Genomic DNA, 51,722 nt, shown 5'->3' on the forward strand with positions numbered 1-51,722 from the left:
GAGCAATAGTGCAGACAGGCCCATCTGTTAGGAGGAGACGGGGTCAGGGGATTTTCCTAGCGGAAAAAAACAAACTGTTAATTATCTACCGTGTTTAGATGACTTATCTTAACATGTCTCCACCGTGATGTTAATGGCTAAAGCTGGGCTTGGTAAGGCTTGATCTTGATAAGACTTTGCTAAACATGATGCATAGTTTCAAAAACTCAACACTGTCTCCTGCATCATCACTCAAAAGTGCTTATATCATTCTTCAAAGTGGAGTAATACATGGTGTAATGATAATGTCTTAACCATTGTGTTATCCTCAAATCTTACCGACACTCTTTATCCTTGGGGTCAATTTGACCCCAGCTAAATAAACCCTCAGAAAATGATTATAATTAATATTGTTACCCAGTTTTGTTGTGACAGGTACTTAACAAGAGTGTAATAACCACCATCAAAAGCCCTACAAAACAATCCCACCCCCCCACACCCCTTTATAAACCTTGGAACCCTGGCTGGCAATATTGCCCATCCAGTGTCAGCAGCCCAAAGGCTTGCTGTTGCTTCCCCTTTTGACTTATACAGTCCTGCCAAATTGACCTATATGTAATATGTACTTGTGTATGTAATAATGATAATAACAGTATGTTCTCATACTATTCAAATAATAATATCCATAATGTGTCAAATATTCATGTATCCTATGTTTCATACAGCTGGGGTCAAACTGACCCCGAGGAACATCAATGTAGAAAATATTTGTACAGGACATTGAAAACAAATTATTGTACAAATTTCATGCTAACTCTGTTGTACCGTTCAATTGAGGAAAAGTCATGAAACATGAAGCAAAAAAAAAAAGTGAACCATATATTTTATGATGTTAAACGTTGCTTGGGGTCAAATTGACCCCAAGGATAACATGAGGGTTAAGCTGACTGCATAACGTAATTATTTCTGAGATTCTGATGCGTTTTCAACCCGGCATTGTGCATGCGCCATGGTCAGAAATAATCACGTTATGCAGTCAGCTTAAGATGGCTGCAGGCGGCTACATGAAGTCGAATCCCCTTAATGACTCTTGGAGCCAAGAATTAAGCCAGGTTAGTTTTGCCTGGATCACCAGCAGGTGGCGCTTTTGCTCTTTTTCCTGCTCTTCCATAACCTCTGCTTCTCTCCAGAACTCAGGCCCTCAAGCACACAGTGATGAGGGCAGCAGTTTGTCTGTGGTGGTTATACCTGGTGTCTTCCGTATTATGACAACTATCTGTTTATCTATCACATGAAATGACAAATATTAATTGTCCTTGTGAGCATTACAGAGGGGTCTATTAGAGGCAAAGGTTACGACAGAGACGGTTGATAAGGATCTTTGGTTACGATAATTGCAGCTCTACAGTATTTCACAGATGTTGTTTTGTAACAGATGTTGTTTCGCCTGTTAATCAGCTAATGTAACTATAAATGTATAAACAGTGATAGCCAAGTGTAAGCTATGATAAAAATAATCATACCAACAATATTTGATGTTTGAGATACTCGGTCATGCATGTAAAAGAATGTTCTGGTTCAAAGATAATTTCACTTTGTTCTGAGTTTATTTGGTTTTCATCAGTACCACACAGTTCCATCCATAACAGGTGTGTTAAGGTATTGCGTCAGGTGAAATGTTTTGTTTCCTCAACGTTGACACTTGTATTGTTGAAAACAGATGCACTTCTTATGGGCTTTTTCTCCTCAACTTTCCCAGTGGTGACTCATGCAGCACACCACGCATTTGGTTTTGATGATCCACTGGACCACCCATGTGGCGGCCCACTGGGAACCATTTCATTATCAGATGTAAAAGGCATTTCACAAGACTATATGGACAACAACACAGGATCAACATCACAGTGAGCATTGCAACACACACAGGACATTCAAATACACACAGGATCAACATCACAGTGAGCATTGCAACACACACAGGACATTCAAATACACACAGGATCAACATCACAGTGAACCTTGTAACACACAGGACATTTCAAATACAGACTGAATTGTGAATTCAATTCAGAATTGTATTTGCTTATGGGATATTCATTATTTGAGTGTGAAAATAAATCGGTATTGATAGAAATTTGTATTGATATGTGTATGTATTATGAGGTTTGCATCGCGTCTTGATTCTTAAATTCAGGATGTATCTGAATATTACATCACTACAACATCTATATGATAATACAAGCACCACAAAATCAGTTCAGTTCAAGATTTGAAAGAAAGTCACGGATTTCACCACAATTTGGATCGGTGGGACGACTAGCAATTGTCCGGAGAATTCGGATGCTGTTCTCTCTCTCCTGAGATTCTACAGGGATTTCTGCAGCCTTTTTATGGTAATAAATGGATGCTTTCCAATAAAGGTAGTTTGCATAGCTATGGTATAACAGCTGCAGAGTCTCGGAACCCAGATCTCCTGTCTTACTGAGAAGTTCCATATATATTTGATCTGCTTTCTGCAGGTTCCCTGATTCGGCATATATATCTGCAAGAACAGTTTTCTCCTTGAGGTAGTATGGGTAAAGGCTGATGACCTCTTCGTAAATTTCGATGCCTTTTCTCATCAACTCCTGATCTAGGTTCCCCTTGATTCAAAGATCTTCCATTTATAACAAGTTGCTAACTGCTTTTTGGCTTTGCTTTTAGAGGGATATCTCCTAACTATCTCCTCTGCAACTTGTAAGGCTGAATCCAGTGAATCATGTACACGCAGGAAATAAATAATTTCCCCAAGGCCATCAAGACCTGGGTTCAGATGGTCAGTTAGGGCATGCACCTCTCTCAGAGTTTCCTCTTTTTGTTTACCAACATTTGCCAAGACAATGAAGTAGAGAGCTGATATATATAGGTTATCTGGATCCCTTGTCTTGGCATGTTTGATTGTCTCTATGGTTTCTCCTCTCAAGCTTTCATTACCTTTGTAGAAATAAACTTTATACTTGGCTATTGCGAGGCCTACATGCCACTCTTTCCTGTCTGGGTCTCCTCTCAGAGCCATTTCAAAGTTAGCTACAGCTTGCTCCTTAAAATTTGAATCAAACTTCATCTGAGTCCAGCCTTTCTCCCCACATACTTCTGGATGGAGATCACAACCAGCTGGGGCAGGAAAAGACTCCTGAAGTCGGGCAACTTCTTGTATAAACACTTGGCTCTCTGCTAGATCACCCCTAGAGTAATGTACCCAGGCGAGGTTTGCCTGGTTAACCAGCAGGAGGCAGTCTTTTTCTTCATCTCCCTGTTCTTTAATAATCTTCTCTGCTTCCTTCAGGTGGGTCAAGGCTTCGTCACTGGAGCCCTGAGCATGAAGGACGTACCCAAGGAGGTTGTGCAAGTGTAACTTCCAGGTGCATCCATGCTGAAGGCGATCCTTGAGATCTTGGTAGAGTTTAGCAAGTGTTGATCGGCTGCTGTCTAACTGCCAGTTGAAATGGCACTCCGTGTTTTCCAAATGACCTTGCAGATCAAAGTCACTGATGAAAGAGGAAGAAGTTCATTTTTCTGAGTGACTGAGATTATGCATTATGATTATTGGCAAATGTTCTACCTAAAAGGCATGCAAAACCTAGCAAAGAAACAACATTAAACAACATCATCTGGAACTAATGAAGTATATTGACTAAGGGAAGGCACAGGAAGTTATTTCTTTGTGAAAGACTGCAGATTATTTTTGCCTTAAAGCAGCAGTGGAAGTGTGTGAGGTAGACCAGTAGGGAAGTTGGCCCTCCCCCACCCATATCTACACTGGTGTCATGTGACCTTAAATGGATTTGTACTCTCCATTTTTCATGTTGTTGTGGGGGGCTTTGCTTTTTTAATTAGGTATAATAATCAGTGTCAAAAGTAATTAATCTCTTAAAAGTCAGATGTATTAACGAATTGTGGCAAAGTGTAAAAACCAAGTCAAAACACAAAATAGCAATTTCACTGAGACAAAACAAATCAGTCCATGTCGGGTCGTCTCTCAAAATATTGACTACATCACATGCAATGCCCTAGTCCAAGGCACCGGGGAAAATATCTTCTGGAATGCCGTATCCAGGCCTGACATGACATTATCCCCACATGTACATGTAGACTGATTTTTTTTGCCTGTAAAAGGGCTATTTCTTCTCTTCTTTCCTCTCCCCCCTCCTAATCCTCCTCTTGCTCCTCCTTAAAAACTTGTGTGTGAGCCGTGGGGGTAATATGAACCACTGGTTTACAAGAAGTGAATTCAAGATCAACAAGTTGAGCCACAAGACATGTTCTATGATTTCACATTTTGTTATCAATTTGAATTAGGCTTTTTCATCAATGCCCCACACCATTCTGTGATATTATTTAGTTTTACTTCTCATATTTTTAAAGCTTATCTTACATCACTCTCAGCCAAAGGATTTTCTAATGAACAATTCGTTTGAGCAGTGCACAGGGCAGCACTATTTTCAGTTACACATTACTGTGTGTGGAAGGGGGCTTTATTGCAGGAGAGTGGATATGTTTCAAAGTTGTTACTGTTGACAGACGTTGTGACAACAAAGAAAACAAAGGCTTTTACAGCACTGTGCAAATGAAAAATTACAAGCATACAGTAAAACATCCCTTGGTCAGAGCTGTGCATCACTGTGTGATACATCTTTCTATACATTCTCATGTTCCTGTCACATATGCTAGACAGGCTATGACAACTAATTATGACAACTACTGTAATTCAACACATTTGCATGCAATGACACAAGCGATTAAATATGTTTTTATTGTATGGGATAGGACTATTCAGGAGGGGATGAGTATAGTGCAGACATTTATACAAAATCAGTTGCATAGAAGCATTGCTTTTTGATCAAGATGGCAAGATACTGCTTTAATGATAAGCACAAGTGATAAGATGGAGTTTGAACAAACAGTTTTGAGAATGTTCAATACTGATCTAAGAAATGTGCCAAAACAACTGAAAATCTCTTCTAAAACCAGTGATCTACGACCTATGGTCATCTCTGTCAGCTTTGCCACTTTGAACCAGAGCAACTGAAAAAAGCAAACAAATAAAAAGATGGAAACTACAGAGAAGGAACTTACGCCATGGTGACAAAAATTAGGGAGTTCTTGTTCGTGGTGGCACTACTTGGTGTCCTTTCAGAGAAAGAGATAGTGTAGTGTGTGTCAAAACAAATCAATAGCCTTTATAAAAAGTGTTTCTTTTTTGACAATGTACGGGCCACACCCATTAAAGGAACCGGTCATGAATAATTAAATATATTGAATAATTGAATAATTCAAGTAAATTGAAACCATGGATTAGATACCTACCGTTCAGGAGACTGCAGCTATGTCACTCATGTAAAATTCATGTAGCCTTGCCTGTTTTGAGCATTAAGCCAAACAAAGAATGCTGATTTTACCCCCATAATATGGCCAATGATGTATAATGTCATGTCAAATTTCTTATTTTAGTTCTCACTGCCTAGTCTATGTGTGGTCATGCGTAAGTTCATGTGAATGTGTAAGGAACTGATAGTGTTGTGAATACACTGAAGGGAACACCAATTCCAAGGAAACATCTACCCCCCCTCCACACACACACACACACAGTACACAGTAGCCAAATATTAACTTATCTTAAAGCATGTTATAAAATGATAGGTTTTATGGAATAATGTGTTAGAAAACAATGTATTTTTTCCCCCAACATCATTTTATTTTGTTTTGACTTAATTTGCATGCATCAAAGTGTAAATTTTTTGACATTGTAAAGGCCACACTTATTAAAGGAAGCGATCATGAATAATTAAATGTATTGAATAATTTAATAATTCAAGTAAATTGAAACCATCGATTGGAACCTACCATTCAGGTGACTTTTTTATTGTAGCATATTTTATACACTAACCATATTAATCACATTTTCTGCTTTGCACATTGTTTGCAATTTGGGCCCTATGACAGACATTATATACTATATAATATATAGTATATAATACAGTTTTTCTCAGTTGCTAAAACACTAAAACCCATTGGCTGAAGAAAGTTCTCAGTTGCTTGAACTCATTAAGCCAATTGTTCAGTCTGTTGTCAATATCTTAAACCATTTCACATGGTAAAACACATTTTGCAGATCTCACTTACAATTGTTAGCAAAACTTTGAACACATTCTCATTCTCAAAACACATTCTGCACTCTAATGCACATGCATCCATACTGGTAAACAAGTGGCAAAAATTGTCATTGATTAAACACAACCACTCAAAATTGATTTCACTTGTTTCAAATGATGTGACAAAACCAATACAAGCCAGTTCAGAGAGCAAACAGGTTGTTGAAGGTGGGAATGAGAATGGATAGAAGAAACTATGTGAGAGGATGAGGACGAGTGCATATATTATTATTATTATATTATTATTATCACAATTTATTGGACACTGTAGTACAGTGCATTGTAGGCTGTATACTGTACAATACTGTAAAAAAAACTGGCCCTGAACATTGTGCTTTCCATTTGTTTACAGTACTGACTGCTCAATAGATTTTGACTGGTTGCAAGTTCATATCAACAAAGAACAAGAATCAAAGTACAAGTTTGTGAGATGCAGGGTACTGTAAAAATAGGGGTACAAGGAGGAGGAAGAACAACAAAATGCAAAGAGCAAAGCAAAATAGTAAATTCTACTTGATGTTTTTGTTCATCAAAAGACAATGATGGAAAAATATGAAATTTGTTTTGAGATTATAGTAAAAATGGACTTCTCCCTGAGAACTATATGTTTTGAACAATGTGTTTTCTATTTTCTGGTGTATTCTTTAGTGGCTGCTTGATAGGGTATATCATTTTGATCACTTTGTTTATGTTGATTTTGCCCTTAGAATCATCCTAACTTCAGTTGATTACTGCAGAAATTTTGCTCACAGAAGACAGAGTCTGAGAAAATGACAGCAAAAATAGAAACACAAAGACTGCAGCATTTTATATAGAACACATCAGTGTGTTGCTGTTGATTTGAAAGAGCAATTCAAATGGTGCATGTGTGTATGGTTTTATTGCAATACTTTTTAGAAAGGATTGTTGAGTTTTGATTGCAGTGTTTCATTTTGGCATAGATGTGAGTTGTTTATCTCCAAGTGCTATGTCTTATATGGCTGTGTGTAGTTTTGACATAATAGCCAACTTCTGCAAAAAGTGTGCAAAAAATGTGCTGTACAATATGGCCATTGCATCTAGTAATTCTATTTCCTTATGGAAATAGTAAGAACTATTTACAGTATCAACTAGATGTACTGCAGAGCGGTACAAAATATGGCCGCTGCCCAGTCCAGCACAGAGATCGTCAGGAGGGCATTCCACAGAGATCGTTAGGAGGGTATTCCACAGAGATCGTTAGGAGGTCGTTAGGAGGGCATTCCACAGAGATCGTTAGGAGGGCATTCTCATTGTTCTCATTGAGATTTGCCTTGTAATGAAATATTAATCTGCAGCATTGATTGATGGACCACAGCACAAACAAAGTAGTGACATATTAAGTATACTTCTCTTAAAAACAAATTATAAAATGATAACTTCTATTGGATAATAAGTCATGCACGTGTTAAAAAACAATGTATATTTTTCCAATATCATTTTATTTTGTTTTGACTTCATTTGCATGTCATCAATAACGCATCATTCTGTCCATACATCATATTAAGGCAGTCTGAAATATTTTCTATGCAAAACACAACATTCCATGGCTGACAGTAGAGCTTTCCTGGTGATTTTCCCAGCTTGTCATGCACTTTATCCTCTTTGTGTTTTTGTGTTCCAAAGACGTGCCGAAGGAACTCTCCACTATGAGTAGAGGTGGGGTGGGGAAGACATTAGGCCTCTGGGCCTTTCTGCTGGCACCAACCAGAGAGCTGTGATACTGAAAGATTTTTTGACACATTTAAACAGTGACTACAACACTGAATACATTGTACAGTATTCATTACAGGATGCTCTGTCAAAGTTTATACCCCAATTTTTTAATTAATTTAATTATCTTTGTGTTATCTTTTTTTGTGTGCATATCATCCGTTATCTGACTGTGTACAAAAGTATGTAAGTTGCACAATTTCTTGATTATACATTCACTAAACGTTAAATGTATTTGAATATTGCTATCTGTATAAGTAGACAAACTGTACATGATCAGTTCAGATGGTTGGAGAGAAAGACTTGGAATTCTTCAGATCTTGGGAGGCTGTTATGGTTAGATCAAGCAACCATCACTTTCATGTATCTGAATATTACATCACTACAGCTGTCTATATCACAAGACACAGCATAAAATCAGTTCAGGCCAAGCTGTGATAGAAAGTCTCCGATTTCACCATCTTGATCTGTGACGACTAGAAATTGACCTGAGAATTCTAATGCTGTCCTGCCTCTCCCTAGAATCTACTTGGATTTCTACAACCTTTTTGTGGTAATCACTGGATTCCGCAGGCAATTTTTTTACAAAATAAAGGTGCTTCGCATATTTAGAGTATAACAGCTGTAGAGACTTAGGTTCAAGGGCTTCCCTCTTACTGAGAAGATCCTTATATATTTGATCTACTTTCTCGATGTTCCAAGATTGGTTGTATAATCCTGCAATATGCATAAGGAAGTTCTCCCTGTATGGGTAAAGGCTGATGACCTCTTCATAAATGTTGATGGCTTTCGTCATCAACTCCTGATCTATATTTCCCTGTGAATCAAAAATTTTCCTTCTATAACAAAGTGCCAGCTGCTTTTTGGCTTCTCTTTCAGATGGGTGTTTTCTCACTACCTCTTCTGCTAATTGTAAAGCTTTATCCGGTGATTCATACTTGCGGAAGAAATGGAAAAGGTCTCCCAAGCCATCACAACCTGGTTTTATCTGTTGGAGTAGATGTTCTGCCTCATTCGTAGTCTCCTCTGTCTTCCGGCCAACCGCTGCCGAAGCAACCAAGTAGAGAGTTGACATGCGAAGATTATCTGGATCCATTGTCTTCGCACGTTTCAATTGCTCTATGATTTCTTCTTTCAACTCATCATTCCCTGAATCAAAATAAACTTTATACTTGGCGAATGCGAGGCCTGCGTGCCACTCTTTTCTATCTGGGTCTCCTCTCAGAGCCATTTCAAAGTTAGTTACAGCTTGCGTCTTCAAATCATGTTCAAATTTAATCTGAGTCCAGCCTTTCTCCCCATAAACCTCTGGATGCAGTTCACACCCGGGAGGTGCAGGGAAATCCTCCTGGAGCCGGGCCACTTCCTCCAGACAAGCGTGGCACTTCGGCAGCTCGCCCAAATGGTAGTGCACCCAGGCCAGGTTAGCCTGGTTGACCAGCATACGAGGTCCTCTGCCCTCCGGTTCTCGCTCTTTGAGAGCCACCTCAGCCTGTCGCAGGCGTGCCAGTGCCTCCTCTGCGGAGTCTGTGATGTGGTAGATGATGTAACCCAGCAGGTTGTACAGGTGACCCTCCCAAGGACAGCCACCACCTTTACAAACTTCCTCCAAATACTCCCTCAGACCTTCAACACGTTGCCCCTTGCTGCCACTGAGGTTCCAGGTGAAGTGGCACTCAAGGCTGTCTAGCTTTCTCCTCAGAGGAGTCTTGAATGAGCTATGGAGAGAGAGAGAGAGAGAGAGAAAGGTGTTATTGTATCAGCCATTTGAGCCCTATATAATACATGGATTAGCCTACTAGTTGCATTTGTTTCAAATAAAGATGTTTACTTCATTGGTTCTGACAATAGTGTCATAAGATACTTACTCCATTATGGATTTCAGTGGTATAGTGTGTTGAAAGAGTATGTGTTGTGCTCTCCAAACAGCTTCTTTCAAGTGTTTAAAGCTTTCAACGAACCTCCAGTATATATTGGCCCTCACGTTATCTAAGAAGGTCTAAAGTCTACCACTTATCAAGTGATCACGTAGGCCTCCCAAAGTATAGGATATCTGCAAGGCATTAACTTTCGATTCTGTGAAATAGAAATCACACACTCTAAAAACAGATTAGTTGGATTAACCATGATATCAATCAATTTTAACCAATGTCATCGTGTAATATGTGTCCGAATAACAAATTAGTTAGATTGACAAATTGGACTTTAGTTAAGTTTTTAACCAATTTTCATCAGTTGACAAATTAACTTATCCCACTAGGTTGCACTAACCAATTAGATTGTGTATTAAGTGTCCAACTAACTATTAGTCAAATTGACAAATCTGACTTAGTTAAATGTTAACCAATTTTCATTAGTTGACAAATTAACCAATCTAACTAGGTTGTTTTAACCATTAGATCGTGTAATATGTGTCCGACTAACATATTAGTCAAGTAGATTGGTTACATTTTCAACCAATTTTCATTAGTTGACAAATTAACCAATCTAACTAGGTTGTTTTAACCATTAGATCGTGTAATATGTGTCCGACTAACATATTAGTTAAGCAGATTGGTTACATTTTCAACCAATTTTTCTCAGTTGTAAAATTAACCAATATAACTAGGCTGTATTAACCAACTAACTGATAACTAAATAGTTTCTTGACAAATAACCAATGACTTAAGGTATTTTAAACAAGTTTACTGTTTAAAGACAACCAGCAACAAAACAACCCACCCATACACATATTCACCCACCTAAAACGAAACAAAAAGCATACAGGCTAATATACATAAGCATACATACAGGTGTAGTCACATACATTTAAACGCATAACCATGATCAAACTGGCATGGTGTTGCCCTCATCTGATATGAACTCAACGGATTGACACACAAACACATACATTACAGCACACACCCATACATATATAAATATTCACCCACCTAAAACAAAACAAAAAGTGTACAGGCTAACACATAACCATGAGCAAACTGGTGCACAATCAGAGCACAAGTTGTACACACACACACACACCCACCACTCATACACTCCCACACACATACATACTCACACGCACACTCATACACACACAGGTAAACACGTTCACATACACTGCCGAGTTGTTCCTTGTTTCAGGCATTCCTCATTCTTGGATTTTAGAAGGCCGGCTATATCCAAGATCCAAGATGGCGGCGCGTACACACGCAGCGACCTCTCTCTGTCCCAACCGTACGGTGTTTTGTTCGTTTAAAAAGTGTTTGTCCGAAAGTTTTACGTGTTCGTCTTGTCTTACTACGTCGTACTACAAGTACAGCAGGCAGTTTTTAATTGACATCTGCAAAAGCAAGTTTTGCAGCGTTCTGGACTTTGCAACAGAGACGCTAAAGGAACTCGGACTACTCCGGCCTGCAACAACACCGGACTCGCCTGCTACTCCTCCCCGAAAGAAAGCGGTGTGCGAGGAAGCAGAAGAGGGCAAGCGGAGGCGTCCGGCCAGGCTAGCGGCCAGCCCAACTCGCCCAGCCATACCATCCATTCTCCTGGCAAATGTACGATCACTGGACAACAAAATGGATCACATACGACTGCTGAGATCAACGAACCGGACAGTAAGTAACTGCTGTGTGCTTTCGTCTTCACTGAGACTTGGTTAAATGACAACATTCGGACTCTGCTGTACAACTGGAGCAGCTAGCATGCTATCGAGCAGACAGGGCCATTGTAAAGGGAGGTAAATCACGAGGAGGAGGAATCTGTGTTTACATCCGTGACGAATGGTGCGGGACACTGTAGTAGTATGCAAACACTGCTCACCACTGGCAGAGTTTATGATCATAAAGTGCCGTCCTTTTACCTGCCAAGGGAAATTACTGCGATTCTGCTAGTCGCAGTATACATCCCGCCTACCAACAACAACAGCGATAAGAACGCTGCTCTTAGTGAACTGTACCAGGCTGTCAGTGAACAACAGACGGCACACCCAGACGGTTTCACCATCTTCACTGGAGATTTTAACCATGCTGATCTAAAAACTGTACTTCCAAAGCTACACCAGCATGTTGATTTTCCAACAAGAGGAGATAACATCCTGGACCTGGTCTACACTACACACAAAAGGAGCATACAAAGCCACCCCCCCCCACATTGGACTTTCAGACCATATCACTGTTATGCTAATGCCCGCATACAGACAAAGGGTAAAAGCGAACAAACCGGGTTCGTAAGCAGGTAAAAGTGTGGCCTGAGGGAGCCTCCGATGCTCTTCAAGACTGCTTTGACACAACAGACTGGGAAATGTTTAAAGCAGGCAGCCACTTACAACAACCGGACAGACATAGAGGAGTATACAGACACTGTAACCTCTTACATCACCAAGTGCATCGATGATGTGACCCACACAAAAGACATCATCACTGGGCTAACTGGAAGCCATGGCTGACAGGGGATGTCCTCAGGCTGCTGAGGGCCAGAGACAAAGCCTACAGAGCTGGGGATGAAGCTGGCATGAAAACAGCGAGAGCCAACCTGTCCCGTGGCATCAAGGAAGGAAAAAAAGGAATACACTCACAAGATAACCACCCACTTCAAAGACAGCAGGAACTCACAAAGCCTATGGCAGGGCATTCAGGCCCTCACGGACTACAAGCCAGCCACAGAGCTGTGAGAGCAACATCCCTCTGCTCAACAATCTGAACCGCTTCTTTGCTCGCTTTGAAGCACAAAACAGCACCTGCCCACAGAAGACCCACCCCCTCTACATGAGCAGCCCCTGTGCCTCTCTGCCGACAGCGTGAAGAGGACACTTGCTGCTATCAACACCAATAAGGCAACAGGTCCAGACAACATCCCAGGTCGCGCGCTGAAGGACTGCGCAGGGGAGCTTAAGGATGTCTTCACAGACATCTTTAACACTTCCCTGAAGCAAGCCATCGTCCCATCATGTTTCAAAGCTGCCACCATCATACCTGTGCCGAAGAAAACTGCTCCATCCTGCTTCAATGACTACCGCCCTGTGGCACTGACACCCATCATCATGAAGTGCTTTGAGCGGCTTGTCATGTCACATATCAAAGCCATTCTCCCCCCCACCCTGGACCCCTTCCAGTTTGCATACCGAGCCAAGCGGTCTACAGAGGATGCAATCTGCTCTGCCCTCCACCCAGCCCTCACCCACCTGGAAAAAAGAGACTCATATGTGAGATTGCTGTTTATAGACTTCAGTTCTGCATTCAACACCATAATACCACAACAACTCATCTGCAAACTTGACAAACTGGGACTCAGTACCTACCTCTGCAACTGGCTACTGGACTTCCTCTGTCAGAGGCCCCAAGTAGTAATGCGTGTTGGCAACAATACCTCAAGCAGCATCACACTGAGCACAGGGGCCCCAAGGCTGCGTGCTCAGTCCGCTGCTCTTCACCCTGCTGACGATGACTGCGCTGCAACCTACAGCAACAATCACATAGTGAAATTTGCTGACGACACACACTCTGGTGGGTCTCATCACCAAGGGCGGCGAGACTCAATACAGGTTGGAGGTCGACCATCTGACCACGTGGTGCAGGAAAACAACCTCCTGCTGAACGTCAGCAAGACCAAAGAGATTGTTGTTGACTTCCGGAGAGGTCACACCCAACACCTGCCACTGACCATCGATGGTGCTGTGGTGGAGAGAGCGAGCAGCACCAAATTCCTGGGGGTGCACATCAGCGAAGACCTCTCCTGGACCACCAACACTGCATCACTGGCGAAGAGCTCAGCGCCGCCTGTACTTCCTCAAGGAAACTCAGGCGAGCAAGTGCTCCACCAGCCATCATGACCACATTCTACCGAGGCACCATTGAGAGCATCCTCTCCAGCTGTATCGCTGTGTGGGGGGAAGCTGCACTGAATACAACAGGAAAGCCCTGCAGCGCATAGTGAACACAGCTGGAAGGATCATTGGTGCTTCACTCCCCCCCTGAAGGACATTTACACCACCCACCTCACCCGCCAAGGCGACCAAAATTGTGAGTGATGCAAGTCACCCGGCTCACAATCTGTTTGATCTACTGCCCTCTGGGAAGAGGTACAGAAGCCTGCGCTCCCGCACTACCAGACTCACCAACAGCTTCATACACCAAGCTGTAAGGATGCTGAACTCTCTCCCTCCTCTCCCCCCTCCACCCTCAGCTACATAACATCCTGGACATTGGACCCACAATGGCCCTGCACTACTCCACTTGCACACTTGAACACTTGCACACTTGTACACTTTACAACTTGGTGTTGTTGTCCTGAAAACACAACACTTCTGCTGCTCTTACATAACTTGCACCACTATGCCACTTTCTTCATTACTCAGGTCAAACAGAACTACCCAAGCCTCTTATTGGCCTGACTTTGCACTAGTTTTTTTATTGACTGTCTATGCACAATTTCAACAAAATTTTGCTGCTCTTATTTTTTCATTATTATATGTGCCCTCTTATTTACTTATTTACTTACTTTTTGTTTTACTTGAATGTTATGTTTGTCTGTGGACTTAAAATTGGTAAAATATGTCTTGTCTTCACCGTGGGATAGTGAGAAACGTAATTTCGATCTCTTTGTATGTCTGGAACATGTGAAGAAATTGACAATAAAGCTGACTTTGACTTTGACTTTGACTTTGATATCTGTTGCAGGCTGGAGCGACAGAAAAAAACAAAAAAACAAAATATGAATATAAAAGAAAGTAAGCATATATTACAATTGACCGTGTCCATGAATATAATTAAGGTGCTCTAAGCGATGTTTATAAGCGACAACATTTTTGTCACATAAAACAAATATCACCTGACCATCAACTAGCTGCCTGTCCCCTGAATACACTGTAAAAAAAAGCGCGGTCTCTGGACAGCCCAGGCTCCAAACATGGGCAACAAAAACACCCTGGTCCAGCCTGGACCATGAAACATAACATATTGTTCCAGCCAATCACTGATGAGATGCACGTTCAGGAGAGTTTCAGTTGCATGGGAGGGAGGGGGAGCGAGGGGTGAGCTAGCTCTCTGTTTCCTTTGAATGTCAACAGAAGGGACGTTACCCAACATCGCTTAGAGCACCTTTAATGCAAACTACTCAGCTTGTGTGACAAATAAAAGCAACCCCACACTAGCAGCTTAGAAGTCAGGTGCGATAGTTAGAAGTAATGCAGATGTGCACTATATACCCACCACCAATATGTGACCCTGCAAGGGGAAACCAGTCGCTTTGGTAAAATTTACAAAATTAAGTTATTGTGCTTACATGAACAACCATAAACTAAGCTTTCCAACGATATGTATATCGAGGGTATTGCAAAAAGTATCACTAGGATAACCGCATCCAAAGTTGGCGTGGTTCTCCTGTCACGATACGCCAGAAGAGGAGAAAATCACCTTTTTAAGTAAATTGTCACGTGCGATAGTTTGAGGGCACAGCTAGTATTAGCCTTACGGCAGCGTGACTTTGAAGCGGATGACTGACTATGTGCAGTTTCATCGACCGAGTGAGTGTCTTTTTCTGCCCCCTAATTAATACCTGAGACGGTCATAAGGTGTCACTATATAATATAATTAATGTATTTCGGGGGAAGTAAGGGGAGAGGAAGTCTGTGAGACACAGATTGTGTATAGGCCTACTTTTAAAATGTGCTAGGCCTACGTCAATGGAAAAACGTCCCTAAAATGACGCCAGGATATTTCTAAAAGTTTGTGCTTTTGACCGTTCGTGCCCTGAAAGGCAAGTCTTCATTCATATTCGGTTACATCTGCCAAGAATGATGGAGAGAACTGACACATTGAGTAACGAGTAATGAGTAATGAGTAAATTTTAGCTCTAACGTAAAACCTTATAGCGGCGTGGACAGAGAGAATGACTGCTAATGTGTTGAATCTTCACCTAAATAAAGTCAGGGTTTAACAGTCTAAATCAGTGGTCTCCTAGCGCACCTTCTAAAAATAGCCAACAGGTCGCCTGCAGATCACGCTCTAAAAACACCCTCCATTGTGAAGTTTTCAATAGATATTTAAGTCTAGACCAGAACCATTTTAAGAATGTCTATAGCCATACATCTATAACATTAAAATGATATTGGTGATACCTTACAAATTGTAGGTGCGTTAAATTTTAGCCTTTGGCTCCAAATCCGTTTCACATTCAATCTTTAAAGGGGAACTTGGCAACTATTTCAACGTAATAAACCCGTTTAGAAATCATTTGGATGGTTAAATGACCTGTTCGGTGAAAATGGTGACTTTCCCCGCTTCGTCCTAGCGTCCCCAGGCGGAAAACCAACCTTGCAACATTGAGACTACCGTCCCGAAAGAGAAGTGAGAAACAAGAAACTCGTTTTAAATCGTGTTTCTTACCTTGTAACATCCACATAGTTCTGCCAAACTTATGCTAACCGTTAAGCTAGCTTGTAAACAAATCCATGTGCTTTATCGTTACCTTTCCCACAGTTTGAAATAGCATAATGCACAATTTCTCCAGCAGAGGGGGAAATCCTGCCAAGTTTCCCTTCAAACAACAACGGAAGCCGGAGCGCGCCACGCTTGCTTGCATTCGACAGCATACAGTCTACACTTTCATATTGTGAACAAATTTCACGGATAAACATAACGCTTTTGACTGTTAAAGCAACACCAAATAACTTTCCCTCTGCACGCGCTATTTGTTTATCCAGCACCGGCTTTGCAAATAACGATGTCCACAGACAAGGTAGAATATGTTGCACGATTTATGAAAGTACGATGTATTGTAACATCAGATGCAAGTCAAATTTGTAGTTTCTTATGTCTTGAACCATCGAACTACAGACCCGCTACCCGATCTGGCAAACTTACATAGTGTGGTTATAGCTGATAGAGGTCCGCAAAGCGAATGCAGAAGTGCCATTCACCCTGTTACAAGTTGATGAACCACTGAAACGATTTTGGAAACATTATTTTAAGGTACAAAAACTCTTTGGTGTTGTTCTAAACTCTGACTTTATTTAGGTGAAGATTAAACACAGTTAGCAGTCATTCCATTTGTCCACGCTAAAATTTACTCATTAGGCTACTCGTTACTCAATGTGTAAGCTCTCTATCGTTCTTGGCAGATGTAACCGAATATGAATGTGAAAGAACTTTTAGAAATATCCTGGCGTCATTTTACGGACCAGGAGAAGTTTTCCATTAATGTAGCACATTTTAAAAGTGGGCCTATAGCCTACACAATCTGTGTACACAGAACTTCTTCTCCCCTTACTTCCCCCGAAATACATTAATTCTATTCTATAGTGACACCTTATGACCGTCCCAGGTATGAACTAGGGGGCAGAAAAAGACACTCACTCGGTTGATAAAACTGGACATAGTCAGTCATCCGCTTCAAAGTCACGCTACCGTAAGGCTAATAATTGCTGTGTCCTCACACTATCGCACGTGACAATTTACTTAAAAAGGTGATTTTCTCCTCTTCTGGCGTAATGTGACAGGAGAACCATGGCAACTTTGGATGCGGTTATCTTAGCGATACTTTTTGCAATACCCTCGATATACATATCACTGGAAAGCTTAGTCAATGGCCGTTCATGTGAGTAATTTTGTAAATTTTACCAAAACGACTGGTTTTGCCTTGCAGGGTCACATTTCAGTGACCCTACACTTCTGAGCAGTAGTATGTCTGTGTGATATCATACCTTATCGCAACATTGCCTGCAGCAGCACTTGCCTTCTTGCTTACACGACCTTAACATAGATCATCCCCCATCGGACTTGCAAAAGCAGGCTGAGACTGCTGGGTGGCACCTAAAAAAAAATAAAACACCATTTGCCATACATCTGGTTATTGTTGATTAAGATAAAAATCATAGCATTAAAAAAATAAGGAAAGGTAAGTCAATCTGGTGTACAAAAATAAATTATAAATACCTTCTGAAGGCACACTTGCCACCATCACCATCTATGTTAATTCTTGATATCAGTTTATTTGTGAGGACTCTGTCAATAAAAGATAGGATTAAACCAAATTATGCATGCTGTACAATAAATTGAGTTGCTGTACAATTTTTTAAATAATGATTATGATCAGTTTGGCAGATATTCACTGCTCACATTACCACCAACACAATGGTTAACGTGGCTAAATTGCAAAATTCAAGACCATTTTAAGTAGCTGCAATAATCATGATTAGTTTCTGTATTAAAGGTTGTATCAGCGATAGCTAGCTCGCTACTCTCTCCCCTCACTCCCGCACAATTAAAACTCTCCTAAACGCCAAGATCTTGTCAGTTATTGGTTGAAACACTTTATTTTGCCTTTGAGTGTTTGCCAACCCTTGTTGGTAGCAATTGTTTTTGTGTACAGATCTCAGAGCCTAGGCTGCCTACAGAGACGCTTTTTTGACGGCCTGCTTATGGGGCAGACAGTTAGCAGATCGTTAGGAAAGATTACATGAATGTGATCATTTATGTTTGGGCCTTTTTTGGGCCTGAAATCGCTGATACAACCTTTAATGCATTACATAGCACATATGTCAAACAAATTAGAGCATGCACAATAACATACCCCATAGCCCTCACCATGGAAAAAAAATATATTCAAAACACAAACACTTACACCGCGTTGAAGGCAGCAGCGATGGCTACTAGACATCATCAAGTAGCAGGTAGTGCCATCAGGACAGACCAACTTTGACCTAGACAGTTGATGGAGCACACATAGCAACAGACACATAAAAACAGGGGATAAACTAAACACAGTTACAGACACAAATACATCCTCAAATACTTTTTGTTTACTTCTATACTATTTGGTAAAGTTGCAAGCATAGTCTACAATGAAAGTAATGAGCGGTTGAAAATTATGATTTATTTATGTATTTTTGGACAACGTAGGCTACCGTAAGTAAAGCGGGAGATGTGTGTTGCTTATACTGTAAGCTGCAAAGCGCTGTGTGAAACACTAGAAAGGGTGTGTCGCGGTTCTGCCTTTTCACACAATCACCGACATAGGTTCGTGGATATGAGTATTGCGATTTAGGTTTCAAATTGCATATCGTTACAGCCCTAATGTAATTCTAATGTATGTGTGTCTCTACCTGATGAGTGAACTCTCTTGCGGGCGTCCATTATGGAAGTGGCACACATTTGGAATATTCCAGAATGCACTCAGCATTCTCAGGGAAGCAGTCCTCATAACACACAGTCTGTAAACAGAGGGAACAGAAGGAGACTAAGATTAATAAATTAAAAAACACACAGAACATGAAAAGACCATCACTGAAGCACTACACTCACATGCATGTTAAGTAAACACATGTCTCAGAGCAAGTACCCCCACACACACACACACACACACACACACACCCCAAGTTAGCAAGGTAACGTTAACAACTTTCATCTGTGTCTCATGGTAATAGACATGTAAAGACACTTTAAATGTAGCAGCTAGCTAAGTTAGCTAGAGCTAACCTACTTGTGCCAGATATTTCATTCAAACTAAAACTCTATTCATAACGACATCTCAGACAGAATTATTGCTAGATATGATATTAACACATCATTCAACACAGATATTCCACATAATGGTGAAGTTAGTAACTGGAAAAGCTAACATTCACAGCTAACATCGCTAACGTTAGCGATGTTAGCTCGCTAGCTAATTGCTAGCTAATTCTAACATATTTGGTTAACATTCCATTATGAAAACAATAAAAGCTATATTTCTAATAAATTCCCGTTTTCAATTGACATACAAAGTACTTTAATTCTTACCTTGAATGATAAGGACAGGCAGAGTTTGAACAGCTTACACATGTAGTCAGCTGCATGACAGAAAAGTGACAGTTGAAGTCACTGGTGGCTGGAGTTGAAATGTCAGTCAGGGGTGGGGGATGGGAATTGCTGTGTGTGCGCATGCGCTTATCAAGAGCGTTAAAAACAATCGTAGCCTATGTGAAAATGATTAACTGTTGCCATTTTAGACTGTTACATTGAAATGGCTACTAAACTGATTGATAGAAGTGTCCAAACAATAGTAACATTAGCCTAGTGGGCTATTATTACTACTATTATGATTATTATGGTTCTCATATGGTGTGACGTCAATTTCAGATCAATTTGACTGATTTAACATTAATCATATTGACCCAAGTTTTATAGTGACTACATGTCCCTGTTGAACCTCTTTACAATCACAAGCAAGCCAGCTTGTAAAGCTAAAATAGTATGAAATTATGCTCAACATGTTGTTCAAAGCCTTGACTAATTCTTGACATCAAATTGACATCAAGGTGCCCGCTGGGTAGGGTATAGCCTACACTTTTTAGGACTAGCCTATACAGGCTGCAACTTCACATGAAAAAAAGTTCACTTCCCCTCAAATAGAAGACACAATTCAAGCAAGTGGTCCGCACAAAATGCACCGCACTGGTGCATCTGCCAATTTAAATAAATATAGGCTATTTAATATAGGCTATTTGGTTTGTGAACCACTCCGCTTCAGTCAAGGGCTCGATGGGAGCACGACACAGTCCAAACTGCAGGGTCCCCCTGGGGAATGCAAGGGGCTGAAGGCATTGAGCGCCTTTAAATAAGTCTATGTGAATCAACAGTCAAATCCTCCAGATAGATAGATAGATAGATAGATACTTTATTGATCCCCAAGGGGAAATTAAAAAAAAAAAAACATTTAACTTTAACATGCTATGCAGAAATGGCAGCCATGTACACAGGACCTATAGGCCTAGCCTACTTTCACAGAGGGGGCCTTACCCTAATCAAGAAAATTCTGTCATAATTTCAATATAGCCTAACAAAGGCAAAGTGTAGGCAAAACTCCTGAAGCTTCACAAATACAGGCTAGGCCTATTTTATATTTTAAATGTTAGACTTCAAAGACCCCACGGAAACCCTGGATATGGTACATTCAATGTAAACCGATAACTCTTGGTTAAATTAACAGATAGCTGGTTAAACAATAATATTTGTTATTTCATTTTCTTAAAGTGAGTGCTGACCAATTAAATTGGTTGTTGAGAAAAAAAATCCATGAACAAATGAGATTGGTTAATGGATAACCTATGTGTCTTAGTTAAATTAACCAATATTTGCTTAACTAATGATGTTGGTTAATGAATAACTAATGTATTGGTTTAATAATTACCAATATGTTTGTTAAATTAACTAATATATGCTTAACCAACGATATTAGTTGTTTTTATAACCAATCTGTTTTTAGAGTGCACCAAAACAGACTATGTTGGTCTTGGGATACTTGATTTGACTTGAAATACTGTTTAATGCTTACTGTTTGCTTTGGGTTTCGGGTCTTTTATGGGTGAAAATAAGCAGTTGAATTCACATTGATGATATACTTACTGTATATATCACTGAGCCTTTCTTAGCCACAGCTATGTTGTGGCCTTTGACTATAGGCATATCTGACTGGTAAAAGCCACATTTCTGTCATGTCTGACCTTTTCTGAAGAAATAAAAGTAAAGAGACATGAATAAACAAGTTCCTTTAAAATAGAGATTGAAGAATAGAGAGAAATGTATCCAGTAATGCTCCAGTATGTTCCTTCTCTTTAGAGATCCACATGTAAGCTATTTTGAATAACAACATAGTCCTATCTAATGAAGGGACTCAGTGCTGAATTGATCACTCTGAAAAAAAACTTTTAAACTGAAAAGTTTTAAACACTGTACCATAATATAATTGCTAACATTGTTTTTATGTCTAGTGTTAAATTATTCTATAAGTTGCTAAAATGTTGCCCTGATATGATGCAAATGAGAATACATTTCAACATTCTGCTTGTTGAACAAACTGGTTGTCTTATATAGTTGTTTTCCTAGAGTGTATCACTGCGGATACAGAATCCTCTTCAACACAGCTGAAATGCAGAAGGTATGATAGCCTATGCATCTGAAGGGGACAGTGAATTTTGTCCAATACCGCAATAATTCACAACCATGAATAAACAAGTTCCTTTGAAATAGAGATTATAGAAAAGAGACAAGCAATGTCATAGCATGATGAAGTAATGGGCATATGTTCCTTATCTTTAAAGAACTGTAAGCCTTTTTGAATAATAAGATAATCCTATCTCATGAAAAAAAAAATCTTAGCCTAAAAAAACAAAAAACAAACAAAAATACATTATATCATAGCTAACATTGTTTTTATGTCCAGTGTTAAATCATTCTATAAATTGCTGAAATTTTGCTCTGATGGAATTTAAAGGGAAACTTGACAGGATTTCCCCCTCTTCTGGAGAAATTGTGCATTATGCTATTTCAAACTGTGGGAAAAGGTCATGATAAAGCACATGGATTTATTTACAAGCTAGCGAATGGTTAGCATACGTTTGGCAGAACTATGTGGATGTTACAAGGTAAGAAACACGATTTAAAACGAGTTTCTTGTATCTCACTTTCTTTCCGGGACGATAGTCTCAATGGTAGTCGGGACGATAGACTCTAAAGTTGGTTTTCCACCTGGGGACGCTTGGCGCAGCGGGGAAAGTGCCCATTTTCACCGGAACAGGTAATTTAACCATCCAAATGATTTCTAAACGGGTTTATTACGTTGAAATAGTTGCCAAGTTCCCCTTTAACATTCTGATGTCTTATATTCTTTATATTGGGTTATTTGCCAGAATCCTCTTCAACACAGATGAAATGCAGAAGGTACAGTATGATAGCCTATGAATCTGAAGGGGAAAGAAACATTTTTAATTCTCAAATCATGCAGAATCTAGTATGAGGTCACTGGCTCCATTGTGTGGCCAAATAGGGGTACTGCATGACTCCATACTAAGCAATTGAATTTCATTCTCCCTTGTCCACATCCATGCCTGGCCTTTACCATGGCCCCGAACCCTCAACTCTTCCAGGCTTGTGTGTGTTGTGTGTGTTAAACGCGCAAGCAGTTCCTACCAGAGCAGGGGTGTCCTACCCTGGAAATTCCAGAGTTCTCGTGAAAGCACAATTGAATTGTCTCTGCGAGATACTCTGGCAATGAGTAATGATGGAGGTTACTTTTACCCCTTGCATCACGAGGAACCAATCACATCGGTGTATCTGATAAGGCGGGCCATGAGGCGAGCTAAACAGATGACGACAGCGCTGCAACGAATCAGTCAGTAAACATTGGTCGTAGTGTTATCCAATTGCGTGCAGTGAGATTTTCAAATGCATGCTTGGTGCCGCCCCTTGAGTTGGGCCATTTTCATTATTCGTGGCCAGACCCTTAATCTTTCTAGATTACCAGGGTCTGGATTTTCCAGGCTAGGGGTGTCCCTCTCTACCTTCGAAAAGTGAAGACCCAGCTCAGAGACTATCTCCTCCATAGATATATATAGAATGGCTAGATGTCTCATGGCGGAGTCTCCAACGGCATCACCGGCGGCCATCTTGTCACAGACAAGCTATCTGGTGGGCTCTGTGGTACCTGATGGCTCTTCTTCTGCTAAAGGCAGAACAATGCCCCCAGGCTATAACAATGACACCTTCAGTTCAATACCTGTCATTACAGTGGACCATTGAAACACAATGTAATGAGTTAGCGAGCTGACTGTGGCAAGATGGCCGCGAGGTGCGGACGTCGACCTCCATTTGCAAGCAGCGCGGACGAGACATCTAGCCATTCTGTAGCCGATCTCCTCTACCAACAACTAGACATTCTAATTCTAGCACATACCAATTAACTATCCCCCACTTGACTCTTGACTTTATGTGAGTAGTAGCCTACATATTGCTGCACTAACGTCATGTCCTTGTCGCATTGTACCTTGATTTTTTCCCCTTTTGTAATGTCGTTGCGTAACAAAATTTTGCCACGCCTCCACTTCCCATTAACCTGATAACTTAGTCGAGGCTCACCTGCCGGCACTGCTGCAGCGGGAGTGTACCTATGTTCCCCGGGTCCTATGTTCCCCACTTTGTATGGGACCGGGGAACATAGGACCCTAACCCCGAGCGGGGAACATAGGACCTGGGGAACATACAGTATGGATGACCCCGCTGCAGCAGTCGTTCTTGCTCGCAGCAGCATCGGCTTTTGCTCGCAGTAACTGCCGGCTTATTGCTCCCTTGTTTTCAAGCAAAACTTGCTGCCCATTACATTCGTCTGTTTACAGACTTTCGTTTGCGATCTCCTGGAGTGAGGCAGTTTTATTTGTTGCATTTGTATTAGAGCTGTTCTGTAAGCCCACTCGTTCCTGCCTTAAAGGAGAATTCCGGTGTGATATTGACCTAAAGTGTATTGAAACATGATACCGAGTGTGAACGTATGTCTCATAGCCCATCTCGGCTTGTCCCCTGCACTCCAAAATCTGGCGCTAGTTAGCCGATGCTACCAACAGCTTTTTCAATAGTGGTGCTTTGGCATCGGGCTAGCCATGCAAATAAATCGCTGTTTTACACCCATTTACGAGGCTCAATGTTTTTGTTTTTATTATTGATTAGCGCTTCGGACTTGTAACCGGAAGGTTGCCGGTTGGAACACCGACCAGTAGGCACGGCTGAAGTGCTCTTGAGCAAGGCACCTAACCCCCACTGCTCCCCGAGCGCCGCTGTTGTTGCAGGCAGCTCACTGCGCCGGGATTAGTGTGTGCTTCACCTCACTGTGTGCTGAGTGTTTTTCACTAATTCACAGATTGGGATAAATGCAGAGACCAAATTTCCCTCACGGGATCAAAAGAGTATATATACTTATATACTAGGTGGCTAAAGGCTATGTAGTTGGTACTAGGCAGGGCAATGAGCCTACCCATTCTTTTAAGATTGGTGCAGCCACCACTGCAGCAAATGACGGTCTGCCCAATCAGGCTGTCTAAACTTGACTGTCTTCATTCTCCCGTTGAACTTTCGGACTTCTCAGCGAGCACTGTCATACTAAGGCTACGTTTATACGGTGACGATGAAAAGAGAAGACGCAGAAGTGGCGTCTCGTCTTCATTTTTTTATTTGCGTTTAGACGAGCATTCTCAGGGGGAAATCTTTATCTTTTGTTTATATGAAGACGCAAGAGTATGTGATATTCGATTGGATATGCTTTCAAGATCGCTGGGTGGTGGTGTGATAGAACCCCGGTACGTCACGCGCAGACATTCTAATTTGACAGTTTAGCCAGAGAAGTAATCAAGGATCTTTGGTTTAGCCGTTTAGGCGGAGGCGCAACCGAATTAGTCTTCAAAACTCTACACTCTGGAAGGAGTCTTCAGATTTTTCGTCTTCAAGCCCGATGGCGGGTCGTGCCGTTAATAAGCGAAAGGCACTTTTGATCAAATATTTTGTCGTCTTCCTTCACAATCGTTCTCGTATAAACGGCCCCTAAGTCACTGTCGCAGGGTCCTGGCCAGGGGTCCCAACATTACTGGCTTTGTTGGGGTGCTTAGAGATCTCACCGAATGCTGCCAGCACAGCCAGTCTGGTGCGATCCATCGACCTTGCTCAAAATGCTATCTCCGCTTAGGCTAATTATACTCATGCTGTTCTGGAACTTTAATTGTAATATACTCATAGCTAGGGTCCAGTCTGGTCCGCTTATATATGTATTCAGCGTGTAAGTATGTGTAAGGAAATGATAGTGTTGTGAATAAACTGGAGGGAGCAGTACCAAGTCTGTTTCCTGCCACTGCTACCTCACAACAGCCAAGAAAGAAACCATTACAAATACTTTGATTGTGTCTTCCTTAAATTCAGCAATTAAACCCTCCTTACAGCTTTTACCCACACACCCATACCATACACACACGGACACACACACACACAGAGGGGCGCCTGCAGGAATGAATGCTATGCACACCCACCTACAATACCCTCATTGTTGTGTGCTTGCATATTCTCTCTCCTGCTCAAACAAAAGGTGTGTGCAGCATTAAATTGATTTTGATAATGTGTTTACAAACTTTACTTTACAGAAAATTGTAAATAGCCTACTGTCATGCAGTTAATGGGATACTGTGCAGAGTTGGGAAGTTATGGTAGGCCAATTTGGCCAATACACACACAGGAAATTCTCTGTTAATGAGTAGCACAGTGCATACGGCCGTACACCTGCAGGTGTGCCTGCACACACACACACACACACACACACACACACACACACACACACACACACACACACACACACAGTGAAGTAAACAAGTCTATTAAGGTCAAGCACTTTATATGGGCACATAAAATGGTTCCCTTGCCTTCAGAGCGCCAGCTGTGTTTATGCAATGTGACACTGTAACGGGGAATTTAACACACACATTCACACACACTCTGATGCAACACCGAATAACAGTAGATGCTTTCCTGTAATTTACCTTTGATGAAAATGTGATTGTGTTTTAAAAATATGTTAATTTGCAGCACTGGTAATTCTGTTTCCTTCTGTAAATATAAGAACTATTTACATATATGACAAACATGAACTCCTCTTGCAGGTATTCCACAGAGGTTGTTAAGAGGGCAAGGGTTTGGTGATTGTTGCCTTGGAGATTTGCCTTGTAATGAAATGTAAATCTGGAGAATTGATTGATAAACCATATGAACAAGGGTAGCAAAATAACTACTTCTTTAAAAAAATAAATTATACAAAATAACTTCTATGGGATAATCAGTCATGTGTGTGTTAAAAAAAAACATTGTCCTTTCCAAACATCATTTTATTTTGTTCATTTGCATTTCATCAGTAATATAATTAATACTGGTGAAAAATCAAAACACAACATTTGCCATTTCTATGGCTGAAAATAGACTTTTTCTTCTTCTTTAGCTTTACTGGTGACTTCCCTAGCTTGTCATATGTGCTCTTTGAGTTTTTGTGTTCCAAAGGCATGCTGAAGGAACTCCCCACTATGAGTGGAGGTGGGGTGGGGAAGGGCTGTGCTGGGGAAGACATTAGGCCTCTGGGCCTTTCTGCTGGCACCTGCCAGAGAGCCGTGATACTAAAACATTCTATATTACAGTGGCCACTATAACAGATTACAACACGTGATACATGTTACAGTGGTCATTACAGGATGCTCTTTCAAAATTTACACACCAATCTTTTTCTTTCCATTATCTGACTGTGCAAAGAATGTATGTACAGTACCGACATTTTCGGTCTGCAAGTTTGCATAATTTCTTGATTGTACATTTATTTATTACATTTGAGATGTATCTGAATATTGCATCATTGTATCTGGACGAGTAGACAAACTACACATGATCAGTTCAGATGGTTGAACAGAAAATCTTGGATTTCTTCAGATTTTGGATGGTTGTTATTCCTTGCAATTTTCCAGAGAATTGTCAAGCTGTCCTGTCTCTCCCAAGAATGAACTTGGATTTCTACAACCTTTTTGTGGTAAACAATGGATTTCACAGACAAGTTTTTAACCCAAATAAGGTGCTTTGCATATCTAGAGTATAACATCTGTAGACACTTAGGCTCCAGGTCTTCACTTTTACTGAGAAGACACTCATATATCCGATCTGCTTTCTCGATGTTGCCTGATTGAGCGTATAATCCTGCAATATTCATTTTTAAGTCCTCTCTGTATGGGTAAAGGCTAATGACCTCTTCATAAATATCAAGGGATTTTCTCATCAACTCCTGATCTATGTTCTCCACTGATTCATAAATTTTCCTTCTATAACAATGAGCCAGCTGCTTTTTGCCTACTTTTTCAGACGGGTATTTTTCCACTGACTCTTCTGCTATTTGTAAAGCTCTATCTGGTGAATCATATACGCGGAAGAAATGGAGAAGATCTCCAAGGCCATCTTGATCGGGTTTTATCTGTTGGACTAGTTTTTCGGCCTCTCTCGTAGTCTCTTCTGTCTTCTGGCCAACCGCTGCCAAAGCAACCAAGTAGAGAGCTGAAATGCGAAGATTATCTGGATCCATTGTCTTTGCACGTTCAATTTGCTTTAGAATTTCTTCACTCAACTTTCCATTCCCTACACCATAATAAACTTTATACTTGGCGAATGCGAGGCCTACGTGCCACTCTTTTCTATCTGGGTCTCCTCTCAGAGCCATTTCAAAGTTAGCTACAGCTTGCTTCTTCAAATCATGTTCAAACTTAATCTGAGTCCAGCCTTTCTCCCCATAAACCTCTGGATGCAGTTCACACCCGGGAGGTGCAGGGAAATCCTCCTGGAGCCGGGTCACTTCCTCCAGACAAGCGTGGCACTTCGGCAGCTCGCCCAAATGGTAGTGCACCCAGGCCAGGTTAGCCTGGTTGACCAGCAGACGAGGTCCTCTGCCCTCCGGTTCTCGCTCTTTGAGAGCCACCTCAGCCTGTCGCAGGTGTGCCAGTGCCTCCTCTGCGGAGTCTGTGATGTGGTAGACGATGTAACCCAGCAGGTTGTACAGGTGACCCTCCCAAGGACAGCCACCACCTTTACGAACTTCCTCCAAATACTCCCTCAGACCTTCAACACGTTGCCGCTTGCTGCCACTGAGGTTCCAGGTGAAGTGGCACTCAAGGCTGTCTAGCTTTCTCCTCAGAGGAGTCTTGAATGAGCTATGGAGAGAGAGAGAGAGAGAGAGAGAGAGAGAGAAAGGTGTTATTGTATCAGCCATTTGAGCCCTATATAATACATGGATTAGCCTACTAGTTGCATTTGTTTCAAATAAAGATGTTTACTTCATTGGTTCTGACAAGATAGTGTCATAAAATACTTACTCCATTATGGATTTCAGTGGTATAGTGTGTTGAAAGAGTATGTGTTGTGCTCTCCAAACAGCTTCTTTCAAGTGTTTAAAGCTTTCAACGAACCTCCAGTATATATTGGCCCTCACGTTATCTAAGAAGGTCTAAAGTCTACCACTTATCAAGTGATCACATAGGCCTCCCAAAGTATAGGGTATCTGCAAGGCATTAACTTTCGATTCTGTGAAATAGAAATCACACCAAAACAGACTATGTTGGTCTTGGGATACTTGATTTGACTTGAAATACTGTTTAATGCTTACTGTTTGCTTTGGGTTTCGGGTCTTTTATGGGTGAAAATAAGCAGTTGAATTCACACTGATGATATACTTACTGTATATATCACTGAGCCTTTCTTAGCCACAGCTATGTTGTGGCCTTTGACTATAGGCATATCTGACTGGTAAAAGCCACATTTCTCTCATGTCTGACCTTTTCTGAAGAAATTAAAGTAAAGAGACATGAATAAACAAGTTCCTTTAAAATAGAGATTGAAGAATAGAGAGAAATGTATCCAGTAATGCCATAGCATGATGAAGCAACGGGTGTATGTTCCTTCTCTTTAGAGATCCACATGTAAGCACTCTGAAACAAAACTTTTAAACACTGTACCATGATATCATTGCTAACATTGTTTTTATGCCTAGTGTTAAATTATTCTATAAGTTGCTAAAATGTTGCCCTGATATGATGCAAATGAGAATACATTTCAACATTCTGCTTGTTGAACAAACTGGTTGTCTTATATAGTTGTTTTCCTAGAGTGTATCACTGCGGATACAGAATCCTCTTCAACACAGCTGAAATGCAGAAGGTATGATAGCCTATGAATCTGAAGGGGAAAGAAACCTTTTTAATTCTCAAATCATGCAGAATCTAGTATGAGGTCACTGGCTCCATTGTGTGGCCAAATAGGGGTACTGCATGACTCCATACTAAGCAATTGAATTTCATTCTCCCTTGTCCACATCCATGCCTGGCCTTGACCATGGCCCCGAACCCTCAACTCTTCCAGGCTTGTGTGTGTTCACTACTAACTGTGTGTGTGTGTGTGTGTGTGTTAAACGTGCTAGCAGTTCCTACCAGAGCAGGGGTGTCCTACCCTGGAAATTCCAGAGTTCTCGTGAAAGCACAATTGAATTGTCTCTGCGAGATACTCTGGCAATGAGTAATGATGGAGGTTACTTTTACCCCTTGCATCACGAGGAACCAATCACATCGGTGTATCTGATAAGGCGGGCCATGAGGCGAGCTAAACAGATGACGACAGCGCTGCAACGAATCAGTCAGTAAACATTGGTCGTAGTGTTATCCAATTGCGTGCAGTGAGATTTTCAAATGTATGCTTGGTGCCGCCCCTTGAGTTGGGCCATTTTCATTATTCGTGGCCAGACCCTTAATCTTTCTAGATTACCAGGGTCTGGATTTTCCAGGCTAGGGGTGTCCCTCTCTACCTTCGAAAAGTGAAGACCCAGCTCAGAGACTATCTCCTCCATAGATATATATAGAATGGCTAGATGTCTCATGGCGGAGTCTCCAACGGCATCACCGGCGGCCATCTTGTCACAGACAAGCTATCTGGTGGGCTCTGTGGTACCTGATGGCTCTTCTTCTGCTAAAGGCAGAACAATGCCCCCAGGCTATAACAATGACACCTTCAGTTCAATACCTGTCATTACAGTGGACCATTGAAACACAATGTTATGAGTTAGCGAGCTGACTGTGGCAAGATGGCCGCGAGGTGCGGACGTCGACCTCCATTGGCAAGCAGCGCGGACGAGACATCTAGCCATTCTGTAGCCGATCTCCTCTACCAACAACTAGACATTCTAATTCTAGCACATACCAATTAACTATCCCCCACTTGACTCTTGACTTTATGTGAGTAGTAGCCTACATATTGCTGCACTAACGTCATGTCCTTGTCGCATTGTGTACCTTGATTTTTTCCCCTTTTGTAATGTCGTTGCGTAACAAAATTTTGCCACGCCTCCACTTCCCATTAACCTGATAACTTAGTCGAGGCTCACCTGCCGGCACTGCTGCAGCGGGAGTGTACCTATGTTCCCCGGGTCCTATGTTCCCCACTTTGTATGGGACCGGGGAACATAGGACCCTAACCCCGAGCGGGGAACATAGGACCTGGGGAACATACAGTATGGATGACCCCGCTGCAGCAGTCGTTCTTGCTCGCAGCAGCATCGGCTTTTGCTCGCAGTAACTGCCGGCTTATTGCTCCCTTGTTTTCAAGCAAAACTTGCTGCCCATTACATTTGTCTGTTTACAGACTTTCGTTTGCGATCTCCTGGAGTGAGGCAGTTTTATTTGTTGCATTTGTATTAGAGCTGTTCTGTAAGCCCACACAGTTGAGATACATGCAAACATGTATGCTAGCTGAGGCCACTTTGTTTTCCTGTTACCTGTTTCTAGCTGTGACGATTCTGGTAAATCAGGCTTCCAGTTTGTCCTTTGTGTTTCTTTGGTAAAGTTTCCTTTAAAATTGGGTTAACCAAGTTATTGTCCATCTAAAGTTGTTTCATTTAGATTGTTTCAGTATATGCCTGTATTCCGTGATATTTTGCGTTGGCCAGCTTATAACTTCCAACACGTTATGTTTCCCTGGCCACTTTGTTGTTTTATTAGCAAGCATACTAGCCTTTCCCCCATTGCAGGGGGCAGCCGTGGTCTATTGGTTAGCGCTTCGGACTTGTAACCGGAGGGTTGCCGGTTCGAACCCCGACCAGTAGGCATGGCTGAAGTGCCCTTGAGCAAGGCACCTAACCCCCACAAAAGAGATCAAAAGAGTATATATATACTTATATACTACGTAGCTAAAGGCTACGTATGTAGTTGGTACTAGGCAGGGCAATGAGCCTACCCATTCTTTTAAGATTGGTGCAGCCACCACTGCAGCAAATGATGGTTTGCCCAATCAGGCTGTCTAAACTTGACTGTCTTCATTCTCCCGTTGAACTTTCTGACTTCTCAGCGAGCACTGTCATCATCCTAAGTCGCAGGGTCCTGGCCAGGGGCCCCAACATTACTGGCTTTGTTGGGGTGCTTAGAGATCTCACCGAATGCTGCCAGCACAGGCAGTCTGGTGCGATCCAGTGGAGCACGAGCCAGCGACCTTGCTCAAAATGGTATCTCCGCTTAATTATACTCATGCTGTTCTGGCACTTTAATTGTAATATACTCGTAGCTAGGGTCCAGTCTGGTCTGCTTATATCGCGCAGCACTTATTCTGTTGTTTGGCATCTTGCCCTGCCTCTGCCAGTGCAGCCAGGTCAGGCACGATCTGACGTTAAGCTTCCCGGGTGCCCGCAGTTCTCACTCCGGGCTGAAGTCTGCCAGCGCAGTTCTCGTCCAGCGTGATGCCGTGATGCACTTCACGACCAGGAGCAGTAATGCCAGCGCAGTTCTCGTCCAGCGTGATGCCGTGATGCACTTCACGACCAGGAGCGGTAATGCCAGCGCAGAGCCACCATGTTCCCAAGAAGCTCGTCAGGACCCTGACTAGTGACCTAGACAAAGTGTTCTCACATTTATTCTATCTGGTGAATTTCGGATAGTGAACGCTTGAATTAGCATTTAATACCAACTTTAATCCTACCAGAGATTTTTGTACCTGAACAAATATATTTTGTTTTGTTTGATTCAGATCCATAACTAAATTATTTTTATAAATAGAAAATAAAATAGGACCAAAAACTGATCCTTGGGGGACACCCATGTTTACTTCTAATAAGGACGAGGTACAGTTATCTAATGACACACACTTCCATTAAAGGAAGCGATCATGATTGACTATGTATGGCAGTTAGCTGAGTGCAGCAGATGTGTTTTGACATGTGTAGGTCAAAAGGTCAAGCCGCATAATAGATTTATAGGATTTTTTCATAGTAAAAAATTATATAAAATCAAAGAGTGGGTTTTTGAAAAAAGAAGCTATGTGTACTATGTAGAGCAGTTAGCTGAGTGCAACAGATGTGGTTTGACATGGGTAGGTCAAAAGGTGAAGGCGCATAATAGATTTATAGCATTTTTTTAATAGTAAAAAAATAATATAAAATCAAATAGTGAGGTTTTGAAAAAAAGAAGCTTTGTGTACTATGTGGGACAGTTAGCTGAGTGCAGCAGATGTGTTTTGACAAGGGTAGGTCAAATGGTCAAGCTGCATAATAGATTTATAGCATTTTTAAATAGTAAAAAATGTATAAAATCAAAGAGTAGGCTTTAGGGAAATAGAAGCTTTGTGTACTAAAAAGGGCAGTAAGCCGAGTTCAGGAGATGTGTTTTAGGATGGGTAAGTCAAAAAGTGAAGCCGCATAATAGATTGAAGTCTTTTATCAGCATAACAATTTCATAAAATCAAAACATGGGTTTTTTGACAAAAGAAGCTTTGTGTAAACATATTAAAGGCCTCGTTTAAAAATATTAAAGTTAGTTTGACACAAACTCGACCCTCGTAGTCAGTGCTAAATAGATTTTTCGAATGTGTCGAATATCCAACGTCCAATATAAAACCAACTTTACCACGCTTCAGTGTTACCACAAATGGACAGCAGGTGGCAGCTTCTACTCACCATGACAGTTCAGGTCAAACGTGGCCCGTAAGAGGAAACCTCTTGTGCACCTGAACACATCCTCTGCCATTCACCAAACTGCAACGTTGACTAATTCTAGGTCGATGTTGTCCTTAGATATGTCTGATGTCTGTGATCAGTGGACCACGTTAAATGTGCCGTTTTTAGGCTACCGAAGACATTACTTTAAATATTTCTAACATTGGCAAGAAACTTTGCTAGACAATGTAAAGTTAGCCTAACTGTTTAGATCTATCGTCGCATGTCTGCAAAATTTCCATATTGCCTTGCTCATGTGTGTCTACCATTTCACTTCACCAATATGATTGATATGAACAAGCAATATGATTTCCAAACAGTTAAAGTTTGCCATTTTAATAGCGTATTTAACAGTTTAGGTATTCAGGCGCTAATGTTGCAGTGCGCAGCCCCCTAGTAGTCTAGATTCAGAGGTTATTATATCTACTTTTGTTGGCATACAGCTTTTAAGCCAACGGATGGAACAATATGCTGATACTGATGTAGGTGAAGATAATTGAGTTAAACAAAATACACAAAATGGTTGAGTGCCACGGGGAGAATAATGACCGAGGGATCCAACGGGGAAAAAAGGTAAAGAGGTACAGCAGAAAAAATAGACAACTCCTGATTAAGGAGTAGGCTAGTAGGTTTTGTTTTGCGTTAGCTACCAGCAGCCAAAAGATTCCTTCAAAACTTACCTACCTACCTACCTGCTGGCTTGGCTGGCAGTGCCTGCATCCGATAGAGATCTGGGTCTGACAACATGCAAAGGATCGAGGGGAGGGGAGTGGAGCGCAAAGCAGAAGAATATAGAAAGGAGAGGGGGGAGCCAATAAGACACTCCAGCAGTCAGCGGGACAGGGGTTCAAGACAGTCTACACAGGGATACATCACGTAAGGGAAATACAGGATTAGGGCATAGTGGAGCGGATTTAGGTGTTGTATAGGCTATCTGAGAGCTTTGGAGCAGTTGAAGTGAATGTTTGTACCCGCTGCGAGCACAGGTTTTTATTCAGTAATTACTTTATTTTAAAGGGCATTTCCAGCAGTGAAAGTCCACTTTTCCTTCTTGGAGACAAACACTGAGAGAAACTAGTCAAGCGCGGAGAAAGTTTGGATTGTGACAAAGTTTTCGGACTGCGTACGACCTCAAGAAGAAGGGGGACATCCAAGATGCGCACTCTGTTTCTACTGGTCCTGTCTTGCCTCCTGTGCGCCGGACGCTCGCAGAAATTCTCTGCCCTCACGGTAGGACTGAAGTCTAACCAGCGAGCGGCAAATTACGCACAGATAGCCTAATTCTACTAGCATTTCTGTTTGTAAGGGGGAAATGGATTTAAACGTGTCTGTCATTTGATGTAAGCAAATACAATTCGGCGTGATTTCATTTTCGACTTGGGAATGGGGGGAATTTGTCCGGCTCCCTAGAGACTTTTAGGCAAGTTGAAATTTGTAGGTTGGTAGGTCCTGTTGGAAAACACAAATAAAAAACTAAGAAGAAAAGAGAAATCAAAAGTATTTAAACAATTAAAATATAATTGCGATCTACCAGCAGACCCTGACAAGAAAATCCGTAATGCTCTCCAGGAGAAATCAGAATAGCATGTGGTTTAGTTTAGTGGTTGAATTGTCCCAACATTTTAGCCTTAGCTTTATTCAAGTGGGTCGGGAATTTAAATGTGGAATGTTTTACTGGGACAAAACATGAAAGAAACTAAGGATCGTCTTTATATCCCACGAGACTAGCGCTGCAGATTATTAGAAAGATATGCGAAATTTAACATTTGAACACTACAAATTAAGATCGTTTGCAGACACCAAGCATGCATCCATGTAGGCTACGTCATTAATAAACAGCTCAACTCATAGCTAATATGTTTTTTACTACAGTATTTCGATGGCATTATTCTTTAAACTCTCAAATTCTCCCCCCTTATTTCTGCTCAACTTGAATTACATTTCTCCACACGTAGCCTACTTCATCAGAAAGTTGGAAAAGCAGTGGCAGGACAGTTGACAGCCAGATTTCTGTGAACATTGAATATTATTATCGAGTATGAGGAGATTTCCTGACAGCTAGGAATCTGTCCATAGACTCAAGCCTGTGCCTACTGGGCCACAAGAATTGGGCCGGTGTTGCTGGCAAGAAGGGCATAAGGCAGCTGGCAGGCTGGCCCAACAGAGGGGGCTTTGGAGGGTTGGTGAGCCAGGGGATTTACATAAGGCCAATAACACGCTCACCGCCTGCCAAATAGTTTTGCACTTGATTGACATTGTGGGAACAGACCATTCTCTGATCCAAAGGGCCACAACAGTCAATATTTGGGTCTGACTCGGATAAATTAATTGATCAAGTTAAGCAGGTATGCCAGATTATAAGTATTTTACACCTTTTTTGTTTAAACTCTGTTCATTTTAATTTTGAGAGGTATGTGGCACCTACTGAGAACAGAAGGAATTCTTTCTAAAATTGAAACTGTATTTCAAAAATGTCCAAAAATTGAATCAAGGTTCTCTCTTATGAGGGTTGCATTTCCATTGGAGTTTCATATCTTTACTGCCTGACTCACCACCAAGCTCCAACCTTGTGTTCTGCTCCTGGACTGATCTAATTTTATTTGTCCGCTTGTTCTATCAAGTGTCATGGCAAATTCAGAAATTTTTGTTCTGAAGGTATCCAGTGAAATGTTCTCTTCTGGCAGAATATTTAGGTGCTTTACTGGAGCGTCTGGGATTTTCCTTTCTCTTGGATCTGTCTTGTCGACTGTGCCTATATCTGTCTGCTCTGTTAGACCATTACACCCCCAAAGAAAAAAGGAGAGGAGTAAAGAAGGAAAACAGCCCTGCTCTGGTCTGGTTGTCTGCTGCTGCGGCTGCGACTGCAGTGTCTCAGGCCGAGCCCTGTGTGTACTGGCCCTTTCTGGGCTTGTCTCTTCTTACTCAGCCTGACGGTGCTGATGGGGTCGTTAGTGGCATTGGGAAAGAAGAAGCTCCGCAGCTTGCCAGGGGTTTCCTGTTGGCCAAATCGCAACGGCTTCTGCTGCTGCTGCCACACAACTCAACCGGCCAACTATGTGGCAATCAAAATTAGGCCTGAACTTTGGTGCGGTTTCTCTTGGGTACCTGCTGCTGCCACACTGGGATGGGGAGTTCAACACACATGTTATTGTTTACAAAGTTAGTGGTGGTGATGGGTGGGGGTACAGTTAGGCTTGCTGCTTTCTCCGACAGTCAGAAGGCCTGGAGGGCCTGAAGTTATGGCTTCTTATCAACAGGCTCTCTCTGGAAGAGCCAGGCCCTGCCACCGTTTCTCTTTCTAGCTTTTTTTGTGTATCTGTGTGTGTGTGTCTGTGTGTGTGTCTGTGTGTGTGTTTGTGTGTGTGTGTCTGTGTGTGTGTGTGTGTGTGTCTGTGTCTGTGTGTGTGTGTGTGTGTGTGTGTGTGTGTGTGTGTGTGTGTGTGTGTCTGTATGTGTGGGGGTCCCTGATGGACTCCCTCTGGAGTCTGTGCAGCGTCTGTCCTGCGGGATCGTGGCTGATCGCGGGCGGTCGCATGAGCAAGAGCGCTCTGGGGGCCGGGCACCGCCAGTGCAGCACAGTGCAACGCATCCCACCGGCGCAGCCAACTGGCAGCGCGAGAGAGGGCAGGGGGGCTCACTAGACATGGACCAGGGATAAGGGGACGGGAACGGGGAAAGAATGCTCCGTGTCAGAGCTTTGGCCGTGTGATTTAGTGTGGGGCGCAGCGGCAGCCGCCCCCGCTGTCATTATTTATGGGACATGCAAGGATGCCTCAATATCCAAATGGAAACAAATGGCTGTGAGTTGTTAACCCAGAGGTGGAGGGGTCAGGCAGCCACTCTCCAGTCTGCCCTGGGTGCTGTGGAATGTGGGAGGAAGCTTTGCATTGTGCAGGCTCACATCTGCAATCTGCAATCACGCTGATACACACACACACACACACACACACACACACGCACGCACACACACACACACACACACACACACACACACACAGTCCAATCCCAGCCCACCATTCCATCAACATGCACAATAAACAAACAAGGCCTTCACATTAGGCTCAGTGTTCCTCTCATATCTCCCAGCCCCCGAGAGGAAGGAGTATCAAGTGCCACTGCAGTCTCAGGACTCCGCTCTCAACCTGCCTGAGTTCCCTTATGCTTTCCCTGCACTGCTTTGTTAGTGACAACCAATTGTATGTCTTGGTCCCAAAACCAGCAATTAGATTTCATGACTCTGGGTCGGCCAGATGAACACAGTTTATCCATCTCTCTCTCTAGGAGTCATACCAGGCCAGCAGTGTGGGGAAAATTAAGATGGTGCCTTTGCTTGGATTTTAAATTAGTTTTGATCCATGCAACAGCAGAGGATGTGGTTGTAATGTCAGCATCCCAGGCAAGTCTGACTGTACGAACCTTGGACCATTGTCTGATCCCAGAGACTGAGAAAGTATGCCCTAAGCAGTTTTTCCTGAGTGATATTCCATGAGAGTTGTGTTTGAGAGAGAGAGAGAGAGGGGGAGAGGAAAAGAGGGAGAGAGACAGACATGCTTCTTTATTAGAGATGAAGCAGAAAAAACAGCACCATGAAGAGGCCTTTGCTCTTATCTGTCCAACAAAAAAAAAAAACATCCAAGTTGGTTGAACATGACCTCCCCCCCCATGTCAAATGTAGCCCCCATACATACATAAATCCATGCACCTGCATGGAAGGGAAAAAAAAGATATTTTTTCAACCGTACCCTTTTCACATGACTACCACTGGCCCTTTCACAGAAAGCGTTTCTTTTCTTCTCTCCTCCCTTTCTCCTTCTCTCCTCCCTCTCTCCTTCTCTCCTCCCTCTCTCCCTCTCTCCTCCCTCACTCCCTCTCTCCTTCCCCTCCTCTACATCTTTCACAGCAATTAAACGCCTTCGCCTTTGATGGAGTTAATAGCCTGGTTAAAAAGCTGTCACTTTCTTTCCCTTTCCGCCATGCTGGTAACTAATGATTCCCAGCAAATCCCGGCGTTCCTCAAGGAAGCTCCCGCCGTGCCGATTGAACACGTTTTTGCCGCGGCTCACAGCCAGGGCCCCCGTCGGGCCGTGGTTGTGTGAGAGGGGTCCTCTCGGGGGGCCTCGGGAGTGTGGGGGGGCTCTGGCCCCCATGGCCCCTCAATATGGCACAATGTGCTCTCTGCTGGAGTCTCGCCTCCAGATCCTTCCATTCAGACCCGCAGTGTCTGGGCGCCGGGAGGGGGTAATAGGATTTGATTAGTGCGCTGGTGGGTCCTGAAAGAAAAAAACTGTCAGATTTCTCTCAGTCTCTCACCCTCTCCCACCCTCCCACCCCCACCTCCCTCCCTCCCTCCCTGCTCTCACTCCTTTTAGCTGCTGGACTTAAGTCCTCATAATTGTTTTAGCTGTTCAGCACTCATTTTCTTTTTCTTTCTTTTTCTTTCTTTCTTTCATTCTTTCTTTTTTCAGGGTGGGAATGGACACACATAACAAGACAAAGGCAGCTGTGGGGACTCAGTAGGGTGGGGTGGGAGAGGGGGATAGAGACAGAGACTAGAGAGAGAGAGAGAGAGAGAGAGAAGGATTCAAGCCTGAACAAGCGGCTCTTTTTTCCCCCTTTCGGGTTCTTCTCCTCCGCCTGCGGTCTCCCTCTCTGGTCCATGCCTGAGTCATAAGTCATGGCAGAGGAGGCCTGCTGCTGCTGCTGCTGGTGGTGGTGGTGGTGGTGATGGTGCTGGTGGTGCTGGTGATGGTGGTGATGGCGTTCATCCATCACTGCCACCTCCATGCCTTTCCGTCCCCTGGGAGGCTGCCCTCTCTGTCGGATGGGGTTGGGGGCTGGGCTGGGGTTGGGGGCTGGGCTGGGCTGGGCTGGGCTGGGCTGGGGTGCTCCAGAGTGAGATGTCACCGGAGAGTCGGCCCCGACTGTCCACCACCCCCCCACCCCCATCCATCACTGCAGGCTGACTGCTGGAGGAGGGAAAACCAGGCACCAGGAATGAGTAGCCTGCTACATAGGCATGTAGTAATAATTACAGGCATATATTTTATATATATATATACTGTAGATAGATAGATAAATAGACAGATAGATACTGTAGATACTTTATTGATCCCCAAGGGGAAATTCAAGGTCTCAGTAGCATACAGACATCACACACAACATGCACTTACAGCAGAAAAAGTAATATAAGTATAATATATATATATATATATATAATAATGTATAATTCTATTCAAATTCTCTTAGATTAGATTACATTTCTATTAGATTTCTTTTGGATATATCCATTCATATTAGACCTCACAGGATTTCTATTACCTTTACAGTTCTACAAAGATTTCTATCCCTCCCTACTTCAACCTACTACTTCAGTCTCTTTCCATTTAGGGCGCTGAGCGGGATTAGCAGTATGACTCTGGAGTTTTATTCTGTACTTCTGGGCTTCGTGTGAACAGAGAAGTGTGAACAGTGCTGGGCTATGTGGCGTCAAGAGGAGACTCAAGATGACTGACAAAGGAACGTTTTGTTCGGAAAATGGCTACAGCCAGACATGGAAAGCTATAACTGTTCTCACCGCGTTACATAGCAGGCGCTAATCCTCTTAAACGCCACACCACGCTCTTTATCCAAACAGTGTTTAGCCAGGGCTCTCTCCCTCTCTCGCGCGCGCGCGCGTTGATTTGCTGATTGAAGGCAAAGTTCAGTCCGCGAGGTTCAGAGCAAGTTTAACAAGTTTAGTTCGTAAACGCTCTTCATGTTGGACACCTCATGTGTAGAAAGTCTTTTGTCTAAGCTGTCAGCTGGGTAGCCCCCCCGCCCTGGCTGGCTCTTAGTCCAGCCGGATCACTGGCCCGGCCCGCTGGAGGCCTTGGCTGTGGAGGGCCGACTGGCCGCGGCGGATGGCTGGACAGGGCAGATCATGATTGGAGCTGATCTTGGCTGGCCTAGTTTGGTGATTGGTGAAGTTGTTTTTCGTACAACTCTTTTCATGCTGTCCGCGCCTCGTCAGGCGGGACTGGAGAGCTGTGAAAAGAGGTGGCTTTGCAGCGGGGGTGGTGGTAGTGGTGGGTGGCTGTGTGTGTGTGTCTGTGTGTGTGTGGGTGGGTGGATGAGGGGGGTTTGCAGCTGCAGGCCCACCAACCCAAAACTAGAGCTGTTCCAGCAGGATGATTGGGAGGCTAAAGGGGTATGAGGGGGTCTGGGGGTGGCAGAGTTCACTGACCCCAGACGACGGGGGACTGTCAGTCAGAAGCATTGGCACAGAGAAGGGAGAAGGGGGGGGGGGCAGTGATGGCAAGGGGCTCTGGGGCAGTCCCAGACCTCCCAACCCACTCGCAGACATGGCCAGCAAAATGACAGCCTTTCATTTGGATGTTAACATTCATGCATTCATGATCGCGCTCCGAATTAAGTCGGGGAATAGAGGAAATCAGACATTCTGGGGGTGAGCGAGTGCACGTAGCTGTGGAGTAATTCTGTGAGACGAGGATGGTGGTGGGGGTGGTGGTGGGGGTGGGGGCTGTCTGGAAGGAATTAATGGAGTTTTGTCGTCTTTTATACACTCTCATAAATGAAGGACACACAAACAGGCTGGACAGAGAAAAGAGGATGCAACCTATTGTGAGTGGTCTTTGTCAGGGGCGTGTTGACTTCCGCTTTTTTAGCCCCTCGGCCTGGAACTTTGTCCTCCTCCTTAGCCCTGCACTTGTTGCAGTGTGCTTTGAGAGGGTTTTTCTTTTCTTGATCCTCCGATAGGCCCCAGTGGGACAGGGGCCACTGGTAACATGAAAAGGTGCATAATTGAGAAAATAAAGAGACAGAGAGAGAGAGAGAGAGAAAGAAAGGAGGAGGGGAATTCATTCATGCCGAATGTGTTTGAGCCAGCCTCTCCCATCGCATTCATCCCTGGCTGATTTATGATGAAAGATGAAGAGAGCCCCCCCTCTCTCCACCCCCCTCCACCCAGCTTGGCTGAGGGCAATACCAATAAGCACTCATCCAGGTGCAGACCCCCCCCCCCCTCCAGCACTCTCTCTTTCTCTCTCTTTTTCTCTTTTACTCTCCCCTCCTCTCTCTCCTTTCTCTTTCCGTCTTTTTCTCTCCCTCTCCACTTTTTTTCTCTCTCTCTCTCTCTCTCTCTCTCTCTCTCTCTCTCTCTCTTTTCTTTCTCTGCCTGTCTAAACACTGGAGGCCTTCTCCAGCCCTGACTGTGGGGAGCTCATTTGTAAGACGTCAGAGACGGCTAATTTCTTCAGACTCTGTAATGATTCGGCCCACCAATTTGTAGAGAATGTCTTCTTTCTCCCAGGTTGATGGTATTGATTTATACGACAGAGGTGACTTGAGAAAGGTATGTTTGGCTTCTAGCCATGGCATGGGGGTGATTTTGCAATGTTGAAAAGGGAAATACCTTTAAGAGCGTTCATTACAAAGCTAATCAGTAGGCCTGGTTTATCAGTAAATGCAATAAATCTGTGATCACGTCGTTATCAGTTTCATGTAATAGGCAGGGTGGGTAATGGCCAATACACAAAACCCGTGGTCAAAACACAGCTGTGTTAGTTAAAAACACAGCGTTAAGCCCCTGCCCCCAAACTGTTTTTGTACAGATTTTTTCCCCTCTCGTCTCGTCCCATAAACATAGCAGCAGTGCCCAGAGCCATGACTGCACTTTACTGACACAAAACGCACACACACAGCGTGTGTGTGTGTGTGTGTGTGTCCCTGAGCCAGTCATCCAGGCATCCGTTTACTGTCTCTTCATTCAGCAGAGGGGAGCAGTCAGTCAGTCAGTCAATCAGTCAGAGTAGACCGCTGCTGCTGCCGCCACTGCCGCTTTTGTCCGGTGCCAGCAGGGGAGGTCTCATTTTGTGGTCAGGTCCAACACAATGGCGCCATTCACACAGGTGATCCGATGTGTTCAGACGAGAGGACATGTTCCTGTCCGTAGCCGTACTTACTGTTACTCTTCTCTCACCTGGTCATTGTGTGAGTGTATGTGTATGTGTGTCTGAGTGGGAGGGGGGCAGTTTGCACAGGTGTTGGGAGCAGCAGCAGACAACAGTGAGAGAGGAAGTGTCACATATGTCCTCATCTGATATCTCACCCCGTACCCCCATGAGACAAGACATGGCATGGTCGACCTGACTGACAGGCCTCTCCCTCACCATTCAGCTGTGCAACACTGAGTCAGAATAGGCCAAGTCAACATGAGGACATTTCATGCATTGTTTTTGGGTGCAGTGTACAATTTGTTTTTTTTGTGTGTGTGTGTGTGTGTGTGTGTGTGTGTGTGTGTGTGTGTGTGTGTGTGTGCATGTGTATGTATGTATGTGTGTGTGTGTGTGTGTGTGTGTGTGTGTGTGTGTGTAGGAAGCAGATACAATATGTAGCTTAGAGAAACAGTGGAGGAGACATTTCAATGAAAACAAAAAGATACTGAATCACTTCCGTCAGAGTGACTCACAGTTATTCTTCTCCTATTCTTGCGCAGAGGCATTTCCATGGTTCCAAAATATATTCTCCTATACTGATGTCATGGCTTTTTTGTCCTGGTTTGGTAAACGTTTCCAAAAGTATTCCATCATAGATGCCGAGATGTGAAAGCTCTGTGTGAATAACAGTACCTCTGTGGAACGTATAGACTCTCTCTTAACCTCTTCCCTTTCTCTCTTTCTCTCTCTCTCTCTCTTTCTTTCTCTCTCTCATTCTCGCTCTTCCTCCTTTCTCAGTTTTTGCGAGTGGAGCAGGATAAGGAGTGCAACATGGACTGTTCGAGCCCCCAAGCCGCCAGGCGCTCGGACGGACGATGCTCACCACCTCAGCGAAGTTCCTCCAGCGTGGCGTCAGCGACCCAGCTGGAGGTCATCCGTGGGCCGTGCAAAGGTCAGGTCACAGGTCACGAGTCACGCTTCAGCTGTGCTTGCCTCGGCCCCACTGCGCTCCAAAGGGGTCACGCCACAGACTTCGGGGGTTAAATTCATCGTCGGATAATTGATGCCGTTGTGAGCTAGCATGACAACCCGGGGGTGCAAGCGGGGGCCATTTGGAGAAAGAGTCTTAAAAAAGAAAAAAAAGTGGGGTAAAAAAAGGACTACCAGTCTTTTCCCTTGACTGTGCACTTCTTCCTCCAACACCATCCAACAAAACGGATTCTTTTACAGATAAATATTTGTGCTGATAAATCATGCCGGGGTGTTTTATGTTATGATCACAGGCCTGATGACTCCGCAGGCCTCTCTGTGGTTGCTTGCTTTGGCCAGACCAGGGGAGCTGCTGGAGGCTTGCGTCCGCCGACTCGCCGTTAAGGTTACCGGGGTTACCGGGGTTACCTGGCAGAGGCCCGCACATGACATGCATCTGTCATGTGATACATAGTCTTCCATGACTATGATTTTTCTTTTCTTCGTTTTTTTTTTCTTTTTTTTTGCGGGATACCACCGCAGCAGTATCCATTTTTGCACTACATTTTAATTTCAGTGCAAGTGAACCGTATAGTGAGAGAGGGAGAGGAGGAGAGAGGGAGAGAGGGAGAGAGGGAGAATAGACATATTCATATCGAAGGGGAAAGTTGGGTGGCGGGCACTGAGAACCACTGGTAGTGTATGGAGGTTGAACAGCTCACAAACCACAGCATTGTGTTGGCTGGGGCAAGAAGGCTCCTTGTGTTGACCCCCCTCCTCCCTCTTCTCCTTCTCCTTCTCCTCACCCCATCTCCCCACTCTCTTTAACTTCCAACTCTGTCAGTTCATCATTCAGCAACAAAGGACAATGCCTTATTCTTATTCGCGTGAATAGTGATCAGGGACGGAGAGAGTGAGAGAAAGAGATAGAGAGAGGGAGAAAGATAGAAAGAAAGAGAGGGAGAGAGGGGAAAAAAGAGAGAGAGAGAGAGAAAGAGATAGAGAGAGGGAGAAAGATAGAAAGACAGAGAGGGAGAGAGGGGAAAAAAGAGAGAGAGAGAGAGAAAGACAGGGAGAGGCATGTAGCAAGAGACACTGGCGATAGTAACTGAATGAGAGAAAAAGAATGGAATTGAGATCCCCAGCTCCAAAACCAGAGCAGAACAAGATCCCCAATGACCCCTTCCATATTTCCCCTGAGGGATCAAAAAAAAAGTTATAAAATGAGGCAGCTGAGGAAAGAAAGATCCAGAACTTTCAGCGCACTCGCTGGCATGCCCGGGCACAGCAATGGGCTCCTCATAGCCATACGAGCCCACAGAGGCCGCGGAGGGCTGCCCGCCTGTTGGTGCCAACGCGGAGGGCAGATGATTCAGCTGTCAGTTTTTCCAGACGTGTGCCTCTGGTCGGAACCTTGCATGCAGCGCAGGACGGGGCTGGAGTGCTGTTTTTCTTCTTCTTCTTCTTCTTCTTGTTTTTTTTGTGTGAGAGTTAGAGTGTCTCCCTGTCTCCGCCTTCTGCCGGGCCAGCCTCCCTCTCTCCTCCCTCTCCCCCTCCTCCTCCTCCCCTCTCCTCCCCTCTCCTCTCCCATCCCCTCTCCTCTCTCCCTCTCCTCTCCTCCCTCTCCTCTCCCTCTCCCTCTCCTCTCTCTCCCCTCTCCTCTCCTCCCTTCTCCTCTCCTCCTCTCTCCTCTCCTCCTCCAGGCAGGGGGCCAGCTGAAATAAACCAGCACTTGCTCTGCTCTCAGCTCTGGTTCCCCTCAGCTGGACAGGGGCATGGCATGGCACCCGTGCCACGAGGAGTGCACCCCAACCCCACCACTGGCCACTCACCTCAAGTGCCTCCGACGGTTTTAGAATTCGACCCTGCTGAAGAGAGTACGGGTATTGCGTCATTGCATGAGTTTCCTTTAGTCTCAACCGAAGCCATTTTTTTTTTTTTGTGGCCTGTGTGTCATACTGTAGGCAGTCAAAGCACAGACATCCGCTATTTGCTAGTTAGCCTGTCATTCATGGTCAGTCATCCAGTAGAATAAATAGAGCAAGGCAGAAGTGGTTAATATCCATCAACATGGAGGGAAAGACACTAAACGAGGACGTCGCATCTCAGAAATGCTCAGAAACCCAGATTCCAGTTGTCTCATTTGGGTGAAATGTGGAGATTTTGCAACCATTTGGAGAGGTGACTACCATGACAGGAGGAGGATGCCAGTTGAGAAAGAATTAAAACAAAGTCTGCCCCCTTCCTCTTCGTTTTTTCTTTCCTCTCTGCATCAGCTCTTTCTCAAAGCTTTCTGGAACATTCTTTCGAGAGTGTGTGCGAGCCACTGAGCTCCTTGATGCTTTTACCACGCGACCGCTGGGCTGGTGCATGGCAGGCCCTAATAAGATTGGGATGTTGGTTCCTTTCCCAGCCACACGCGCGGGCCGCCGCTTCCGAAACATCTCGGATGATTCACCCCCCCCATCACTCACCCCCATCCCACACACACCCACACCCTTTGCCCCCCCCCTCCCCCTTCTCCTCACAGAGTGAGTGGCTAAATATGAATCTCTTTCCGTTTTCCCTGTGACTTTCCTCTCTCCTCATGCTCAGTCTGCTCCACCACAGTCTTCTATGATTTAGGGCCGCATTCATCAGTGCTTTCTTTGCGGTCGGTGTGCCTAAAAAGTCCACTTTGTGTTGGATCAAGTGATTGGGCTCCTTTGATGAGCGCTGTAAAACAGCAGAACTGTATAAAACAGCTGTCTCTGCCGAGAAGGAGACATGGCTAATGATATGTTTCATGTAAATGAAGATGAATGGAGTGTTCAGAAGCAATTCTAGCGTTGGTGGGACAGCACCAGCATTCAATTTTGACATAAAAGTCCCTTTTGACGTACCCTGGGTCCTTCAAGTACAGAGAACCAAGTGCAGAGTTTTTTGTCATTTTGGATAGACCAATTAAATGTTCTGGGACAGACTGACTAAATTGCTTGTCAAGGCCTTGAGACCCTGAGAAATGCTTGAATTAGTGGCCACTAGTGAAAACAGAGCCTCCTTTGGCAGGCCCTGCTTATAACCTGGGAGTAACCTTCTATAATGCTGTCATTTTCAGATGCGTCGAGGTGCGTGGCTGAAAAGAAATATACAGAGCAGCAGGCCAAGAAGCTTTTCCCACAAGTCTTTGTGCCTGTATGCAATCCAGATGGCACATATAGTGAGGTAAGGGTGTGTAATGCAACAATGTCCTGATGGAGAATAATCTGATGCTTTATTGCTATAATGGCTTTTGTTGGAATCTTTTAAAAAACCTCTTGTAATTTGATTTGTCATTTTCCATTTAATGATTACGTGTGCTTATTATACACTTAAACAGTATGCTTTTATTGTTGTAAACGTAATAAATGATTCTTAAGTGACAGATGCAACAATATCCATCTTGACAGATTTAGTATAGTCTTGATGTGACAGACGAATTTCCTCTAAACTCAGTATTGTCTGTTGACCGGCCCTTAGGTCCAGTGTCACAGCTACACAGGTTACTGCTGGTGCGTCACGCCCAATGGCCGCCCCATCAGTGGCTCAGCTGTGGCCAATAAGAAGCCCAAATGCCAAGGTAAGGAGAAGAGGCTTTAGAGAGGATCTTTCTGGAAACAATATTAAACAGAACATACAGCGCCAGCGCATCAACATTAACACACACACACACACACACACACACACACACACACACACACACACACACACACAGTACACCGCACAATGTACTGATTCACCTTATGGGTAACTCAAATACTGGTGGGCATGTTGTCTGTGTGGATTGCTAGGAGGATCAGCCAATCCAAATGAACGACATAATTGGGGACGTCCTTTAATGTGGCATCTAATTGGCTTGTTTGTGAAAATGTGGGTGGAAGAGAGCACATGTTGGACGCCATTTTGAAAGATGGCAGCAGCCCACTGGGTGTACAGTATTTGTGGCTGAATTAGCTAGCTTAGCACCTAGCATTGGAGTGAATGGGGGCGGAACGTCCTCACTTTCTCCAGTTCTATGTAATATCTCTGTGGTTTTAACACACCAGTCTGCAGTTACCTGAACTACCAGGAGTTTGCAGACTATAAGCGAGCCAAGGAGGGAGGACACTTATGGCATTGTATTTTTTCAGGGGAAGTTACAATCCATCAAAATTGCTTAATGAGTTTCGAGTCCCACATCCATTGTTCTTAAATGATGTGCTATTTGCGAGCAAAAAAAACTACAAGGAACAGTTGTAGTAGCATTGGGCAAGAGGGTGAAACCCCTGGCAGAAATCTGCGCTTGTTCTAGGGCGGCTGTGGTTGCCAAACAATCTGCTAATCAGAGACACATGCCCATGTGTGCTGGCTGGTCCTGGGGCTCAGGAACCATTGTCGTCTGAAGTGGTCGCTGCTGAGAGCCCATCGCTGGAAGCTGCACATGCCTCAAGCGTGCTTTTTGCATCTCTGCACCGAGGACCGTTGCAACAGTGCGCTTGTGGTAAAAGATGGGGTCTATTTGATGACATTATTGTTTGCAGACATGATGAGTTCATCAGATGCGAAGAGCCCAGAGGCTCACTTCACTGCAATGCAAAGTGTGACTCTGGCATCAGGCCGAAGCCTCTTCTGCTGCTCAGAGCCATGTGATCACTCTCGTTTTGTAGCATTTATTCTCCAAAGCATGCAGGAATGCTCCTTCGAATCCATATGTCTTCAATATACCCCTCGCAGACAAGAATGCAGGACATTAAAACCTTCTGCTGAATTGGCAAGTGGAGCTTAGCACATCTATTGTTAAGATGCAGAGAGGCTCAGTACTGTGTAATGCACATGGCAGGGAACACTGAGAAGTTTGCTAATGATCGGTTGTCTTTTGCAGGGTCCAAGCCTGAAAGAAGCAATCCGCGAGAGCCAGCCAAAGGAGGTAAATACCTTCAAAGACTTATTTGAATTCTTATGTAAGATCAGTAAGATCTCTCGAGCTCCTGGTGTTGCCCAAAGGTGACCTGAAGTGTGTGTGTGTGTGTGTGTGTGTTTGTGTGTGTGTGTGTGTGTGTGTGCGTGTGTGTATATATATGTGTGTGTGTGTATATATATGTATGTGTGTATATATATGTGTGTGTGTGTGTGTGTGTGTGTGTGTGTGTGTGTGTGTGTGTGTGTGTGTGTGTGTGTGTGTGTGTCTGCGAGAAAGCAGTTGGTTGCGTCCACGCATCCTGTGGTCACCTGTTCCAGCTTGCCAGCCGTAAGTCCCATTCCCACTCGATGGGAAAACCATTTATCCAACGTTTATGAACTGCTGTGACGTGATGTGGGAATGCACATGGGATTATTGGGATCAGTGGGATTATTTCACTGACACGTGGGATCGTGCAAATATGAAAATATATAGGCGGCGTCAGGGGTGCAGGGGGCGGGGCAGGGTGCACCAATAACAGCCTTTTCTTTTTCACAGTAGCCGAGAAAGTTATAAGAGGCAGCCCAACTAACATTTTCCCACAGGTCGATGCGTTTGTCTTGGGGAAAGCAGTTGGAAAATTGTGCATGATATGTGTTGTTTTGATTTTCTTTACAAGGGTAACTTCCCAAAGCAGTGGAACATTCACCCATTCTGTACAACTATTTTAGAGGAATGGAAGAACCCATTCTTTCTGTGTGTGTACATGTATGTGTGTTTGTGTACACATGTGTCTGTGTGTGTGTGTGTGTGTGTGTGTGTTTGTGTGTACGTGTGTGTGTGTGTGTGTGTGTGTGTTTGTGATAGAAAGCAACCCTTGTTTGTGTTAGCATGAGAAGACACCATTGTGTTTAATATTGCACAATAGGAAGAATTCTAATTCCTGTATACAGAGTTAGTGGAGTCTGATTACGGTAGAAGAGATGTTAATGTTTCTCTCCCCTGTGCTACGAGTTCTCTAGGAATTCTGACAATTATATCTCTTGTCTATCTACGTATATATTTATCCCAAAGGCCAAGCATGCATGCAGCCTGAAGCCAACCAAGTCATTATCCATAGATCAGCCATTGTTGCTGTCGCGATGGCAGTTGCATTGGCCAGTGACTGATTGCGGTTTCCTCTAAATTGGCCAGCCAAGCAGGCCAGACAGAGGAATAAACTGTAGATTTGTGGTCTTCTGGCTCTGGAAATAGCTGCTGGAGAATCAATATTTTGCTTATGCCGAGGCTCAGAGATATTCCTCCCTTCATAGGTGGCCTCTGTGTGTGTGTGTGTGTGTGTGTGTGTGTGTGTGTGTGTTGTGTGCTTGTGTGTGTGTGCGTGCATGGGAGTCTGTTCTCGGGTTCCATAAACAGAGGACTTAAAAGAACCGGGGAACAAATTGAGCCAGGTCCCCTCTCCATACGGTTCATGGCGGAGAGAATGTTATTGCCGCAGAGCATATCTTCAGTTTATCTGCAACGCGGGCCAATTTTGTATCAGCGCAGAGAGAGAGAGTGATTGTGTGTGTGTGTGTGTGTGTGGGGGGGGTTAACTAAGTGGGTGGGAGGAGAGCAAAAGGTGTTGGCTACATGGTCGGAGAGAGAGAGTCACGTCAGTGTGTTTGTGAGCTCAGAAGATTCTGGAATGTTTACCCGGCTCTCCATTCATTCTCCCGTGCAACCATGCTGCTGGGTGTGTGGAGTGTGTGTGTGTGGGGTGCTGGGTTAAGGCGGTAAGTGTGGTCCAGGACCCCTTCCTCAACTTCCCTCCCTCTGCCAATCCCTCTGTTCCCCAGGGTGGCCTCTACCCTCCGGCTGGCAGGCCAGGACGTGACCCCTCCGTGAGGTTAACCACACCTGTGGCTTTGGGGTTTTCCTCCTCTCTATCCCCAGGCTGCAACCAGCATCTTTCCCAATCCCTCTCCCAGCTAAAACAAACAAAACAAAGCAGGAGAGAAAAAAACGTATAAATAAAACAAAATAGAAATAAATAAAGATTAAAAAGTTCTAACACCTCCATGGTTGCCGTGCTTTGGAGCTCAAGTAATTGTTTCATCTGGAACATGTGTGTGTCTGGTTGTCGTAAGGCTCTTTGGCCCGCCGTGCCTCTGCTCCTCTGCGGGATTTCATCCCTTTGAGAGCGGCAGACTGATAGCGACTCCACAGATGGCCGCCGCCAGCTCAAAGCTCAAACTGGAAACGATTTGGTGGCGCTGCTGTCGCGCTAGTCTGATTTATGTGGTCCCTTTTGGTATTTTTTGAAATAGTTGCCGGTTTGAACTGCAGCCATGTATGTTGATGCAGTCATGATTGAAATTGTTTTGGGCTGCTTGGTGATGAGATGTGATGGGTGTTGTTTTTTTCTTTTTGTAATCTAGGACTCAACGTTAATTTTCCTTTCCAGATTGAAACCACTATTATTGTTCTACACTATTTACCTCACACCTGACCTCCTCCCCTCCTCTCGTCCTGTCTCTGCACTACACCTCCATGACTTTTTATTTTACCCTCTCTTTCTTTCACTCTTTTCTATGGGGAACATTCCCTCTATCTTTCCCAACCCTCTTCAAGCCAACCCCCCATCCACACACCCCTAACCCCACCATCCACACATCTCTACTCCTCTATCTCTAACCTCCCACTCTATCCACTTCCCTTCCTTACCCTCTCACTCCTCTCTCTCTCTCTTTCTCAACTCCTGGCCGGGCAATGTGCAAATCACTGACAATCAGAGTTGCGTTGTGACAATCTAGCTTACTCTCATAATTGTAGTTTCCCTGCAAATCTTTTCCATTCTAAATGCAGATGAGTCGGAAGGCCTCGTCGTGGAGCCGCAGCCCTCGGTCGACGAGGAAGGTGAGACACTGCCGCTCTTCCTCTTTCTCTCCTCCTTTCACCACCACCAGCATCACTATCATCATCATCAGATCGCGCTCTCATCTCATCTCTCATCACAACTGATGTCTGTCCACTGAAACATAAACTGGGAACCGTCCGTGATCATGTGTTTTTGATTATAAATGTCACTGTCGTCATAAATGCACAACATACTTTAATTTCCCCTTGGGGATCAATAAAGTATCTAGCTATCTATCTATCTATCTATTTATCTACATACTGGACGATAATGATTTATATTGATTTTAATGTACCGCTTATCCTTACAGATATTTCACAGTACCCAACCCTTTGGACAGAACAGGTCCGCAGTCGGCAGAACAACAGGACCCGAACACAAGGTTGGTCATTTAAATCTGGACGTGCGCTGTTTCTTTATCTCCTCATTTGCAAAGCACTTTGAATTCTCAAAGTGTATGGACTGAACCGTAAATACAATCGCCTTGCCTTGATGAGTTGTGTAAGGCATTCCTGACTGTACAGTGGAAGCTGTAGCAGAGGATGAATGTCAGAAGAGAGAGAGAGAGAGCGAGCGAGAGAGAGCAAGGGGAAATCATTGTCATATTTGATAGATGAGATACAGCGGGCTTGAGTTTCAATCTGTGTTGTTTCCAAGAGAAGAGTGTGATTTCACGCTGAGCTAAAACAAACTCTGCGTCTGGGGTCCCATCACTCATCAAGCGCTCAGCCCTGGGCTCCATCACTGAGCGCAGCCTCCTCACCTTCTCCCACAGTCAGGTGCTGGAGCGCCATCAGCCACCCACTGGGCCC

General features: G+C 43.7%; 3 protein-coding genes across 12 annotated transcripts in view; 1 reads left to right on the forward strand and 2 right to left on the reverse strand.

Annotated features, from left to right (window-relative positions):
• Window positions 1-7,609: 7,609 nt before the first annotated feature.
• LOC125311162 (interferon-induced protein with tetratricopeptide repeats 3-like) lies at window positions 7,610-19,010 on the reverse strand. Of its 5 annotated transcripts, none has more exons than XM_048268945.1 (6): window positions 18,982-19,010; window positions 18,501-18,579; window positions 17,813-17,881; window positions 17,581-17,689; window positions 9,770-9,977; window positions 7,610-9,619 (listed from the first exon to the last, which is right to left on the reverse strand). In XM_048268945.1, the coding sequence occupies exons 5-6, from the start codon at window positions 9,772-9,774 to the stop codon at window positions 8,356-8,358; spliced, it is 1,269 nt and encodes a 422-aa protein (XP_048124902.1). In that variant the 5' UTR covers window positions 9,775-9,977; window positions 17,581-17,689; window positions 17,813-17,881; window positions 18,501-18,579; window positions 18,982-19,010; the 3' UTR covers window positions 7,610-8,355. The 5 variants fall into 5 exon arrangements, with proteins under 5 accessions (XP_048124902.1, XP_048124906.1, XP_048124905.1 ...); XM_048268949.1 differs by lacking the exon at window positions 18,982-19,010 and having other exon boundaries at window positions 7,610-7,911; window positions 8,880-9,619; window positions 18,501-18,670; XM_048268948.1 differs by lacking the exon at window positions 18,982-19,010 and having other exon boundaries at window positions 7,610-7,911; window positions 8,840-9,619; window positions 18,501-18,670.
• Window positions 19,011-26,529: 7,519 nt separating this feature from the next.
• Window positions 26,530-28,713, reverse strand: LOC125311795 (interferon-induced protein with tetratricopeptide repeats 2-like). Its single transcript, XM_048270129.1, has 2 exons — window positions 28,561-28,713; window positions 26,530-28,398 (listed from the first exon to the last, which is right to left on the reverse strand). The coding sequence occupies exons 1-2, from the start codon at window positions 28,563-28,565 to the stop codon at window positions 27,096-27,098; spliced, it is 1,308 nt and encodes a 435-aa protein (XP_048126086.1). The 5' UTR covers window positions 28,566-28,713; the 3' UTR covers window positions 26,530-27,095.
• A 5,339-nt stretch (window positions 28,714-34,052) lies between these two features.
• Window positions 34,053-51,722, forward strand: part of smoc2 (SPARC related modular calcium binding 2) — a 32,216-nt gene continuing 14,546 nt past the window's right edge. For 2 of the 6 annotated variants that reach the window (XM_048270595.1, XM_048270597.1), the window contains exons 1-8: window positions 34,053-34,442; window positions 42,944-43,097; window positions 46,212-46,318; window positions 46,613-46,712; window positions 47,994-48,038; window positions 48,309-48,359; window positions 50,859-50,909; window positions 51,221-51,292. In XM_048270595.1, the coding sequence (XP_048126552.1) occupies window positions 34,368-34,442; window positions 42,944-43,097; window positions 46,212-46,318; window positions 46,613-46,712; window positions 47,994-48,038; window positions 48,309-48,359; window positions 50,859-50,909; window positions 51,221-51,292 (655 nt within the window). In that variant the 5' untranslated portion in view covers window positions 34,053-34,367. Of the gene's footprint in view, window positions 34,443-42,943; window positions 43,098-46,211; window positions 46,319-46,612; window positions 46,713-47,993; window positions 48,039-48,308; window positions 48,360-50,825; window positions 50,910-51,220; window positions 51,293-51,722 lie in introns of all 6 variants that reach the window. The other 4 variants (XM_048270598.1, XM_048270601.1, XM_048270599.1 and 1 more) reach the window with 2 other exon arrangements.

Source organism: Alosa alosa, chromosome 18 (assembly GCF_017589495.1).
Source record: "Alosa alosa isolate M-15738 ecotype Scorff River chromosome 18, AALO_Geno_1.1, whole genome shotgun sequence".
NCBI classification, from domain to species: domain Eukaryota; kingdom Metazoa; phylum Chordata; class Actinopteri; order Clupeiformes; family Clupeidae; genus Alosa; species Alosa alosa.